Genomic DNA, 56944 nt, shown 5'->3' with positions numbered 1-56944 from the left:
AGCATAAGATCTGGCAAGTTAGATGGAAAAAAATTAATTAAGCAGGCTAAGAGAGAATTTGGAAAGAAACATACCATAGAGGTAAAAGCAAGTGCTAAACATTTTTTCAAGAACATTCAAAGCAAAGAACCTATGAGGGAGTCAGTTGAGCTACTAGATGATCGAGGGGTGTGCAGGGAGGGCAACGGAAAACTAAAATTAATTCTTTGCCTCTATCTTTACTGAGGAAGATGTCAGGGTCATACCCATACTGAAAATGTTTTTTGATGGTGATGATTCTTGCAAGACTAAACAAAAATTACTGTGAAATTGGAGGATGTAATAAATCAGATTGACAGACTAAAGAATAAGAAATCACCGAGACTGGATAGTATTCACCATCGAGTTCTGAAGGAACTCAAATATGAAACTGTAGTTTTGTTTCTGGTGATTTACAGCCTTTTTTTTTTTTTTTTTGCTTTTAAGTACTTCAAATCTTTTTTTATTGTTTTGCCAAAATCATTTAGAAAAATACACAATTGCAATAGTGGTGAGTGGCTTCTGCATATCACCATGGGAGTCCTTAAGGACCCATCACTTACAATCACTTAATCATTTTAAACAAGTACTCTGTTCACCCTCCCTAACCCCCTTCCCTCCATCTGTAAATGGCTGTCACCACAGGAGTAGTTCAGCTTAGAGTGGTAGCTAGAAACTCCTCCAAATGTGTGCGGAAAAGATTTACATTGCATTATTTACAGCCATGATACCTGATGGCTGGAGGGTGGCTAACTTGCCAGTTTTTAAAAAGCACTGATCTGAGAAAGTATAGACCGGTGAACCTGACACCAGTGCCGGACAAAATGGTAGAAGCTATTCTTAAAAGCAAAATAACTGACTAGATAGATAGACATGGTTTAATGGAGGAGAAGCAACATATTTTTTTGCAAAGGAAAGTCTTGCCTTACCAATTTACTAGAATTTTTTGAAGGTGCAAATAAATATGCAGTTAAAGGTGAGCCTATAGATATCCTATATTTGGATTTTCAGAAGGAATTTGACAAACTCCCTCATGAGAGTCCTCAGGAAATTGTGAGATCATGGGATCAGAAGCAGTGTCCTATTGTGGATTGGTAACCGGATAAAAGACAATAAATAGAAGGTAGAATTAAATGGCCAGTTTTCAAAATGGAGAAAAATTGTTAGTAGAGTGCACCAGGGGTCTCTATTGGGACTTGTGCTATTTAGCATATTCATAAATGATATGGAGACAGAAACGAGTGAGGTGACCAAATTTGGAGATGACACAAAATTGCTTTGAGGCGTTAAAACAGCAGCAGCTTGTGAAGTAATGCAGAAGTACCTTGTGAGACTAGAAGACTGGTCATCTAAATGTCAGAAGCAATTTAATGTGGACAAGTGCAAAGTAATGCATGTAGGGAAAAATAATCCCAGCTACAGATATCTGATGCTAGGTTCCATGTTAGGAGTCACTATCTAGGAAAAGGACCTCAGAGTCCTTATGGACAATACCTTGAAATCTCCAGCTCAATGTATGGCAGCAGTCAAAAAGGCAAATAGAATGTTAGGAATTATTTAGAAAAAAATAGAGAAGAAAAGTGAGAATATCATAATGCTTTTGTATAGCTTGATGTGGCAACTGCATCTTGAGTGTTGTGTGCAGTTCTGGCTGTTCCAACTCAAAAAAGCATAGTGGACATAGAAAAGATTCAGAGAAGGGGAACAAAAATGATAAAGGGGATGAAAAAGCTCCCTTATGGAGAGAGACTAAACAGATTAGGGCTCTTTAGCTTAGAAAGAGACAACTGAAAGGGGATATGACTGAGATTTATAAAATGATGAATAGGGTTTCAAATAACATTAAACTAGGGGACACTGTATGAAACAAGTAACTGGCAGATTTAAAACAAATTGTTGTAAATATTTGTTCACTCAGTTCACAATCAAGCTATGGAATCTGTTGCAGTTCACTGCTTCAAAGGCAGGGGGGAATGAAGAAAACAGAATTTATATTCAGACAACAACCAACAAGGACTGAATTGCACAGGCTGTGTAAACAAATAAGCATGGGAGTAGCTTGCTTATTGTGGCGGTTACTACCCCTAACCAATTAAACTTGATACTTCACTTAGATGCAGCTCCAGCACTGCTCTCTACATCAGTGGCGGGGGTGGAAGGTAACTAGAACCAAAAAGTTACTAATAAGGGCCATGAGTAACAGATAAGTATATGAAAAAATAAGTGTGAAAGCTTGCTGGGCAGACTGAATGTGCTGTTTGGTCTTCTTCTGCCATCATTTATATGTTTCTATGTTTCTATATGTTGCCAGAGGACATGGTCAAAGAAATTAACATATTAGGGTTCAAAAGAGGACTGGACAAGTTCCTGAAAAAAATGAAGAATGATTGAAGATTTTGCAGCTACGATTCAGTGCCAAGAAGTGCAGAGTTGTGCATCTAGGGTGCAGAAATCCAAAAGAGCTGTAAGTGAATGGGGGTGAAAGACTATCATGCACACTCCAGGAGAGGGACCTTGGGATGATTGCTTGGCAACCTTCAGATTGCCAGACACAATGTGTCTGGCAATCTGAAGGTTGCCAAGCCAATCTAAAGCCAGAAAGATTATGGGTTGCATAGAGAGAGGTATAACTAGCAGGAAAAAGGATGTGATAATGCTCTTGTACATATCCTTGGTAAGGACTCACCTGGAGTACTGTGTTCAGTTCTGGAGACCGTATCTCAAAAAGGTTAGGGACAGGATGGAAACTGTTCAGAGGAAGGCATTCAAAATGGTATGGTGTCTTATTCAGAAAACCTATGAGGAGAGGCTGAAGGATATTAATATGTATACCCTGGAGGAGAGGAGGTGCAGGGGAGATTTGATACAGACCTTCAGATACCTGACAGGTATCAACGAATCACAAACTTCAAACCTTTTACGCTAGGAAGAGTAGAACTAGGGGTCATGATATGAAACTCCAGGGGGGGTGACTAAGAACCAATATCAGGAAATATTTCTTCACAAAGAGAGTGGTGAATGCCTGGAATGCCCCCCCCCCCCCCCCCCCCCCACACACAAGAAGTGGTGAAGACAAGAACAGTTAATGAATTCAAAAGAGCATGGAGCAAACACAGTTGATGCCTAAAGACTTAAAGAAAGGAATGGTATAATGGGGATATCTTGCATGGAGCGGCAGTTACTACTCTTAACAAAACACATGGGGGTAATCTGGAAGGAGTAGTAATTACTATCATAAGCAAATTGCTGGGTAGATTAGATGGACCATTTGCTCTTTTGCTGCCATCGTTATGTTAATATGAAGGAAAAGTCTATAAACAGTTATTAGCAGGTAGACTTGGGAAAGCCAGTGCTTATCCCTGGTAATGAGATACAAGAAATAGATCAACTATTGGGGATCTGCTGGGTATTTTTGACCCAGACTGGCCACCTTCAGAGCTAAGATGCTGAACTTGTCGAACCTTGGTCTGACCTTATGTTCTTAATATTCATGGTGTATGGAAGAAATGATAATCTCCATGACAGCAGCAACAGAAGCTGAGTCCTCTGTCAAGACAAGAACATGGAGGGAATGAGAGAGAAAAGGATCATGAATGTAGGCATGCTTAAAGAGAATAAATTTAAAATAAGTTTAAATCTTCCCAGTCAAAATCCTACATGTAGAAGAGAAATAGTTCTGTCTGATGACCCTATTTTCATTCCTGCTTCCTGTAGATTGAATTTTTTTCTCTTCTTTTTTTTTCATTTAAAGGGCCAGTGACTAAAGGGTCAGAATTACTCACCTCTAACATTTACTATGATGCAACACTGACCTTGCAAAGTATTACATTTGAGCTTTATAAAGTCATATGGATTACCTGTCTACCTCACAAAAACTAAACCACCTCCTATCCTTCAACCAGATTTATAATGGGCAGCCCGATCATGTCTAGCTAATTTAGCAGGTCCCAGGCTCCCTTCCACCCCCCCCCCCCCCTACCGCTCTCTCCCCCTTTCCCAAGAAAAACCAGACATGACTCAGATTTTGGATACGCCAATAGTTGCAGCTTTCATTTATTAATCCATTTAATTCATTATTATATTCCACTGAGGGATCAGCTGGGTATGCATAAGATTTTGTTCTCTTGGATACTGCTTTGGTACTAAAGGTGCTTTCCTAGCCAACCAAGGGGCAAGGAGAAGGCCCAGCCTCTGCTAACTTTCAAATGGGTGGTGCTGACTTTGGGTAAGGAGGCCCAATCCAGCCATGGAAGGCAGTGATTGACTTGACCTCCCCTCACTAGCAAGTGATGGCCAAACCCTTCTGCTTTAAACTAGAATGTTTTTTTGTCTTGTTCATTTCAGCAGTGCATGAAAAGCCTGCATCTGCCATTACGGTATGTGAGCAGGTTTCTCCAGCCCTACATCATCCTACATGAATTTGACCTTTTAAACTTTAAAGGAAAATAGCATGATAGGTAGTTAAACACTAAGAAGCCCAGCTGAACTCCCAATTTCTACCAGTTTTACAGTTCAAAAGCTGCGATGGATCCCCTTTCCAGGTCCCAGCTTTCCTGGGTGTGTTGAGCCTCGTTGAGAAGTAGGGCTCTTACCTAGCTGCCAGCAGCTGGCAGCTAGGTAAGAGCCCACGTCTGGACTCACCCAGGCCTCTTGTGCCCTGCCCCAACCCCATTCCGGCCTGCACTTCTCCCCCGACTCAGCAATCCTAAATCACCTTAGCCAGCCCGACATTAGGCCAGGGTTGGAAGTCAGGGCGCCCTCCAGATCCCAGCCAAGAGCCTTCTGACCAAGCAAATGGCTGCCATGCTGTGCCCTTTGTCCACAGGTCAGGGTGGCCACATGGCTTTTATCTTTGAATATTTTCACTATTACTGTAATAGCAATCGGTTTGATTTATGGATCTTGTGAACAGTTTTCATGAAGATCTTTTAGCCGTATAGCTAACAAGGCATATGTGTAGTAATCCTGTCAACCATTCATATCAAATGTTTTGCAAAGTGAAAAAGCCTATAATCTTTCGAGTCTCTCTTTCTGTACCAAAATTCTCATTGCATTACAGACAGGAAGAATGATATGTTCTTTTAAGTCTCAGCTTTAAACTTTTAACTCAGAATTTTCCGTGAAACAGCTTATTCTGCCTTTTTAAAGAAATGAGTAAATGGCAAGCCCCCATGGCCTGGAAAGACTGCTAAGGGCTACCACCCAGGAGAATGCACAGCCTCTTTGGTTTTGGATGTTTTACTTTAGGGTTTGTGTGAGACAAACAATCAGTGCCTGCTCTTACAGCATCCTCAGCTGCTACTAAAGAATGCAAGCTCTAAGGTGACTTCTCTTCCAGTGCTTTGACAATAAAAGGGGACCAAAGAGTCCAAGCAGTTGTACAGGTGGGATGGATACAGACAGCAAAATGCTGATGTAAAACTCACATAATGATAACTTAGCTAAAGTTACAGGAAAAAAAAATCCTGTGACAGGCTGCAATAACATATGTACAGTGAAATAATTTCAGACTTTAAATAAAAGCTTTAGAAAAAGAAATATATCACCTAAAAATGAGGTCCTTATTCAAAAGTCATTTAGACAGGGTAACGTAATTGTTATCCATCTATATGGCTTACCCAGCTATATTCAGCCCTTATCCAGATAAACTCAACCCGGCTAACTAGTTACCCAGCTAGAATTTAGCCAGATGTTAAAGGGACATTCCGGGGGCGGGAGGAAGCGTTCTGGGGAGGAGCAGAATTAGCCGCATAAGTTAACCGGCTAATTCCGATATTCACAGTTAACCGGTTACTTTCTGTGGCTAACTCTGGTCAGGCTGTATTAGACAGTTATATAACCGACTAACTTTAAGATAACTGGGTATATTGAGCTCAATATACCCTGCTAGTTAGCCAGTTATGTATAACTGGCTAATTAGCACAGCTGCACAGCGGCTGACTATGGTCCTCAATATTTTTTAATATACAAACCAACTGTCTTTTAAGTCATTGGATAGAACCACATGTTTCATTTCAGTGAATGTTATATGTATATGAGTAAACTGAAAACACTGTAAAATAATTCATTTCTAAGGTATGATAAGCATCTTTTTTTATCTGAAAGACTTAGATTAAGTGATATCTTCTTTTCAAAAAATATTTGATCACAACTGTTGAAACTGTGATTAGGAGCAGTAGCGTTAATACAATAATGAGAATCACTGCAGTAGAAACCCCACACGACAGTGTTACAGTGGACAGTTTAGTACCTTCGATAGGTCTGGGTGTACCACACATGGTTTTTTCAGGGTCTTCAATTTTACCAATATTCTGTTTATACCACAATATAAACTCAATATTGGAACAAGTACAATCAAGTGGATTATGACTTAAATTGATAGTGCTGTTATCAGATATTTTATTTACCATTTCTTCAGGTATAATTTGAATCCTGTTGAAAGCAAAATTGAGGTAAATTTTGTTAAGGTTAGTAAATGCATTGCTACTCAATGCAGTTAGCTTGTTGTTACTTAAATCCACATGCTTCAGTTTCTTGAGGGTGTGAAATGCCTGGTGTCCTATGACTTTCAACTCACAAGAAGACAAGATTAATACTTCTAAATTGGGCACAAACTGGAATAAATTGTCATTCTGGATGGTGCCAGAAAGAAAACTATTCTCCCTGAAGACAAGTGTGGTAAGACTGGGAAGGCCCTGTAGAAGATGTTGGTTGTTAGTATCAATGGAGGTATGGGAAAGGTTCAGGACACGGAGGAATTTCAGTTTGTTAAAAGGGCTCGTGGGCGCCTGAAGACGTGTAAAACTGAAGTCCAGGAGCTCCAATTTACTGCCTTCTGGAAAAGCCAAATCTTGGAGGGATAGCTGGTAATTGTTGCTTAAATTCAGATGCTTCAGGTTGTTCAGTCCTTTCAATTCGGTACTACAACAATTTGACGTTTCAATTCTACTGCAGCTTAAATCCAGATATTGAAGTTCTGAGAGTTTTTCTAAGCAGCCGGAGCCCATCTGCAAAGTTTCAAAGTTTCCATTGATGTGAAGGTGAGTTAGGAAAGGAAAGCTAGCTGAGTTAATATCACAAAGATTTTCAAAGACATTTTGGCTCAGAACTAATTCTCGTAGCAAGCTCATGTTTCCAATGCCAGGAGGAAATAACTTAATGTGACTACGAGTTAGATCCAGTTTTTGTAGCCCGGTCATGCACTGAAATGTGGAGGCTGAAAAGTCAAAAAAATGCATGTTTTCGAAACTCAGTTCAGCTACAGAAATATTACAGAGACCTTGCAGCATGCTGGAGGTTATTTCAGGTATGCCTTGTATGTCTTCAAATCTACCAAGCCTAAGAATGTGAGTATTTACACCCATTAGTCCTGCCAAAATGACAGAGAGGTCAACACTATTGGCACAACCTGCAAAGTTCAGACTATAAAAATTGTTTGAATTGAAAGTTCTGGGCTCAATATATTTAATAGAATTTCCTTTTAAGCTGAGGCTTAAGTTGGTGCTCTGCTTAAGAATGCTCACATCTTTTGCTAGTATGTTTTCTATGCCATTCAGTTGGAAATCAAATTCTTTTAGGTTCTTAACTGGAAAACTATCTGGGAGCTGCATGGATGAGATTGAATTGCTCCCTATGTCCAAGGTCTCCAAATTATCCAAATTGTACATTGGAACAAATGCTATACTTGTTAGACCTGTTTGGGTTAAGAAGAGATGCTTCAGAGATATTAGCCCAACAAAGGCTGTGTCCGCAAGATACATCAGTTGGTTGCCAATTAATATAATTGTTTGCAGCTTAGGGTTGCTTTGAAATGCTTCTTCGTACACCCAGTTAATTTGGCACCTTTAACAAAAAAAAAAAAAAAGGAGAAAAGATTAGTGTCAGCATTAAATGAATTAAAGGAGTTTGATTTTCTAGATACTTTTTTCAAAGATAAAAATTGTGTTCAAAACTGTATTTACAAACACAAGATAGAGGGCTAGGGGAGCAAACACAAGATAGAGGGCTAGGGGAGTACAATTATTTGGAGACTGACAATGCATTTCAAAACCACATTGCAGCAGGAAGTGAGGCTGGGCAGCAAGATAAGGGAATGAAGAGAGGGGGAGGATGAGAAATATGCTCAAGGTCATACAGGGCTCAGTAATGAGATATGAATTTGGGTTTTCTAGTTTGAGTACTCTAGTCAGTGACTATGCCATCAGCTCATGAATATACTCTTTCTATAGTTCTAATTTTATTTACATAAGAAGCATTTCTAGAAAGAAATTGCATTTTCTTCATGTAGAAAAATTTAATATGAGGTTTCTTTGCATAAAAATTAGATGTCGTATATGAAAGCTAGTTATAATTCAGTTTGAACTGCATTTAAATTAGGCTTGAAAGGCTTGATGCATCAAATATTAAAACCAGAGCTGCCTTTGTGCATCCAAGGCAACTCTGACTCGACCCAGATTTCCATTTAGACCAAGTGATGAGGTGTATCTTGAAGCTCAGTTTAGACTCAACTGCTTATAAAATCTGAGGTGAGAGACTTGCCAAGATCGGGGCCAGCATGATACAACCATATGTTTGCACAGGGTATTGGCTTAGCGGGGCACTGACATAGCACAGAATTAGCCGATTCAATTAGCAGCTCAGAACCCAACTTACCTAGTTTAACCCCATCCTGATGGCAGGAGGAGCAAGTGAAAACACGCCTGGTTTATTTCCTACTTTTCTTCCTTCCCCAGGTCAGCAGCAGGAACAAGCAGTGCCTATCATAACATCAACTTCCAGTGCAGAGGGCCCTACTGACTATAAAATGCCACTATGATAGACACCTCCCACCCTGCTTCTGGTCTAGAGAAGGGGGAAAGACATCTGAATCAAAAATGAAGTTTAAGAAGAAAGCTTCTTGTCTTGATGGTATGCACTCTCCCCAGATGGTATCTGTGATTGTACATAACATTCAGAAAACAAATGATGCTGAAAATGCTCACTCTGAGGCTGGAACGCTGTATAACCTGTCCCATCACTGTGAAAGCTTACGGGCCATCTTTAAGTCTGGGGGCATTTCTGCTCTTGTAAAAATGCTTGGCTCCTCAGTGGACTCTGCGCTATTCTATGTCATTACTACCCTGCATAATCCTTTATTGCATCAAGAAGAAATAAAATGGCTGTCTGCCTAGCAGATGGCTTGCAGAAAATGGTTGCCTTGCTGAGCAAGTCAAATACATTCTTGGCCATTATAACAGATTTCCATCAGATTTTAGCTTATAGCAATTAAGGAAAGATGTTGTTTGTTCTGGCTAATGGTGGACTGCAGGTTCTAGAAAACACAATGAGGATCGACACTTCAGAAAACTTGATGAGGACAGGTCATGTGCTGAAAGTGCTATCAGTTTGCTTGAGCAACAAACCAGCCGTTGCTTCATGGAGCAATTGGTTCAGGAACCAACAAGAGAGGGAGCTATTTTAGATTTAATTCTTAGTGGAACACAGGATTTGGTGAGAGAGGTAACGGTGGTGGAGCCACTTGGCAACAGTGATCATAACATGATCAAATTTAAACTGGAAGGGGGACAATAAGTAAATCTACAGCTCTAACACTAAACTTTCAAAAGGGAAACTTTGATAAAAATGAGGAAAATAGTTAGAAAAAAACTGAAAGATGCAGCTGCAAAGGTTAATTGTTCAACAGGCATGGACATTGTTAAAAATACAATCCTAGAGGCACAGTCCATATGTATTCCACACATTAAGAAAGGTGGAAGGAAGGCAAAATGATTACCGTCATGGTTAAAAGGTGAGGTGAAAGAGTCTATTTTAGCCAAAAAAACAACCTTCAAAAATTGGAAGAAGGATCCATCTGAAGAAAATAGGATAAAACATAAGCATTGTCAAGTTAAGTGTAAAACACTGATAAGACAGGTGAAGAGAGAATTTGAATTGGCCATAGAGGCAAAAACTCATAATAAAACCTTTTAAAAATATATCCAAAGCAAGAAACCTGTGAGGGAGTTGGTTGGATCATTAGATGACAGAGGGGTTAAAGGGGCTCTTATGGAAGATAAGGCCAGTGCAGAAAGACTAAATGAATTCTTTGCTTCCGTGATAACTAATGAGGATGTTGGGGAGATACCAGTTCCGGAGATGGTTTTCAGGGGTGATGAGTCAGACAAACTGAACGAAATCACTGTGAACCTGGAAGATGTAGTAGGCCAGATAGACAAACTAAAGAGTAGCAAATCACCTGGACTGGATGGAATGCATCCTAGGGTACTGAAGGAACTCGAAAATGAAATTTCTGATCTATTAGTTAAAATTTGTAACCTATCCTTAAATCATCCATTTGTAACATATCCTTAAATCACCTGAAGACTGGAGGGTGGCCAATGTACCCCAATATTTAAAAAAGGCTCCAGGGGTGATCCGCGTAACTATAGACCAGTGAACCCGACTTCAGTGCCGGGAAAAATAGTGGAGACTATTCTAAAGATCAAAATCGTAGAGCATATAGAAAGACATGGTTTAATGGAACACAGTCAACATGGATTTATTTACTTATTTATTTATTTAAAGGCTTTTTTTATACCGATATTAGTGGGTACATCATATTGGTTTACATCAAAAGATAGATGGAAAATACAATGAACAGGGACGGGTGAGGGGACAACAAAGTACAACAACTAGAGAAAGCTAAGCAGGAGAGCGAGAAAAGAGGAACTGGAGATGTAAAATATTAACGTAATAACTAAGGAGGCATAAGTTAGTAGAAATGACTGGATGTGCATGGACAGTCTGGGTAGGCCTGGTGGAAGAGCCAGGTTTTAAGCTACCCAAGGGAAGTCTTGCCTAACAAATCTGCCTCACTTTTTTAAAGGAGTTAATAAACATGTGGATAAAGGTGAACCGGTAGATGTAGTGTATTTGGATTTTCAGAAGGCGTTTGACAAAGTCCCACATGAGAGGCTTCTAAGAAAACTAAAAAGTCATGGGATAGGAGGCGATGTCCTTTCGTGGATTACAAACTGATTAAAAGACAGGAAACAGAGAGTAGGATTAAATGGTAAATTTTCTCATTGGAAAAGGGTAAGTGGAGTGCCTCAGGGATCTGTACTTGGACCAGTGCTTTTCAATATGTATATAAATGATCTGGAAAGGAATACGATGAGTGAGGATATCAAATTTGTGGATGATACAAAATTATTCAGAGTAAAATCACAAGCGTATTGTGATACATTACAGGAGGACCTTGCAAGACTGGAAGATTGGGTATCCAAATGGCAGATGAAATTAAATGTGGACAAGTGCAAGGTATTGCATATAGGGAAAAATAACCCTTGCTGTAGTTACACAATATTAGGTTCCATATTAGGAGCTACCACCCAGGAAAAAGATCTAGGCATCATAGTGGATAATACTTTAAAATCGTTGGCCCAGTGTGCTACAGCAGTCAAAAAAAGCAAACAGAATGTTAGGAATTATTAGGAAGGGAATGGTTAATAAAACAGAAATGTCATAATGCCTCTATATCACTCCATGGTGAGACAGCACCTGGAATACTGTGTACAATTCTGGTCACCGCATCTCAAAAAAGATATAGTTGCGATGGAGAAGGTACAGAGAAGGGCAACCAAAATGATAAAGGGGATGGAACAGCTCCCCTATGAGGAAAGGCTGAAGAGGTTGTTCAGCTTGGAGAGGAGATGGCTGAGGGGGGATATGATAGAGGTCTTTAAGATCATCAGAGGTCTTGAACGAGTAGATGTGAATCGGTTATTTACACTTTCGAATAATAGAAGGACTAGGGGGCATTCCATGAAGTTAGCACGTAGCACATTTAAGACTAATCGGAGAAAATTCTTTTTCACTCAACGCACAATAAATCTCTGGAATTTGTTGCCGGAGGATGTGGTTAGTGCAGTTAGTGTAGCTGGGTTCAAAAAAGGTTTGGATAAGTTCTTGGAGGAGAAGTCCATTAACGGCTATTAATCAAATTTACTTAGGGAGTAGCCACTGCTATTAATTGCATCAGTGGCATGGGATCTTCTTAGTGTTTGGATAATTGCCAGGTTCTTGTGGCCTGGTTTGGCCTTTGTTGGAAACAGGATGCTGGGCTTGATGGTCCCTTGGTCTGACCCAGCATGGCAATTTCTTATGTTGAAGCTAGTGAGATGCAGGCACTGGGCTTTACCTTACATATCAAAGTCAATGTCTCTTAGAAATTTCTCTGATGCTGCTAGAAAGCAGGAAGGGGTGGAAAGGCTCCAGAGAATACTTGTCCAGCTTCTTTGCTCTGATGATGACAATGTTGTAAGTTGTGCAGAGGGAATCTTGTTCACTCATACTTGCAACAATTTCAGGAATATGATGATGGTTTGCCAAATAGGTGGAACTGAAATACTTGTGCCCACAGTTCTTTGTGCTGCGAACTGAATCTGCAAATTCTGCATTTGGCACTTAACCAGCAGAAATCAGTAAGTGGAAATGGCATGGAATGCAATGCCTTCACTATGGTCTACCAGTTGTGGTAATACTCCTACACCCTCCATCTCATTGGCCTCTAATTAAAACATAAGTCCAATCCACAACATTGCCCTTTGGCCTGCTACTCGTGTGCATCTAAGTAAGCAAGGGGCAATTCCCAGCTGGTAAGGCTGCTGGTTTGAATGCACCAGGACACTTGGCGACATACATCAATGGGAGAGATATAGCAGCAATTTGTGAAAGGACTTTGCATGGCAAACTCTGGTTCTCATGAGCCATAAAAAGACCTGGTTTTCAGGATATCCGTAATGAATATGCACGGGATAGATTTGCATATAATGGAGGCAGTGCATGCAGATCTATCTCGTGCATATTCATTGTAGATATCCTGAAAACCAGGCCTGTTTGTGACTTTTGCTGACGAGTGTTGGCCACCCCTGAAATAGAAGAAGCTGTACAGTGACTATGCCATCAGCTCATGAATATACTTCATGAGTGGCCAGTCTGCCACTGAAAGAAAAACTGGCACAGGGCCTGGAGCCTGTATGCACGAGCTTAAAGATCCTGCCTCCTACTGCATTGGTTTCCTGTAACCAAAGAACCAGTGCTGGAGTGGTATCATTGCAGGACCTTTAAGGACACATGCCAACTCTAGGCTATGTGCCAATTTTTCTTTCCTGTTGCTCCTACAGGTGTGTCTAGGCTAGACAAAACATAAAGAGGGGAAGGCAGGGGATGAGGGAGAAGGTGGGAATGTTGCCACTGGATTGAGTGGATAGAAAGCTAAAAAGGGGCCATGGGAGATGGAGAACTGAGAAGGAGGGAGAAATTCCATAAGGAGAATAGGAGAGAGAGAGAGATAAATAGGGAAGGGCCACAGTGGAAGGAATAGAAGGAAGAGGGTAACCAAAATGTAGAGGAATACAAAGAGGGTAGAAAGGACTGGAGATGGAGGAGTAGGAGCTAGGGAAAACGGGAGAGAGTACTTTGGATAGGTTCCAGGGTATGGGAGAAGGTGTGAAACTGTGACCCCAAGGCTAAGAGTGGCAGGTACCCTGTATCAGGGTCAGCTCTCCAGACTGAGCCTCAGCGAATGAGATGCTACAACTCCACAAAAATAGGTGTTCAGTAAAGTCCGATCCATGTGGGCCTGCTTGCAGTTTCTGCGTACAGTTCAGCCCTCCCCCTCTACCCAGTCCCTCCTAGGCTGTGTTTGTGCAGCAACAGGGACAGCAGAGTGTGCCAGAGCTTGGTCCTATTCGCAATCAGGCCAAAGCAAGAGTAAATAAAGTAGCTATGCAGTCTCTCAAAAAAGGCAGCAAAACAAAAACAAAGAGCAGAGCAAGAAAAAGAAAAAAAACAATCTAATCCAGTTCCCACAAAAGCAATGATTCAGTCTGGTGAAATGGAGTACAAGTTGTACACAGGGTCATACTCCCAGCACAGGCCCGTGGCCCTTGTCAAAAATAAAATAAAAGCAAAATAGAAGCTTCTGGAAAGGGAAGAATCCTCACAGTCCTCTTCCCCATGAGCAGTTCTGCTCAGCAAGGCAAAATTATATCCATTCCCCAAAACGTCAAGTGAATAAGCAAACACCAGCCTGACCTTGGTTAAATGGGCAATAGAAACTCTTATATGCTTGTGCGATGTTGTAGAGAGAGAAGATTCCTAGGCTGAACTGAGGGGTGCTGGACATAGGAAGGTTTAAGAGGGAGGGAGCTGAGGAGGAGAATGGGGGGAGTGAGTGAGTTAAAATGAGAGTTACACTACGCTCGAACCAGGAAACAGAGTGTGATGCAATGGAAACGGGGAGTGAGTCTGAGCTGGGGGATTCACTTCTGGTATTGGCTGAATTTGTTTGCAAGAATCCTTGACTTCTCTCATGAGTGATATTATAATCTGTTCTGTTAATATAGTGGGTCTCCATTCTCCAACTAAAAGAAAAAAGAAGTTAACCGAGCTGAGGAAAAGAGAGGCAAATTTTGCTTTTATGCAAGCGATGTATTTAACAGATGATCAGCACAAAAAATTGTACCAAGAGTGGGTGGGGAAAATTTATTTACAGACCGGTAAACAGGAATGGCTATCCTTGTTAGTAAGAATACCCCGTTTCAGATTGAACACAAGGTAGCTGACCTAGGAGGGAGATATATTCTGATAGCTGGTACGCTATATGAGCAGAAACTTATGCTGCTTAATACATATTGCCAAATTGCTATTTGCATAAATTTTCTCAGAATTGATTTCCAAGGTATTGCAGTGGGAAGATTATGGGTTAATTTTGGGTGTGGATTTCAATATAACAGATAACCCCTTTATTGATAGTAAACCCCCTAAGACACCGAGAAAGTATCAGTCTGAAATGGGAATTGGTTATGTGTCAAAGGAATTAGAGGTCATTGATGCTTAGTGAAAAACAGCATCTTGATTTAGAATTCTCTGATTTCTCTCTTTCACACCAAATGTATTCAAGAATAGATGATGTAGGAGTAGCCTAGTGGTTAGAGCTGCAGGCTATGAACCAAAGAGACCAGAGTTCAAATTCCACTGCTTCTCCTTGTTACCTTGGGCAAGTCACTCCATTGCTTCAGGTACAAACTTAGGCCTAGAAGGGGCATAGTTAGGCTAGTTACCCTGCTCCCACATCACATAGGTAACACAGTGGGGTGGGGGGAGAGATATGTCACTATAAGAGGAGGTACTTTATCTCGGTGTGGATTTTGGGGTTGGGGTAGTTTTGGGGGACAGTTTTACATACAGAGAAGTTGACATCACTGAAGATTTTCTGTCCTTTGAATTGATGAAAGGTACAAGAGGAATTGATTTGTACAATGCACTCTCTACCTAGCTTCAAAAAGTGGCATAAATAGAGAGTGACACATTGATTTCTATACAGAGGCTTGCTCTCTCTCTCTCTCCCTCCATACCCCTCCCCAAAATGGCATGTGCGGGTATAGGCGTAGTTATTTCTCCATTAAGGCCCTAACATGAAATGATAAATGACCATGTTAGATTGCGAGTCCTCTGGGGACAGGGAAATAACCAGTACCTGAATGTAATCTGCTTTGAAGTGCCGAAAAGCGGAGCATAAAAATCAGATAAACTTTCATATAGTGACATGGTCAGACTGGTATTTACAGATCATGCAATGGTTGTCATTCAACTCTCACTGGGTGGGGGAAAATCACCTTCCCAATATTGACACATGCCGCCTTGGTTTTATGAAGATAAAGATTTTGTCAAATATCTGAAGGACTGTTGGGAAGGTTAGGAAATGCATAACCTTACTCCTGGTGTTGATGCGGGGGGTTATTGGAGTGTGGCCAAGGCAGTACTCAGGGGTCAAATAATTTCTTATTGTTCACATAAAATAAAATCTGGGAACAAAGGAACTTTGGCACTAACCAAAACAATTAGTTGACTTGGAAAGGATGCATGTACAAACCATGGAACCTGCTTCTCGTGAGCGCATAAATAAAATTAGGAAGGAACTAAACTCAATTCTATTCAGTAGAGTTCAAGCAAATATATGGTTTTATAAATATAAATTACGCCAGTGGGGAAATAAGTCCGGGAAAATGCTGGCGAACTTAGTCTGGCAAGAGAAAGCTAAGCATGTTACATTGTAGCCCTTTTCTTTGGAGGGGCATATTTTCCAAGGTCACACAAACAAATTTCTTTCTTAAGGGGCTGTCTCTCTTGCCCTTTATTCCCTCCTGATGCTGGTACCCCAGGGATGAGTTCTTTCTATGGCCCCAGTGGTGAAGTGAATCCTTTATCTGTGCATCAGAATTCATATGGTGCTGATGCTTAGCTGGGACAGATGAAGCAGGACAACAGGACTGGGTGTACAAAAAAAAGATTTTCATGATTGTTTTAAAAAATGTAATCAATGCTCAAATGCAATAAACAGAATAACAGATGCATGTCCCTTCTCTCTGTGTACAAGCCACAAACCGAGGTTCCTTAAGGAATTCCCAACTTTTTCCTTAAGTGTCCAGAAAACTCAGCCCCTTGAGGGAAATCCTTTTTTGCACAGGAGTAAAGTATCTGATATTAGAGCAAAGAACAGTCCTATCAGAGTCCACTGTTGATCTGAAATGTTTACCCAGTCCGTGTCTGTGTCCCAAGGGATGAAGGATCCTATGGAGGGTCTTCTGATGACTTTACTCTTTTCTGTAAGGATCTGACCTTCCAGTAGAAAAGGTCCAAATCCCACTGCAGGACTGAGCTGAAATAGCCCCAGCCCAAATGAGAAGGAATGGCAAAAAGAGCCTCCTCAAAAACTAAAAGCCTGAACAAAATTCCTCAACAGACAAAAATCTACTCTGGAGTGAGCACCAACAACGTAATCCCTTTTCTTAGGCGTTGTCATTTCCCAAAAAGCTCCAAGTTCTCACCTCCAGTCATAAAACTCCTTAAATAAGTCAAAACTCTCAATCAATGTCTTTCTTAACTTCAAGGTAGCCCTGCACTAGCAGGCAATGCTGATAGGGATTTCCTTTAAACAAAAGTTTACCTAAAGAGGGGTACAAGCCTCACTTAAGCAACAGAAAAAAACAGAGCTCGGTCCTCTTCAAGAGCCCAACTAAAAGATCACATCTATTCCTCTCATTCCCTCGTTATAAACAGGATCCACCCACTCAGACTGCCTCTTGAGGAGGAGCTGAAAAGAAGTATTCTCTCTAGATAGTTAACATATATAAGGACCTAGGGACATCTAGTGGCCAACCTGTAGGGGCAAATAGTGTGTACCAACTGTGGTTATTCTGGACACCTTTGAATCCTTTTATAAAGCATTATACATAGCCAGTCCCAGGCAGACAGGGAAGGTTTTTTTCAATGACTTTCATTACCCCAGTTATCTGAGGAGAATAATGGTATACTTGAGGCTCCAATTGCAGAGTTAAAAATACAAAGGTCGATCTTGCAACTAAAGTTGGTGAAAGCACCAGGACTTGATGGGTTTGGCCCAGGCTTTACAAAATCTTGGAAGTCTCAGAGCCACTAAAGAACATGTTTCAAATTCCGTGGAGAATTTGAGTTGAGGTTTAAGGTTTATTGGTACTTATATACCGTTGTCTCGGCATAGCCTTCACAGCGGTTAACATTGTAATTTTCTTTTATTGTATTTTATTACTAACGATAATAATAATAAGAGATACAATTTAACAGTGGCCAGGTTGAGGCATAACCTGGCCACTGTAGTTTTACTGCCAAAGCCTGGTAAGGACGTATGTTACCTAAAGTCATACCACCCAATTTCGCTTTTGAATCAAGATATCAAAATATTGGCAGCGGTGTTGGCATAATGTTTGATAGCTCCAGATAAAACTGGCTTTATCAAGAGAAGATGACAAATATGGTCAAGACACTGTCTGCTATTTTCTCGAAAAACAGTAATGATAAATAGGGTGTGTTACTCAGTTTGGATGCGGAAAAGGCATTCGATGGAGCAGAATGGCCATATTTGTTCTGGGTCTGGACAAGTTTAATTTTGGTCAGGGGTTTATGGAGTGGATAAGACTATTGTGCAGTAAACCTATGGCCCAGAAATTAGTTAACTGTGCTGTGTCTGATCAATTTGAATTGTGCAGGGGAACGAGGCAAGGCTGTCCTTTATCCCCCTTGTTAATTGTTTTGTCTCTGGAACCATTAGTGATTAAACTAAGTCAAATGGAGACATTTGAAAGCATAACAGTGGAGAAAAATGTACTTAAATTAAGCATGTTTGCAGATGATAGATATGTTGCTATTTGGGGAAACCCAGAAACCAGTTTAACTTCAATTATGGGAATGATCAATTTATACGGCACTTTTTCTGGGCTAAAAATAAATTATACTAAATCCCAAGTATTCATGTTGGATGAAATGTCAAACACTGAATGGAAGGAGGCCTTCCCATTTGCTTGGGCTGATAAACAGTTGAAATATCTGGGTGTTGTCTTGGCTCGCTCCACGAATGCCTTATATAAGCTAAATTTTGGGAAAGGATTGGATAATATTTGAAGCACTTGTGAAAAGATGGAGACGTTTTCCCTTGTTCTTAATGGGTTGTTGTGCACTTATTAAAATGGTCATACTGCCTAAAATACTATATCCTATACAGATTCTTCCTATATGGGTCAAATATAGGGATGTGCAGAAATATGTCTCTACTCATGACCTTTATGGGGAATAGGCCAGAATAAGCTACTAAAACTTAATAACGGACAAAAGGAAAGGGAAACAGGTGATACCTGATCTGAGGATATATAGCTTAGTATTTTTACTCCGATTTATTCAAGATTGGGTATCCAGAGGGTCTGATAGGGGAGAGCTTTGCACCATATAACCCTGTAAATGCACTGCATGTGTCTAGAGGGTGTGTAACTACCAGTACAGTAGGCCTTTATGTTATGGGACAGTGAAAAGAGCTTGGCAATGGTGGCGGCGAATATTAGGAAAACCAGTGTGGATTTTGCTGTTTTTATCTCTAACCGGGAATTGAGATTTCCCAGTAGGGCTTATCTGTCAGACATTTTTTGACTGAGCTGATAGGGGATTGTATAGTGTGGGTCAACTCTTTGATTTGGATAATCGGACAATTTTGACATTTCAAGAATTACAAGAGAACCAGGCTATACTGCTTCATCAATTATTTGCAAGCTAAACATTATTGCATGAGTTTGGGTAGGGAGCGGGTGGAGAATATTGTTTTACAGAAGGCGAGGAAGATTTTTTTGATTCGACTCCCAAATTTAACAAAACTGGCATATGGGTTATTACAGTTCAAAAGAGTTTAAAAATACCACACTTGAATGTGTTGGCTGCTAAATAGAGTAAAGATCTGAGTGTCCAATTGGTGGAATTGGATTTCTCTCGAGCATTTGTACATTTATGTAAATAGATATCTGCAGCAAACTTGAGAGAGATTCAATTTAAGTTGATCCATCGGAGTTACATAAGCAGAAAACGAGGAGCCAAAATGAAGCTGTGGGACACTGATACTTGTGAAAAATGTGGAACTGCCAGCAGCACATTCTGCCCTATGTTTACTGATTGCAAAAAGTTGCAGGGGTTTTGGCATAAAATCTGTGAATGTATAAATAATATTGTATTACACTATTGATTGGTCAGACAAGCTAATATACTTACATTTATTCAATGGATATATGAGATTTCAAAGTAGTATGGGGGGGAGGGGTGAAATTCCTTTGCAACTCTCTTCTGCTAGCTGAGAAAATGATGATGATATCTTGGAATGAGCTGAAACTCTTGACTTTAATTCCTGGTTTGGGTTGATGCAACAGGTTGCTTTATATATGTGGCACCCCTACTGGGTTTGGCCACCAGATGTCACATTGCATTAGAACCAATTTTGTAAGAAGCCATCCATACCTTCAGTCCTCCCAACTGGAGGCCCTGGATTGGATGCTTCACTGCCATTTAGCCCAGCCATTTTAAGACATCGTGGGTTCAATCTGAGGAAGCAGTCAGAGAGTAAGGATGTATTTTTTCCATACTCTGGAGGGCCTCCTGCCTTGCCCAAAGGCATTTTCTTTTAGAAGAGATACCTCATAGTGCAATCCCTGCCAGAGGGTCCTTCTCATTATAAGTTACAGAGAGAGAGATTGCTGAGCCTGATACCCTTTAGGGGCATCAGTGTGAGCCTACTCTAAACCCTAGTTAGGTAGGCACCAGTGATGGATTCTGGTGCGAGAGACTGTGAAGGCTAAACGAGTAAATTTAGTGATTTTTGGAAGGAACTGAGATTCACTGTTTCTTTGGGGAAAGTCATCCTCGCTGGCCGTACTCAAAGTACAGGGGCTGAAGACCAGAGAGCCCATTTACAACCTGAATGTGGCAAGCACCTATGACAGCATGAATACCAGTTTAGGAAGAAGTATACAGTTTAAACTTTAAAGTATTTTTGGGACTTTTGAGTTAAGTGGGGAGGTTTTGGATCTCCCTTCCCCACTGGGCTTGCAAGGCTCTGGTAAACCCTGATCCCACTGACTTTTCCCTAAGAGAAATCCCCAGGAAAAAGAAACAATCAAGGATGTAGGGGAACAATTGAACTAAAGGAATGAAGAACCTAAATCAGGAGATCTCATCTGGATTTCCACCCATCCTGACACCAGGACAGGCAAGGTGTTCAAGGAGGAGAAGATGACTAAAGGTAGGATTTTTGCAATGCAGAGGGGACCCTATCACTAGGATTCCAAGGGAACAGCCGCTGGGAGTGAATGTGCATTTAAATTCCTCATGGGCTCTAACCAGATGTCTGTAATAAGGACACCTACCTATCAAGCAGAAAGTCCTGTAGCAACAGTCAGATGTACACTCATCATTTGGACAAATGGACTTTAATTTTATGAATCAGTAAACTATTATTTCACACACAGTCATGGCCCTTTCTGACTTCTTACTGCATTTTACTTCATGGGAAGCACTTACATTTTAAAGATATACACTGGGCCATAAGCAAGTGCTTCCCCCCCCCCCCCTGTAAAAGGAATTCCCCCCAGGGATTGAGAGTCAGAGTAGGATGTGACATGCTAGCCAGACAGCCCCGAAGAAATAAATTAGATTGTGTGCTCTGGGACTTAAAATAGCCACAAGGGATTACATATGAGATGCAGAAAAGAAAAGACATTGTGAATCCACGGCAGGCCATGAAGCTGAAGGATTATCACCAGCTTTGGTTCAAAGTGCATAAGATGCTGTAATCTGCTTCCTGGGGTGAAACAGTATTGGGCTGTTGGTGTGCTGCTGATTATTGTTGGAGTGTATGACATGCATATAAATAACGTGATGAATGAGTGGTGTATTGGGATATGAATGTCAGTGCTCATGGGAGAAAAATAGGGTTTGGAAAAATACTATGAGGAGGAAATGAAACCAAATTGGCATGTTTTCGACAGGAATATAACTGTGCTGTTTTGGACATTTTTGTCTCTTAATTTGAGGATTTATATGACTCAAAGTTTAAAAAATAAAAAAGAAACTCTCAGATGCTACCTTCTTTGGGAGCTGTTTCTGCCTGGTGACAGATCATGTCCCACTAAAGTGGCTTCACACAATGAAAGACACCAATGCCCAATCAACCCAGTGGAAGCAGCTCCAGCAAGAATGGAGCATCGGGGGTGGGGGAGGGGCCTTTGCTTCACACCTAGTTGATGCATAGCCCCATACCTTGTCAGCCATAAGAAAGATGCTTGATGATTAGCAAACAGAGTGGAGAGATAGGAGTCTTCAGGCAGATTTCTTTATAACACTGTGGAGAAAATATGGTAAAGGCAATAGAAGTTGAGGGCTTTCATGATATTTAATGCTTTGCACATTTGATGCACCTGACAGAGGGGAATGCACTGGGGCTGGGGTCCAATGAAGAACCTGATAGAGAGGTGCATTTCCATAGAAGCATGAAGGTGGGGAAGTTTCTCCATGAGAAACAGGGAAGCCTCACAGGCTTCTGATTCAAGATGTTGGCACCCACTGGAATTCCATTATATGATACCCCACAGATTAGTAGAGCAACAGAAACCCCTTCGTGATCTGCCTTTGGAAACAGAGAAAAGTGTGCATTGCCCCTCCTGGGGCATCATAATTGGGTAGTGATGAGGCAGCTGGTACAAATCCTGAAACTCTTCAAGGTTGCCATGGAGGATCTGAGTTCCAGAAGACCTGCCCTAGGCCAAGGTCATGCCAATAGTAAATATTCCAGAGGAAACATTAGAGGGCTTCCATGAGCAAGAGGAAATGGAGGCAGACGTGCTGCAGTTTTTGGACTCTGTGCAGCAGCAGGTGCAAGAAACTAAAACCTCTGACAGAAACTAATACATACCTGCTACACTTTGTGATCCATGGATGAAAGGAAGTCTCACCCTTTAGTCCCAATATCTCATATTCATAAAGGTGATGCTAATAGCTAAGGTGTTTGCACAGCAGAGGCAGAAGCACAGTGGTGATGTGCAGAACAAAAAAGAATTGCTATTTCAGAAAGTAGTGCAAGCAGGAGCAGCACCCTGCTAGTTACCACTTTCTCCCCACCTCCATACACCAAAGCCACATTGCCCACAAAGAACTCTATCTCCTGACACAGGCCATATCCAAAGCAACTGGCAAGAAAGACTTTCACCCCAACCCCAGGACAAATTTCTGTGGCATGCTATCTCACAGGGCCTATTGAGGACATGTGTACCCATTATGCCAGCACATCTGTATCCAAGTCCACAGTCTGGCCAGAACTAGCCAACGTGGTTTAGCACTATCTTTCCTGCCCACCAAACAGCGTGCCCAGTGGACATGTCTTCTTAATGACAAAGGACATTAGGAGACTTCATTGCTCAAGGCTGGTGGCAGAGTTGATAGAAAAGCTGGTCATTCAGAAAATCAATTTGCCTTTGCTTGGGTTTGCAGAATTTCCATGCATGTGGCAAGATGACTGAAAGAACCTTGAAAGCCTTGCTGCTGCTCTGCCTACCTGATCTACCTTCCTGCTATGACCCTGGTATAGCACCTTGGGGGGGTCATGCTGTTAATTTGTCTACCTTCCATACCTATTATGTAACAGCATGGGAGATTCGGTGCTTCTGTGTTGTCTGTTTAGATTTCAGCCTAGTTTCCCCACCCTGTTTGTATGTTGGTTATAGTGGGGTGTTTATCCACAGAAAAAAAAATTGAAAAACAAAAAAAAGTTTTTCCTCCCACTCGCCTCTATTTTGGTTCTTTGTTTTCTTCTACACATCTATAATCACAGCCTACCTGTTCCACTCTATTTTATTTTGTTTGTTATACTGGGGTGTTTTATCTCCAGAAAAAAAAAATTGAAAAAATAAGACAAACAAGTTTCTCCTTCCACCCCCATCTCTTTTCTGGTTTTCTACTTTACTGTTTTGCTGTCCATCTCTAGGATCCCAGACTAGTTCTCCCACCCTTCTTTTTTCTTCTTATACTGGGAAATGTTCCCAAAAACACTCAGTCAAGAGAAAAAAATGCACAGGAGAGACCTTTTACATTTACAGAATGTGGTAAAAGCAAGAGAGAACCTCTTGTGTTGGGGTGAGTTTGATGCAACTTACAGGGGAAAGCCCTGTAGGTTCTCATCGCCAACTGGCAGAGCAGACAGTGCAGAGACTGGACTGGAGCTTCACCTGTAGCAATCGCTTTCCTCATGGGTTGAGCCCTTGGATTCTGGGAGCTAGCAGATCTTAAGGTTGCAGTCTCTGGGGTGCAGGCAGAATAGTAGATTCAGGGTGAGGTCAAAGGCAGACAGCAAGGCAGGCTGAGGTTGAATGTAGAAATAACAAGGGTCTAGGCTAAGGTCAATACTGGCAATCCATACAAGGATAGAAATGATAACTGGGTAAGGCTGGAGAGACAAAGGCAAGCTGAAGAGGCAAAGATGAGGCTGAGGGCAAGGCTGAGGACAATGCTGAAGAGGCAAAGATGAAGCTGAAGGAATGAAGGAACAACAATTCATAACTGCAAAGGCAGATGACCCATTGCCGAGATGATTTTGTGTTGCACAGCCAGGGTTTAAATACATGGTCATGTGATATATCAGAAGGTTTCAGGGAAGTCTGTTCCTGCCACGAAGGCCTTCATAGGTTGATGTGTGCTGTGCATGTGCATGCCTAGAGGGAAGGCCCTGATGGTGAGGATGGCGGCGTTCCTGGCCTGGCTTGGCAATGTTGAGTGAGTGAGCTGGCGGCGGCACATGGGAAGAGCCTGCGAGCCAGCAAAAGTAAGAAGAACTAATGCAACATCAGAAAATCAACAAAGGGAAGAGACTGTGTTGAGCTATAGAATATGGGACCAACTTTCTTAATAAAGCAAACCTCACAAATTACCAGGAAAGCCATACTGATGAGAGATCATTATCATGTTCTGATTGTACCAAAAATTTCAATCAGAAAGCAAATTTCACCAGAAACCCACAAATCTACTAGGCAGCAAGATCAATTTCAACTACGGAAAGTCACAAAGGTGATACCGATGACAAATCATTCTCTTGTACTAAATCTGACAAGTTGCAAGTGCTTCAACAGGACATATATCTCCCATGCCACTCTGCCTTGCTGCTATGCCCTTTATCCTACACCTTGGGGTCTTTCTTCCACTCAGCATTGCTGCCATACCCAGACTTTGCATATTGAAGGTCTTGCTGTCATATTCCAGACTCTACATCTTGGGTGTTCTTGCCAGTGTGGAGGGAAGCTTTGCACCTCCCATGGCACCTTGTTTTGTTGATGCCAATTTTTATGCTGCTTTGCCATTTATTGGTATCTTGGGGGTTTTCCTGCCACTTTTCTGCTTCATTTCTTCTTCAGGGTACCTTAGGATTTAGATGCCACTCTTGGTGCCACTTTGCTTCTCGTGCTGCTTTTGAGGGTTCCACCTACTATTTATTATGTCCTCTTTTGAAACCTTAGGGTGTTTTAACATTCTTGCTGCTTCTTTGCTCCTTTGGTGCCTTGAAGAACTCCTGCCACTACTAGTACCCCTTTGCTCCTTTACTGTGCTGTAAAGGAGTGGCCCTACAACTCCCCCCCCCCCCTTTTAACCTATATGAGTTCAGGCATCCATCCTGGTCTACCTTAAGCTCCATTGAAGCAGATGGAGATGGAAACAGCACAGAGGAGTTAGAAGACACCATGGAAAAAGTCAAAACAGAGTTGAAGCCACCACAGGAACATCCAAGTGATGTCCAGAGAGTCCAGCCAGGGAGAAGTGGAACCCAGAACAACAAATGGATTCCTTTGAAGGATTATGGGTAGACCCTGGGAGAATGGAGCAGTAGGTGGCTATGATAATGGTGGTGTCTGAGTTCTCCCCTCTCTAATGAGAGGGGAGAACATAGCCCCTATCCTGAATCCAGCTGGCGGGATGCCAGTAGAAGTGTATTGGGGAGTCGAGCCACTTCCCTGGATAGGATCCAGGGTGAATGGCAGCACTCTCTTCAATGGGCTTGAACAGAGGGGGCGAGGGTATGAAAAGAATGGCCCTATACCCCCCTTTATCCCAAATGGGATGAAGTATCTAGTCTAGTCCACCTTAAACCCCAAAGAGGAGAGAGCTCTGTGGGTGGGACCCTGCTGGGCAGTAGACAAGGCAGAGCCTCAACCTAGCTAGGAACAGAACGAGAAGGCAGCTCCCAAACCCTCTCTGTCAGAAGGTAAAAGCTGGAGGTACACTGCTGGAGGTTTGCAGTCTACATTGTTTGCTGAATATTGTAATAAAAGCTGAAAATTGTAAGAAGGAAAGGCTCATGTCAGTGTGGCTCCTGCCTCCAGCCTAAGAAAGTTACTCTGCTATCCCACAGGTGCCTTAGTCTATTCAAACCACTTTTGGTGCCACCTTGACATAGTCTTGATGTGTTGCCTTCACCATTCTGATGATGTCTACCCACCGGTTTTATTTGAATGCATGAAAAAAACCCAATTTGGAACCTTCCCCATTGACTTTAATGGTAAATGAATGAATTGAATAAAATAAGTTTTTCATTTAAAACTAATGTATCAAATGGAAATGAATGAATCAAAAGAAAATTGTTTCCTCTGTACACCCCTACTGTTTTGAAAATATTTTGGTTACATTTCTGATTTAGTGATTTTTTTGTTTTAATGTTTGTTGCCATGTGCCCCACTTAGAAAAGGAGGATGCTAAAGTATGTGGGTTTTAAGAATTTTAAATAAATTTCCTTTTTTTTTTTTTATCTCTTGCTGCTTAAACTTGGGTAACTTGTAGGAGGACTGTTTTACTATCCATCTGGGCTGAGTCTTTATATGATGTGTAAACAAGTGTGTCTTCCCTGGGAAGGGAGAAAAAACATCTCTTGCCTAACCTAACACCTCTTCTACATATTGTCTTTGGCCAGATGTGAGCCCTCAACTATGGCAACTCCTGCATCTGGCTGTATTTTTGTGACATGTGGTCCTAACTCGTTTTACTCTCCAAGTTTTCACAAAGTGGTTAGGGTTTGTTGCTCTGCCCAGGGTTGTAGTAGGTTTATGTAGCATATCTGATACCACCCCTTCCCTCCTTAATCTTGCTGTCATAATCTGATGGGCCCAGCTACTTAATAGTCTTGCCTGGACCCCCTCCAGTTAACCAAAAGGCAGTTGGGGGAGATGGGAACAAATATCACTATCCTATCTCCTGCTGAGAACTCTCGTTCAAGGGTACCTTGTTTCTCTTGGGCCTCCCTAGCCATTTTTGAGGCTTCCTCCAGTCTTCCTCTAAAGGCCAGCAATATTTGCCAAAACATCCTAAATTTCTGATTCTTGGCTCTCCCATTGGTCTTTTACCTCATCCAGTAAGCCGCATGGTTGTCAGCCTATCAACAGCTCAAAATGAGAGAAAATTATGGAAGTCTATGGGGTTCCCTTACAGTGAAGAGAAGGAAAGTTATCAGCTGGTTCCAGTCTTCTATGTCCTGACCTAAATATTTATATAAAATAACTTTCAAGGTCTGGTTGAAGTGCTCAACCAGACCATTTGTCTGTGGGTGGTGCACCAAGTTGTGGAGATGTTGTATGCTGAACAGCTTCACCAACTCTCACACAATTATCTTGACTGCGATGCAGTGTAAGGGAATTGCCCAGGGGAAAACATATGGCATAATCTATTATTACTTGGGGTCCCACAATATTCATGGCAACCAGAACCAGTGGATCTTCAATCACTAGGAAAGATATGAGTGGACCCTTAGCCTGGGGATTGGCAGGACACTAGCTGGCACTCCAGGCAGGAGTGATGGAATTGTATCACCCTCCAATAAATCCCCAATGGAAGCTTATGCATTGTTAAAAGTATACAACCATCCTGCCAACTACGTTGTTCCTAACATGGACTCCTTGATGTGCCAACAGTACGACTTGCTCATTTAACATCCACCAGAGAATCAGCCTTTTCTGTAGCTGCCCCTCCTTATGGAACTCTTTGCTGGCTGATTTAAGACTAAATCCTAATAGTAAAACTTTCAGAAGTAGTCTTAAAGCCTTTCTTTTGCAGCAGATCTCTTGATTTTATTGATCTTATTGATCAAACCTATGTGTAGGTTTGATGTTGATTTTATGCTGTAATATCTCTATTGTTTAACGAATGTATTATTTATATGTCTTTTACTTGTTTTATATGTATATATTTTTTATGTATATTTTATTGTACATTGCTTTTGCCATTTTGTGGGAAATGATTAATAAATTATATAAATGAAATGTATTGCAAAATCCAAGAGCTCTGGATTTCCCCGTTGATTGAAGGGAGAAACAATAGAGGTCTATAAAATAATGAGCAGAATGGAATAGGAGAACATAAATCAGTTGTTTACTCTTTTGAAAAGTATAAACACTAAGGGATATGCAATGAAGTTAAAACAAATAGGAAAATAATATTTTTTTTACTCACATCATAATTAAGTTGTGGAATTTGTTGCCAGAGGATGTGGTGAAAGCTGTAGTGTAGCTGGGTTTAAAAAAGGTTTGGACTAATTCCTGGAAGAAAAATCCATAAACCAATATTAAGGTGGACTTGGGGAAATCAATTGCTTATCCTTGGGATAATCAGGATATAATCTATTTACCCTTTAGGATTCTACCAGGTACTTGTGACCTGGATTGAGCATTATTGGAAACAGGATACTGGGCTTGATAGACCTTTGGTCTGACCCAGTATGGTGAATCTTATGGACTTTTCATCTGGGAACTTGTCCAAATCCAGTTTAACTAACCACTTTTACCACAAGATTGGGTGCACCTAACAGATGAAAACACAATTTGAGTTTTAAGTCATTTTACCAGCAAACTGCTTTTTATTTTAAACCATCATCTAACCAGCTTTTTTAGGCTTGTTGAAAGTTATGCCTTCTGGGCTTATTAGCCTTCTGTTCTAAATTATGAGAAACATCCTTGATGAATTGGATCCTAAGATAACCAGAGCTATTGGCTATCTGGAGACTGAAGATCAGGCATCATGGTTTGATTTGGAATTATGTGGTTTGCAGTAAATTGCAACCTATACTGGTCAGTAGTAAGTATCTCAGGATTTCATTTTGGGACATGCAAATGACTAACATAGCCTTTCTAACAGTCTTACTTATGAGCGGAATAACTTTTATAATAACTCTAACTAATTTCAGGCCATTTTATGGGGCCTGCTGTAACTTGCTACATTAGGAGATACTTTTATAACAGCCTGCAAATGTGTGTGCAAGTTACACCAGTTTTTAAAGTGGACTTAGGGCTAGATTTTCTATTGATGCGCGGCTCTGTGAATTGCGCGATACTAGGGGGGCGGGCCTGCGAAAATCGGCAGCCATCACACCACTGCACTGCGCTGGCTGCCGGCTTTCGCACCAAATAACTACCATAAAAGGTGTAGTTATTTGACGCGAAACTGGCAGCAATAAGGGTCCTTACCTTTCGCCCCCAGCGATGTCTCCACAGCTTCGGCCCCGTGCTGCCCTGACTCCTCCTCTTCCAGGGTTGACTCCGTCCCGATCACCCTATCGCATGCGAAAAGTCCCTATTGCACGCGTGCGAAAGCTATTGAAAATGACCCCTAAGGTGCATAAGTCCGTTTTGAAAATTATCCCACCAAATGTATCCGCACATAATTATACCTGCTATTATGTGCATAGAACATTTTGAGGAAATATGCATGCTTTTGAAAATGCAATAATATAATTGTAAGTCCAAACCCCTCACTCTGGGGAAAAATTACATGCATGCATGACCTACACACATAAGTTTACCCACATATTGGGCGGGCAATAGGGATTTGCATTTGTTTGAAATGAATATATAAAATGCCACGAATGAGGCCATTTTTGGTTTGTTCTGAATGGAAGGAACCGAAAATAGACCCCTACAAAAATACCTGAAAATATTTGTATGTATTTTCGTTTTCATGCATTTTGGGGGGAAAAATAAGCTAGGTTCAATACTAAGAGCTAGCCTGGAGTTGACCCACAGGCCTAGGGCCAGACCTCCCAATGTCATCTTCAATCTTTAAAAACGACTCTCTCCGCTTGAAGGATGCACTGTAGAAATGTTACTATGGCATCTTCCTCCGGAGGGATGGTACCATTTCATATGACGACATTGAAATGTATGGCTGTATATCAAAATGGCACCATCCATTCCAGAGGAAAATGCTGCAGTGACAGCTTTGCAGCGCGTCCTTCAAGTAGGCTGTGTCATTTTTCGAAGACTGAAGATGAAAGAAGACTTCGAGAGGCCTGGTCCTAGGCACTGGGACCAGTCCAGGATCAGGCTTAGGCACCGAGGTCTGGTCCCAGTGAAGACCCATTTTGGGGGGATTTTTTCAGTTAGGTTTTTGTTTTGTTTTGAAGTCTTTTTTGTTTAATTTATTTTGGTTTGGCAAACAAACCAAACTGGAAAAATAATTATAGGAACCAAATCTTAATGAACCACCTCCTCCTGAAATGAAAAAATGAACTGAACCAAAAATTGTGTGCATCCTTAGTGAGCAATTTTGTGATCAGTCATTTCCGTGGGCAAAGCACTGTTTTATCTAAAAATGGCTTTGAAAATGACCATCTTAATGACTAAATGTAGAATCAGATTTTCTCTCTCTTCAGTGTTGAGGTTACTAATCTACAGAACATTGAGCTTGAATGGCTTACCAAATGGATCTCTAAGAAATTTAATGAAATGTGAATTGGGCAATTTATTTATCTTGGTCTCAGTCCTTAAAAGACTGTAGTACTAACTCAACACAATATGCTAATTTCTTTAAATATTGTTGGAATGGAAAAGCAGCTCCCAAGAATAATAAACTTCATCAATAACTTTGGATATACTCAGCAGTCCAATGGTTGGCACCAAGTATACTCTATTCTCACATAAGTAATTTAGATGGGAGCAGCCTCTCATGGTTTTGCTTCATGAGTCTGGGTGCACCAGAGATCAGGAATGCATTGCTTTGGCTAGGCAATACTAGATATGTCTTGGAGTACCCCTGATGACCACAGAGAGAAGAGAGAGGCAAGGAGTCTTGAAAAAGACTGTTAACTCACTCAGCCGCTAGATATCATCTTGCAACACTAATGAAAGAGGTGATTTGGGAAGGGAACGGGAAACTAGAGCCATGAATGATTTTTCTAAGTTTAGGTCCTCGTCTTCTCCCTGTCTGTAGACATGACATGCTGTTACCTTCTGAGCTGATCTTTCTGTGTGAAGAAATGCGGGTCAGGCTAGTCAGCATGAGTCAGATTAGAGCAGTAGACAAGCGGAGAGCAAAATAGGATGGCTGGAGAAAACTTTATGAAAAAATACCACCTTTTGAATTCTAGACTTTACATTACTACATGATAAACTGTCTGTCTTTAGTAGTCAATGTCAGAGGAAAAGAAATGTTATTCTGTTTGTCGTACCAGTACAGGTCTGCTGGAGAGGAGGCCAATATGATGCAGCTTGCACCCAGTTCTAGTGAAAAGCCCTGAAAAGATGCAGTCTATTTATAAATAAAATATGATGCATTAAGACCACAGGTTGGAATGTAAACATGCATGGAAATAATAAAGATCTTACCTTGTTAAATCTAAATATTTCAGATTCCCTAAACTACTAAAGGTGAAATTGTAGAGGGCTGACAGTATGTTGAAGCTGAAATCTAAGGTCTCTGTAGTAAACGGGAGGCTTTCCGGGACTTGTGTCAATCCTAGGCCTTCACAGTTGTAGGTTTTATTGACAGTAACCTGTGAATTAAGTGCATGCAGCATTAAATACAAATACACACCTACCACCTTTCCATCATACAAATGTGCAGTATAGAAAAGATTCTATTTCTGTCTCTGCCATTCTCACCTTGTTACCTTTAAATCACTTAAACTCCACGTGCTCCACTAGTGAAAAGAGTATACAACTTAAATAGAATGCCCTGAATAATAACAATGATAGAAATTTAGGATTTTCCATTTCTTTCTATGAAACGAGGCCAAAATGCTTTACAGATGAATAGCGCAGAAACAATCCTGGAGTAAATAGCTTAGCAGTACTTTCCAGTGCATGGACTTTAACAAATCCTTCCAATGGGAGAGGGTTTGCATTTTAATTATTATTATTATGATTATTATTACCATTTTTATCTAATTATAATTGGATAAACTGTGGCAAGGGAGATAAAATTACTTGAGCAAGGTTGCACAGAGTGTGTGATAGAGGGAATTAAAAATTTGCATCCCAGTAGGTCTCCTGACTCAGCCTAATAATATGAAGGCTCATGTCGCCTACATAGTGAGAAAAGCCATCCTGAAACTGCACTTAATGAAACAATTACGCCTATGCCTATGTAGAAGTGAGCTATAAACACTCCTACAACAGTGGTATTAACCCACCTGGTCAACTCGATGTTGTATATAAAGGAATCCTTATAGAAACCCTGTCTAGGCTTCAAATGGTGCAAAATGCTGCACCTGTCCCACATTAGTTGCAGGGCACCATAGATGGGACAGAGCCTCACCTAAGCTTTATGTGTTATCTTTAAGGCCTTGAATCTTGTTTCAAGGCCTTGATTGCTATCTGTACACAATATTTACTGTCTCTCTGAGTATTCATGGGAAAATCATGGGAAAATCATCCCAGAGGTAGCTATAAGGGAGGGGTTGGGTGCTATTGCATTTAAAACTTCTAATCTAGGGGTAATAATTGACACTGAGCTTAACATGAAACAACACATTTCACAGAAATTAAAAGAAGGTTACGCTAAACTAATGATCCTTAGAAGACTGAAACCCCTGCTAACGCTGAATAATTTTTGCACAGTCTTACAGGTAATGATATTCGCGAGCACAGACTACTGTAACTCTCTGCTATTAAGGCTACCTCAAGTTAACATTAGACCACTCTCCATATATTGCAAAATTCCGCTGCTAGAATTTTGACAGGCAAGAAAACAGACCACATCACATAGCTGAGCTACACTGGCTTCCAATTGAACAAAGAATACAATACAAAGTATTGTGTATAATTCATGTATAATTTATAAACTAATCGATGATGAAAAGGCCGACTGGCTTAACACAGCACTGCGCATACATGTACCACACAGAAACCTGAGATCTGCTAATTTATTTATTTATTTATTTTTAGATTTTTTTTTTTTTATACCGGTGTTCCTGTATGAAAATCAGATCACATCGGTTTACATTGAAACAGAACATAAATTTTTGCCTAGAGGCATTACATAGAACAAGGTTATGGAACTTGGAAAAGGGTAAACTAGATCAAAATTAACATTGTGATGTAAACATATTGGCTAACAAGTCTCATTGAGCAGTAAAAACAAAAACATAAAAGCAAAACAGTAAATGTCACATGAGTCCTGCAGCAAGAGATTGGATAAAGAGTCGAGAAGAAGTATAGAACCTGGGGAATGCGATGGTGAGGAACTCTTACTGGCTATAGGGGAAAAAAAGTGCTTATGGTCCTGTAAAAGCTTGTTTAAAGAGCCAGGTTTTAAGTTTCTTTTTGAATGTGGAGTGGCAGATCTCTAAACAGATAATAAAGCTAATAAAGCTCTACGAACTATTCCTTCTGTTAAATCAGCACACCTCACTCAGGTAAGGGAGAGAGCACTGTCGCTGGCTGGACCTGTTCTATGGAACTCCATGCCACTCGAAATAAGGCTGCAGAGAAATTTGAAACTATTTAAAACTAGTCTGAAAACCTGGCTTTCTAAACACACTTTTTATAAAGAGAAAGAGAAGGAGGAAAAAAGTTGAAAGATAAGGACGCACCAAGTAATCAGTTTGTTTTCCTTTAATATCTCCAATTGTATATTAACTCTAGACTTGAACCTCTTGACAGTTTCTCAACCATCATATAAGCCTTAATTAAACACATAGAGGTAGATCTTATAAAATCTGGGGTCGGTGCGCTCAAGGCTGCGCAAAATCTGCAGGCTGCGTGTGCCGAGCCGCGCAGCCTGCCTCCGTTCCCTCTGAGGCCGCTCCGAAATCGGAGAGGCCTCGAAGGGAACTTTCCTTCCGCATCCCCCCACCTTCCCCTCCCTTCCCCTATCTACCCCACCCCCCAGCCCTACCTAAATCCCCCCCTACCTTTTGTTGTGCAAGTTACGCCTGCCGCCTCGGCATCCCCCGGCACAAGCCGCAGTGCCGGGGGACTCGGGACTGCCCTCCCGGCCCGCCCCCCTGCCCAGCAGCACCTCCCTCTCTATCAGCCATCCCTTGCCTAGATGTTTCCCTGCTCTCTCTCCTCTTCATCCCCTGCCCATCAGCAGCACCCTCTCCTCCAACTCCCTTCCCAGCAGCCCCTCTCCCTCCTGGCTACCTGTTCAGCAACAGAAGACCCGCACTCCCACAACACCCTGCCCAGCAGCAGTCCCTCGTCTCTGTGTCCCCCAACCTCCTGCCCATCATTAGTCCCTTCCCTTGCTCCCCCTTCAATCCTCTTTATCCCCTGTCCAGGGCCGGGGAGAGAATGAAGCAGGAAGCAGAGGGCTGTTGTCTGCTGCCTGAGATTAGGGGCACTAGTCAATATAGTCGACAGGGCAGAGTCCTGTGTGCTTATGCAGTGTGACCCTTGCTATGCCTATAGGTAAAAGCAGCCCTGCTGATGCCCCTTTGGGCTTGACATCTGGGGCAGCTGCCACCCCCTAGTCCCAGCCATGGATGAGACACAACTCTTCACATCCATTCTTTTACTCTTCTGTGAGGAAGTATACCGAAAACTCCCTCAGACTACCATAAGGAACCGACCACAGCAGTCTCACCCATCCTCCTTAAGTTTCAGACCTACAGGAAATTCTGAGTGAAAGGAGGAGCCCTTCACTAGAGTATAAGACCTCAGGGTCTAGAAGGGTTAAGTAAACCCTGGTGAGAAGACAGAGACACGCCCACCCCCCCCCCCCCCCCACCCCCCATGCTAAGACCTGCTACACTTAAGGTTTGAATGACATGAAATTAAGACTTGCTATGTTTAAAGATTGTGACTTGCCTGAAGTCAAGATGAGCTGTATAAATTTTTCACAGTAAATAATCTTCACTAAAGAAACAGCCAGAGTCTGTCTCCTTTTTCCTCTGGCTGTTCCCAAGCTGCAACCACTCGCGTTAGCACCCATAGTGGGAGCTGTGGGATCTCTTGCCTAAGCAGGAAGCCCAGACAAGAGCCCATAGTCATAGTAGCAGAAGAGAAGGAAAAAAAACCCTGCAGCATTTTTCCCCTTTTCTTCTTGGAGCTTCCCAGTTCCACTTCCCTAGCTTTTGCACAACCGGCAAAGGGGGCTAATTCCTGCCTGTATAGTCAGGGGTCAAGCAGTGTGTGAGGGCTGGACAGGTCAGAAGGTTGTATTTATCCCCGCTCTCCTATTCCCAGAGATGTACATTATTTGGAAGCAGCTTGTTAAGCAGGGAAGATGGAGCAGGTGATCCAGGTTCTTGCTACAGGGCAGCAGCAATTTCAAAATGCCTTGTAAAAGAAAAATGATCAGCAGCAGGTGTTGCGAGAGCAGGTGATGCAGCCCACATTATGCAAATGGCCATAACTAGTCCACATCCCATGACACCGACACTATTTAAGATGACCCCTAGAGAAGACCCCGATGGCTTTTTGAAAAACTTTGAACACATAGCACGCCTGGCAGGCTGGCCAGAGAACAGTTGGGCTGTCTGCAAAATCTACTTACTGGGAATAGTCAAGATGCCTTACAAACATCAAATCCAGAAGGGAAGGCCACCTACCAGGAAGTCAAGGCCACCATTCTCGAGAGAACGGGACTCACCCCAGAAGCCTACCGACAGCAATTTCAGCTAGGAATTCTGCAGGTGGGAGAAAACCCAAGGAACCTATTCTACAGGCTTAAAGATGACGCCTGCAAGTGGCTATACCCGGAAGGGAAAATTGGAGTTGAGGTAGCCAAAGCAGTTCTGCTTGAACATTTGCTGGAAAGCTTTGAACGACTCATACATCAGTGAGTGTGTCAATACCCTAGCCTTATGGTTGAGAAGATCCTGGAAGTAGCGGAGGCCTATTATCAGGCCCAGACCATGCCAGGAGACCCCATGATTCTGAGAGATAGACAGCGGAGTCCTAAGACTAAAAGGTCTCGACCTTCACTAACACAGGTCTGGCTGAACTTCTCACCATACCTACAGACCTCAGCCAGACTATCATGTTTCAATTGTGGAGAAAGGGGCCATTTTGCCCGAGACTGATCCCGCAGGGAAGAGGAGCTGATGGACATTCATGCTGTGACCACACATTTTTGTAACTTTATGGATGTTTCCAGCCAGGCTGTTTCTACTTTTGTGATTTTTGTCGAGCTAGATGGCATTCCAAGACAAGCATTGGGGAGTGTGAAAATGCTAATTTAGAGAAACTTGGTGAAGTGAGTCCAAATTGACTCTGACAAAGTAGTGACCCTAGCATGCATTCACAGGGACCATTGATAGTATCCAACAAGCCGGATGCAACTGAAGACCCTTGCCAGCCAAGATATGCTTGAGGTGGGAGTTCTCCCTTGGCTACCCTACCCCGTGATCATAGGATGGAGCTATTCAAACTTCAAGGGTATCTGGAACAGCTTACAACAGGAATGTCCAGCCACAACCATTAAGAGTTGGACTTTTCAGAACTCTTTTGTCTTGAATGACCCTGATCTCTTTCATAAAGACTCTAAGACTCCTAAATCCAGGAGGCAACACTGACAGGACAAATACACCTGTGTTGCTAATTTAGAAGCAGAAGGGGCAGGGGGTTCAGAATCGGAGGAAGAACAACCACCCAGAATGACTTACCTGGCCCCCTTGAATTGGAAAATGTGGGTGACCCGGGGAGCTTTTGGTGGGTCCAGAGGGAGGATGAATCCTTTGTGGGCCCAGGAATATTTACAAAGGGTGGACAGAAAGGAATCCCTGGAGCAGGCACCGGCAGATGATGTCACATGTCTGGATATTTAAACCCCAGCCGTGCTACTGACTGATGCCTCAGCAACAGGTCTCCTAGCTTTAGTCTTGCCTTGCTCAGCCTGTGTGCAGCCTTGCCTCATCCAGCTTGCCTTCAGGCTTGCCTCATCTAGATTGCCTTTCTGCCTTGCTCTGTCTCTGTCTCCTTGTCGTGTCTGTTTGTCTTACCCTTGCCTTCAGAGTCTTTCCGTGCCATGTCTTTTGGTCTTGTCAGTCCTAGCCAGCCTCTCTGGTTCTAATCTCAGTCTTGGACTTTGACATACCTCTCGCCTGCTGCCTGGACTTGACCCTACTCTTGAACTTTGACCGTGCCTTATCTGCCACCTGCCTCGACTCCTGGACTCTATCTAGTTTCCTGAAGCCTTAGCCTGGACCGTACCAAAGAGCATTCTCCAGCTGTTGGTACAAGCCTTGTGGGTCCGTTCGTGAGGAGGTGTCAACTGTGCCACAGCAAGAAGGGCTCACACTCATACTGTTTAGAGATATGAATCGGTTCCGGAATCATGTTCGTAGAACCGTGGGAAATCTTCATTTCCTGCGGTTCTGACCGCCTTTTTTTTTTGGCTGTCCCGAGCCGAAAAAAAACCAAACCCACCCGACTCTTTAAATCTAATTATTTAGAATCCCCCACCCTCCTGACCTCCCCAAACTTTTCTAAAGTACCTGGTGGTCCAGCAGGGGTCCCGGGAGCGATCTCCTGCTCTCAGGTTGTCTGCTGCCAGTAAACAAAATGGTGCGGCCACCCATTGCTCCTACCATGTGATAGGGGCTGACCAATGGCACAGATAGCCCCTGTCACATGGTAAAGGCAAAAGGCCATCGGCGCCATTTTGATTAGTGGAAGCCAACGGCCCGAGAGTGGGCGATCGCTCCCGGGATCCCCGCTGGACCACCAGGTACTTTAGGAAAGTTTTGGGGGAGTCTAAATCTTTCTGGTCACCAGAACCCAAGGGTTCAACCTGGCGGGGAGGCAGCTGGTCCAGGTGGAAGATCTGCTCTGCCTTACCTTGAAGTCCTGAGTTGCTCTCTTGGAGTTCCCCAGCTCTAGCTGGACCCTCAGTTGTGACACCTAGCTCCAGATCTGTAGCCAAGTAATTTTGTACCTATGGCCAAATTGCCTGGCTACCTTGTATACAACACATGACACCATGAACTGGAAGACTTACGTTTTTAAAATTTAAACACACATTTATAATATATAAGTAATAAAAAATGTGACACTTAGGTTTTTAAGAATGTGGTCCTTATCTTCTACCAGTACTAACCCTTAACCTCTATCCAGCTGATTATTATTTGCTACCTTATTAAGGAGTAAGAGTTGAAAAACAAGCATATGATATTTTTAAAAAGTATGTGCTACTAATTAGGTTCTAGATCTCATTAACAACAAAACAAACTCTCTCTACTACCAGACACAATGTGATCACCATAAAACCCTGCTAAAAACACAGAATTAGAAAAGGTGCAGAGAAGGGCAACCAAAATGATAAAGGAGACTAAACAATTCCCCTATGAGGAAAGGCAAAAGAGGTTGGGGCTCTTTATTTTGAAGAAGAAATGTCTAAGGGGAGATATGATAGAGGTCTATAAAGTAATGAGTAGAGTGGAATGGCTAAAAGTGAATTGGTTATTTATCTTAAAAAAAAAATGTCAAAGACTAGGGGACATACAATGAAGTTTTTACTCAATGAATAATTAACCTCAGAAATTCATTCCCAGAGAATGTGGTAAAAAATGTTAATGTAGCTGAGTTTAAAAAAGGTTTGGACAAGTTCCTGGAAGAAAAGTTTATAAACACTTTTAAGGTGGATTTGGGGAAACCCACTGCTTCTCTCTGGGATAAGCAGAATGGAATCTATCAACCTTCTGAGATCTGCCAAGTACTTGTGACCTGGATTAGCCACTGTTAGAAACAGGGTACTGGGCTTGATGGATCTTTGGTCTGATCCAGTATTTCAAATCCTATGTTTTATTTATTTATTTAAAACAATCCAATGTTCTTGGTAGCTCACAGTACTTATGTTCTTTATAGCAAACCTGCCATACCATAACAATATCCAAGACTTACATAGCAACCACCGTTCCTATGGAAAAACAGTACAGTAATGGGCCCTAGTACACCAGTGCACCTCTTACTGGAAAATCAGAAGAATCTGAACTGCTATGAATCCTAGCAAATGCATGAAACACTAGCAAATCATTCACTTCTGTCACACATGCAGAATACTGATAGATCCTCACCAAATACAGAATAAGGGACCACAAATTAGACATAAAAATGTTAAGACAAAATTTGAACTGGAAACCCGCATATTTGAGAATTCTTGCATTCTGGTCACCTTGAGACTCCTGTGGATTAATGAGGGGAGGGGGGCAAAACCCCAGCATTCTCTCCTTCCCACCCCTTTCCCCAGGATGGACCTCAGCATTCATCCCCCTTACCACGGCCTCCATCCTAAGACAGATTCCATCACTTTCCCATCCCTAGGATGGACTCCAACACTCTTGCTCCCCTTCACTGGACAGATCCTAGCACTTTCACCTTTCTCACCCACCCTCCTCTGGATGGAGCCCCTCTCCCAGATTGGCATGGATTAGCCTGGGGGAGAAAGATACAGGAACAGGATACAACTTTTCTCTCTCTGGCCATGCACCCACAGAGTCACTCTTTCTCTCATAGACACACATACACACGCATTCTTTTTCCCTCCCTCCCCAGGCCCAACTCCACCAGTCTCAATCCTCCCATATGTTCAGTGGCAGCACGATGGTTCAATAAAATATTTTCAAACTATTGTATTTCTCGATCTTCTATGCTCCTAATTTTCTTCCTTTACATTTTTGGATCTTTCTTCAATTTCTTTCCAGTTTTCTTTTATCTTTTCTTTAGATTTATTATCATTTATCTAACCTTTCCTTATTCATTTCCTTTTTCCACATTCCCTCTCCCTCTTTGATTTCTAAGCTTCCTCCTCCTATTCTTTCTATTCTCCCCTCTCAGCCTTTCCTCTAGATTTTCCCACTCTGCTACCTCTTTTCCTCGTGTCATTCTTAGGTCACAGTTATTTTGCTTTCTTTTTAGTCTTTTCTTTCACTTTAAACTACCTGAAGACTTCCATTCTTCTCTTCCCTCCCCACTGTCTCTGTTACAGGAACTCATTCAGGTTTCCTTACCAGCTTCTCATGAAAAAACCAGAGAGAGAGAGAGAGGGAGAAACAGTTATTTGGTTAAACCAAAGATATAACTTTATTTATGGAACTTATACTTGAAAAAAGAAAGTTGTTTCTTCATCAACCATGAAAATATTAAATCAAGTATTCATTAAAAACATGCAAATGATCATTTTTCTACAATTACATTCCTGATTGGTTTTCCTGTCACAAAAATAAACAGAATTTCCTAATTACCCAGTCCCTTTTCTTAGAGTTCAAACTTTTTGTTACTTGTAACTTTCTTCCTTGATAGAGGTCCAGTTTCTGAAAGTAATAATCTTCTTTAAGAATATTCTTCTGGCTCCACAGCTTTTAGGAGTCTCTTACTCCATCTGAAAAAGAAAGTTTCCACAACTTGTGTCTTGCAACCCACTCAGATTTCCTCTGGCCTACAGCTTTCCTGCTAGTAGCACAGACAAAAACCAATGAGAGCCCCAACTTTTACAGTCTGGGGAACTGATAAGCATGGGGATAACCTGCATGGGATTACAACCCTTAACCAATATGTCTTGATTCTTTTGATGTAACTGCAACATTGCTCTCTGCTTTGAGGGTGGTGGTGTTGGAATCTGTGGGAGGGAGCGCTAGGGAGTGCTCCCAATTCCGGGGGGATGTGTGCCCATGGACCACGACACGACTGCAGAGAGAAGCTCCGTGGAAGCGCCGCGGCAGGCAAGACGTGTCCCAGCATGGGAGGAGCAAGCTGACCATTGCCCTAAACTCTGCCGAACCTGCAGGCACCAGTAGAGACCCAACAACGCAATGCTGGTCTCAGGGGTAGCCCTCTGGCCACTCGATAGCCCTTTCGGACCTGCCACTGGGTAGCGGCAGATGCAGCAGGATGGACAGAGGTCAAGGACAGGTGATGGTACTGGAGCTTGGAGCAAATCAAGATCTCGGCCTTAGTCTAGGCTGACGGCTTGAAGCAGGTGAGGAAGCTAGGAGGCTCAGATGAAAAGAAGACACATGGAGCTTGGGACTCAGACAAGGTGAGGACACTTGAAGACTCAGATGAGACAAGGAGGCTTGGTACTTAGAGATTCAGATGAAACGAAGATGTAAGGTGACTTGGAACTCAGACATGACAAGGACTGGCCCTTTAAATTAGGAGAGGAGGCCGCAAGGTGTACAGAGCGGCGCTCAGGCCACGAAGTAGGATGGTGGCGGTTCCAGGCTGCGAGGAGGGTTCAGCAACGGTGGCCTCCAGGCCACGCAGGAGAGGCAGTGACGGTGGCTCCGAGCCGGGGAAGGAGAAGACTTCAGCGGTGGCCTCCGGGCCATGAAAGGCGGAGAGCAGCGGTGGCCTCCAGGCCATGAGGAATGGCGTCGGAAGGCGTTGGAGAGGTGAGGGACTGCTTGTGGGCATATCCCACAAGCAGGATCACAACAGGTGGGGTGGGTAGAAGAGGAATTGGATTCAGACAACCAACATGGGTCCTGACATGTTCGGCCTGGGGTACTCATATTCAGACATAAAGGGAAAATCACAGGACTGCTTCTAAGACCAAGTCCATAAGCAAAGCACATCAAACAGCACAGTCTGAATTTACAAGAAGGCTCATCAGTCAGTAAACATGTTGCTGCCAGTAATTTTTTATGGGTTATCATAAGGTTTGGGGATAACTGCATGGAACGGCAGTTGCTACCCTTAAAAGAAATATGGGGGTAACCTGCACGGCGCGGCAGATACTACCATAAGAAGCTTGCTGGGCAGACTGGATGGACCATTTGGTCCTTTTACGCCCTTTCTATTGCTATGTTAGATTTGCTGCCTCCTTGGGGTCTGTGTAAGACTGAGAAAACCCCACCTCCTGCTGGCTATATCCATTTATTCCAAGTGCGGTTTCTCCAACTACTTAGTAGGGATGTGAATCGTTTTAGGACGATTAAAATTATCGTCCGATAATTTTAATATCGTCTTAAACCGTTATGGAACACAATACAATAGAGATTCTAACGATTTATCGTTATAAATCGTTAGAATCGTGAGCCGGCACACTAAAACCCCCTAAAACCCACCCCCGACCCTTTAAATTAAATCCCCCACCCTCCCGAACCCCCCCCAAATGAGTTAAATAACCTGCGGGTCCAGCGGCGGTCCGGAACGGCAGCGGTCCGGAACGGGCTCCTGCTCCTGAATCTTGTTGTCTTCAGCCGGCGCCATTTTCCAAAATGGCGCCGAAAAATGGCGGCGGCCATAGACGAACACGATTGGACGGCAGGAGGTCCTTCCGGACCCCCGCTGGACTTTTGGCAAGTCTCGTGGGGGTCAGGAGGCCCCCCACAAGCTGGCCAAAAGTTCCTGGAGGTCCAGCGGGGGTCAGGGAGCGATTTCCCACCGCGAATCGTTTTCGTACGGAAAATGGCGCCGGCAGGAGATCGACTGCAGGAGGTCGTTCAGCGAGGGTTCCGGCGCCTCGCTGAACGACCTCCTGCAGTCGATCTCCTGCCGGCGCCATTTTCCGTACGAAAACGATTTGCGGCGGGAAATCGCTCCCTGACCCCCGCTGGACCTCCAGGAACTTTTGGCCAGCTTGTGGGGGGCCTCCTGACCCCCACGAGACTTGCCAAAAGTCCAGCGGGGGTCCGGAAGGACCTCCTGCCGTCCAATCGTGTTCGTCTATGGCCGCCGCCATTTTTCGGCGCCATTTTGGAAAATGGCGCCGGCTGAAGACAACAAGATTCAGGAGCAGGAGCCCGTTCCGGACCGCTGCCGTTCCGGACCGCCGCTGGACCCGCAGGTTATTTAACTCATTTGGGGGGGGGTTCGGGAGGGTGGGGGATTTAATTTAAAGGGTCGGGGGTGGGTTTTAGGGGGTTTAATGTGCCGGTTTTGCGATTTTTAGATTTTTCACGATTTTTCACGATATTTTACCCCCCAAACGGCAACAATACGATTCCCTCCCCCTCCCAGCCGAAATCGATCGTTAAGACGATCGAGGACACGATTCACATCCCTACTACTTAGCATGTGTTCTGCCCTTAAACATGGCTGCTGTAAAGCAACATAATCCAACTGAACATGCTTTATGCTGTTCTCTCTCTCAAGACTTCTTAAAGAGAAACTCAGTGTCAATGGCGATTATAAATGCTCCTCTCTTCCTCACACACTTGTCCTCTTCACACTCATCCTTCTCCACTTCTTCACATTTGCTTCCTCCTATCACACATGTTTTTTTGTCTCTTCTCCTCCATCCCTCCTGTCCTCTTAAATTCTCTTCTTCACTTTCTTCTACTCCTTCCCACCATTTTCTCATTTCTCCTTGCCAATCTCCTTCCTTATCTCTTTATTTCCTTCAGAGCCTCCCCTCTCATCTCTCTCCTTTTCCCCTTTCTTTCCAGTGGCCATTCCTATCTCTCTCTTTCACATTCTATCCTCATTTCTCTTCCAACCTCACTCCTCCATTTTCCATCATTCTTTTCTCCTTCGCTTTACCTCTCCTCCCATCCCCTATACATTATAAGAAGCAAAGTTGTGGAGACTCAAAGCCTGGGTGGTGCTGCTGGTTCTGCAACCCCACCATTTCCCCCTCTATCCATGCTCTTCCACTTTAAAATTGGAAGCATGTGATAGAAAGAGGGAAGAGGGGACTAGCAGTACTGTATATGTTCTTGAGTCACTGCAGCCTGCTCTGGCTGCCGCCTGACATATGGGAGAGTAGATATCAAGGAGCTCTTCAGCCCTTGCTTGCTGGCTACTCACCCACAATGCAAATGCACTGACTGCCACTTCCTCAATCTTCCAGGCTGCATGGGCCTAGTCACTACTAGAGCTTTAGGGCGACATTGCCCCTATTCCCCCCAAATGTTGTAAATTCTGCCCAGCAGGGCAACCCATGAGCTCAAGTGCCGCCTCCACTACTGCTATGGATAATAACTGCATACAGCAGCCAACAGTTAGTGCCAAGGCTCCCTACCAGCAATGAAACTTATGGCTACAGCCACATTAGCCATAGGGTTGCTATGGCTCTACCTAGCTCCTGCATATGTTTTAGAATCTTGACTAATTTATCATTTGTCAGATCATGTGTACCGAGGTGCACAATGAATCAGTTCACCCCCTTTCATATTCTCCAGCTAAGCTGCAAGCTGAGGCACATGGAGAAAAAATGATTTCCCTCTTCTCATAGTTATTTCCCAACTTAATGCCCTTCATTATGGGGGATAACCTATCACAATTAGTTTGTCCTTTTTTGGTATCTCTGTCATCTCTGTTGTGATTCTGCCCTCATGGACAGCCTCTTACCTTTTCTTTGCCTGTCCCACAGCCTGGAGGCCGCAGTCCCTGGTCTTCCTTGCGGCTGGAGCCACTCCTCAGTCTGCCTACTGCGGCTTGAGAGCTGCTGACAATGCTGGGCCTGTTCCTCGGCCCCGCCCTGCTCTTCGGTGTTAGCTGCAGCATGGCCGCTGGCCATGGTCCTGCACAACTTCCTGCTTCCTGTTTCTAAGGCACGGGCCGCGTCTCTTCACAAGATTTAAAGGGCCCACCGCCGGATATGCCCTGGGCCCCACCTGATGACTGTTTCCTGTCTCAGCCCTATAAAAGGGCTTCTCCAACACTTCAGCTTTACCTTGCATTGGAGTTACTTGCTCCTGGAAGTCTCATCTTCCAGCACTCCATCAGGTCTTCGTTCTTCGTTTGAGCTCCATGTCTCATCTGCTTCCTGTGTTCGTGGCTTCCTGATGTTCCATGTCTTCATGTCCTAAGGTTCCTAGTTCAGGCTTCCTGATGTTTCACTTCTTGATGTTCTGAGGTTCCACTCCTCCTTCGCTCGTTCTGAGTCCTCCTGTCCCTCCAGCTCCTTTGGTTTTCCAGATGACACCTTGTTGGATTAAATCCATCTTGTCGGTTCCTGTTCTCGTCATTGGAGTTTTCTCTCAGCTGGATTCCCTTCCTGCACTTGTCCTGCTCTCCGTGTGGTCCGTGACCAGCCTTCCCAGGTTGTGTAGGGCGCGCAGTAGGACAGGGTGGTCTGCGACCAGTCCCACGGGTGGACTGTGTAGGGCACCCTGAGAGACAGAGCCAATGTCCGAACCTTGCCAGCTTCTCTTCTCATCCAAGAGTCTTCCAAGTTCCTCGTCTTGTCGAGAGTCTTCCAAGATCCTCATCCACTTCCAGAGTCTTCTTGTCTCATCTTGAGTCTTCTGTGTCACAAGTCCTCCGTCTGCCCTCATCCTCAGTCCGGCCTTCTTCTTCTTGCCGATACCTAGCGGCAGGTTCGAAAGGGCTGGGAATGGTTGGAGGACTGTTCACTTACCAACATAGTATTGTTGGCTTCCAGAAGCATGCAGGTCCGGCAGAGGGTCAGACTTTGTCTTCGCCCATGCTGGGACACGCCTCGCCAACCCTCCATGCTGTCTTGGATTCGTCTGGGGTCGTGTCGAGGCCCAAGGGCACACATTCCCCTCAAGTTGGGATCGCTCTCCTAACACTTCCCTTCTATAACAATCTCTTTCAAATTCCTTGTTGCAGATACAGTAATCTCCTCAGTGACTTTAATCCCTACTCTGGCTCCTTTTAGTGGCTTCTTCTGTACATCAATAGTATTGTAAACATTTTGTAGAAAACCAGGATGTCATCCACAATCTCAGTTCACCTGGATCACGCAATATGACAGAAGCTTCTCTTTTTTGAAGGCTTCTGTGCTAATGATACCAGATAAAGTGGTCCAAACTCCAACTCAGTCCTAAATTTGACAATTTCTTTCTTAAACCCAGAAAGTTGAAAACAGAGGGGGCAACATCTGACCTTTCACAAAATTTCATGAATACTGCATCTTCAGTCATTACAACACATTATTCCCCCATCCTCTAATTTTTACCCTCAAAATAGTAAATGAAGTTTATTTAATTAGCATTTCGTTGGGTGGTGTTAAAGCTGTGGCCTGTGTTTATACATAAAATTATCAGTGTCAATTTCTTCAAAAGTGAGAGAGCTCAGGGTAGGATTGAGGGGGGAGGAGTTTTTGGAAAGCAGAGTTGAGCTGGCATAAAGGAATGCAAGTTTGAAATGGGGAAGTCACTAGCTCCAATGTATTGTTTTTGCTAGCGGTTACATGAGACTGAAAAGGAAACCAGTAATACTTGTGTAACAAGCTGATGCACCTCTTCCTGTCCTGATCATCTCCTGTTTATTGTGTAATAGGACAGAGTTCAATTCAGGATCTGGATTGTTTTCATTTTCCCTTTGGTAGCCACTTATCAGTTTCTCCAGAAAAATCAGAGAGAGAGAGGGAGAAAAAGTTATTTGTTTTAACCAAAGATATAACTTTATTTATGTAATTTACACTTGAAAAGGAAAGTTCTTTATTCATCAACCATGAAAATAATATTAAATCATGTATTCATTAAAATAATGCAAATGATCATTTTTCTTTATAAATATTTTTTGGAGTATTTTTGTAACAGGAAAAACAAACAGAATATCTTAATTGCCCAGTCCCTTTCCTTAGAGTTCAGACGTTATTCCTTTACAGTAGTCCAGTTCCTGAAGTAGTGAAGTCCATTACCCCATCTGAAAGTAAAGTTTCCACAATTGGAGTCCTGCAACCCATTCAGATTTCCACTGGCCTCTGGCCTACATCTATCCTGCTGGTAGCACAGGTTTGCTGCGTCCTCTGAGGGTCTATGCAAGCCTGGGAAAACCATACTTTCCTGGTGGCTATATGCATTTATTCCATGTGTAGTTTCTCCAACTATTGAGCAAGTTACCATTAACGTTGGCAGCGGTAAAGCAAACTCATCCAGCTGAGCATATTTTATGCCCTTTGATCTCTCGACTTCTTAAAGAGATATTTACTGTGGGGTCAATTTTAAGACCCACAGGCCCACGACCATGTGCCAATTTTATAACATATGCACAATATGGGTCCTGCGACCATATCTGCACTGGAATTTCATGTCTGCGCGTGCATGTGTGGGTGGTTGCTTCACACGCGGGGGGACGGGAATTTTAGAAAAATATGCATGGCGACACAATTGGGCCTCCCCCAGTTCCCCCAGAAATGACACTTCTCACTCTGAACTAAATCCTGAAGCTGCAGAGTATATCCCTACTAATCAAGAGCAAGAGGATGTCAATGAGGGAGAGCTGGAAGCACTCTCTGCCCTTTGGGGTATTCTCTTACTTGGGTACCTGCTCCTCGGGGGCCCTTTGCTTTCTTTCAGGTGCCTTACTGGGATCAGGTACTCGCTCCTCGAGGGCCTGCTCTCCCTGCCTCGGTGCCAGTAATCATCTACTTCTGCCTGGTGGAATCGTCAACCTTACAGCTACCAACTAGTGAGTAATCTAATTCTCAGTCTGTCTCATCTACAGCTCTCCTGTGCTGGGAACCTACACCTGGATCTCCCTTTACCATCTCGGTGAGACGGGTCCCCTCTGCCGAGGGTCCCTGGATTGCTACCTCTGGATCACCTCACTACTGCCACCTCTGGTGGTATACATCAGCTGTACAATAAAAGACAAAACTCTGTGTTTGTGCGTCTCGAGTCTAGCCCAGTACTGTGGCTCCTCCCCATGGGTGTGGTCATCCCCCACAGTACCCAGGAATCCACTCAAACACCTCAAAACCATAACACAACCATAAAGGCTACAGTATATTCAGGTAGGACAAGGAAGGCAGAAAAATGGTATAGAGTATTACTTTATGCAAAAAAAAAAAAAAAATCAAAGTAACTGAAATACAGGGAGCATGGGGAAGAGATGCAGCTTTTAGAAAGAGGAGATGACATTTCTATATGTATTGGTATAATCTAGAGATATCTAGTATAGCAGATAGGGATGCACAGGAGAAAAACAAATCTGTTTTCGGTTCATTTTTGGGAGGAATTTTTTTTCCATGAATTTCATTTTGTGGATTGTTTGATTTGTTTTCATTCGTGAGAAACAAATGAATCAAACAATTAAAAAAAAAATCCCAAAGCAGCCACAAAATATGAAAATGAGGCCTCCTGAGGCTCCTACAAGCCTGCCCAAAAATTCCCAGGGCTGGGATCCCCTGGTCCCCACATACCTGGTCCAATAGGGATCCACCAGCTTCATCCTAGGTGTAGGCTGAGGGCACAGTAAGTGGCCATGACCTCGGCCTATTCAAGGCCGAGGCTTCGACGTGACCTGGAGGCTGGGTCCTGATACTGGGCCTTGGCCCGGACTAAGGCCCGACAGTTGTGACCCAACCCAGAGGCCGAGTCCCGATACCAGGGCCTTGGCCTAAAATCGGGGCCCGGACTTAAGCCTGGAGCCAGGCCAAGGACCTGGCCTGGGTCTGGGCCGAGGCCCTGGGATTGGGACCCAGCATCTGGGTCAGTTCGAGGCTTCAGGCCTGGGTCCAGGCCCTAGTATCAGGACCCAGTCTTTGGGTTGGGTCTCGGGGTCCAGTCTGAGCCTGGGCCTAGGCCTAGGCCCTTGCATCGTAACCAGGCCTTCATTGGATATCCAATTAATAAGATAAGGTTTTTTTGGTTTAATTTTTGGGGGTTTCAGCTGAGGCCCCGGCATCAGCCTGTGCCTTTGCCGAGACCCCAGTGTCACACTCAGGCCTAGGCTGCGACCCTTGCTTTGGCCCTCTGCCTATGTCCTAGGCGAGGCCTGGGCTTTGGGCCTAGGCCGATGTGCTGGCTTCATGCTCGGGCATAGGGCCATGGCCCCTGCTTTGGGCCTTAGCCTATACCCTAGATGAGGCCTCGACTTCGAGCCTAGTCCTAAGCCCGAATCATTAGTTTAAAACAAAATGAACAAATAAGATTTGTTTCATTTGGGAGGCCCCATTTGTTTTGGGGCCCCTGAATGAAACAAATTAGCCTTATTCATCGTGTTTTAAAGTTTCGTTTTAAAATAATGCACATCCCTAATAGCAGAAGAATTAGAGATTTAATTAGAGATTTAATCAAAGACATACAAGACTGTAATAAAGGGGGAAGTATTGCTGGTAAGAGATTTTAATCTACCAGATGTTGATTGAAGCATCCCATCTGCAGAAACAGAAGGACCTCGCCTCAGGTCGATGGTAACAGTACCCTAAAAGGTGAGGATAATATTGGACCTGGTATTTACAAATGGGAAAAGGGTTTCTAATGTCCAACTAGTTTGTTACCTGAGCTCTTGTGTTCATCAGACAAAAGCACAAATGGGTACCACAATATTAGGATCTTGGACTTCAAGAATACCAGCTTTGTTGAGATAGAGGAAGATCTAGGTGAAGTAGAAAAACAGTGGGCTAAACTGAAAGGGGCTATTGTTAGAGCAACATCTCTTTATGTTAGGAAAGAAACTGGTATCATTTTTAAAACAGGTGCCTGAAATAAAGGCAAAAGGGTTAGCATTCAAAATGTATAGGAGAAGTTACTAGGACAGATGTGTCTTTAAGCAAACAATACAAAGATCAGAGAATGAACACTTCTGATGGAGCAGACAAAATGAAATGCAATCTAAAAAAGCTTGTAGTGTGGTCAGATACTTTGTAGTTGAAATTCAAAGCAGGAAAGTGTTGCATCATGGGCTGGGATAGGAGAAGTGCATGATGGGCAGGGGGCACTGATGTGTAAGGTTGTGTATTAGTTTCAAAATAAAATGAAAAACATGATGCAGTGTTGTTTCATTTGTTTCATTTAGTTTGCAACAAAATGAAATAGAGCAGCCAATGAAAAATTAATTTAAGTTATTATTTTGTTAAAGCACCTAAGAAGTGCCCTGCTGCATCAAACCCCAGGGTTCATTGAGCCCAGCAACTGTCTCTGACTGTGGCCAGACTGGGTCACATGTACCCGGCAGATTCCTACTACTTGATCTATTTCTTGTATCTCTTTCCAAGGGATAAGCACTGGCTTTCCCAATTCTACCTGGCTAATAACTGTTTATGAACTGTTCTTTCAGGAAATCATCCAATCCTATTTCGAACTCCACTATGTTAGTTGCCTTGACCCCAACCTCTGAAAACAGGTTCCATAGCCTGATTATGCTCGGAGTCAAAAAAATGCTTCTTACAATTTGCTTTCAATCTGCCAGTTGCTAGTTTCATGGAGTGTCCCTGTGATATAGCACGAGTGGTTTCCAGCCTGCCAGAGGCCAAACACATGCAGGACTTTGGCTCATTTTTGCACAATCTTTTCTTCCACACAGCAATAAACATAAAGTTCAGACTGCTTATCTTGCAGTACTTCACAAACACAGCATCAGCCAAGCAGTATTTAGCTGGAACTGCCTTCTCCATTTCTTCCCAGGGTCTCCCTTGCTCTCCGCTGAGCCTACACTTTATTCCTGCTCAGAGGAGTCACCCTGCACCCAGAATGCCTTGCCTTAAGGTGGACCGGGACCAGAGCTCTGGAACCGGTCCTTTTAGGTGTTGTGAGGGTTTCTCTGGCACGCTCTCCCACATACCATCCCCCTCATCTCAACCCTTCTAGGTTGAGCGACTGCTCCTACTAGGGCTATGTCCCTAACTAGGAACCTCTCGCTCTTGTTCTGAGTCCCTAACACATAGGGTAGGTATCTCATGCTTTAAACCCTTTCCTTGCCCTTTTGGGATCTTTGCTATGGGTTCCCTGTGTAATCCTGGTTTCACTTTTATCCAAACCCACTTAATTCATTGGGCCATTGGGAACTAGCATGCCCCACACCCCCCGGGGATATCAATTTTGCATTTTCTGTGTTTTGGAATTTTTCACAGCACCCTCTGGCCTCCCCCTAGGGAAGACCTCCGACCAAGACTCCTTTTCATCCTTGGGAGCTCCCAGAGTCTTGCTCTCAACACTGTTGAACTCATAAGTTGTATTCCCAACAAGGGAGAAATCCTCCATGTATTCTGCCATCTGTTCCTTTGAAAATGGCTCGTCCATGTTAGGGAATTGCTGTTGCACTGCCTGAACACAGGTCACAGTGTTCAAAGGTTCATGATCCCTGTAGCCTTGAACCTCTTGCTCCCTCTTCAGCAGGACCACATGTGCCCAGACGAGAGCAAAGAGCGCTACTAACATCCCCAGAATGGGGACTCACCCTTGCTGTGTCAGAACTTGGAGATCCCACCCCCCTCCCCCCTTCCACTTCCAGGGCTTGTGAAAGTTCCCGGATGAGTTGGTGCCTCTGGCTTCATTCATTCCTTAATCTTTTCCATTTTCTCAGTGGTTTCCAGCTGATCTTGTAGTAGTGCCATCTGCATTTTCTACTGCCCTTCTCTCAGGGTTCCCACGGCACCTCTCTCTCGGCTCTCTGCAACCTCCACTGAGCTGTCCGTGGTGCCACTCTCAGGGGTCTCCACAGCCCTTTCTCCCTGGGCTTTCCACGGCACTTCTTTCTTGGCTCCCTGCAGCACCCTTCTCTGCATCCACTGCAGCGCCTCCAACTGGCTTCTCTGCAGTGGCTCTTTCTGAGCTCTATTGCCAGGGCCCCCCAGTATTGCCTTCATTGGGTCCCTCTCTGGGATAACCCTGGTCAGCCTTGGCCAAGTTGTCCTTCTCTTCTTTATGTATCTCCCAGGCTTTGTGTTACCAATCAGGCGACTCACAGGGTTGCTGCGCTCCCCCTGCTTCCAGACAATGAAAGCTCTCCTCCTCTGCACAGGAGGCCATGAGAGCAAACTGTGCTTCCAGCTTCTTTTCATCCTCAGCGCAGGAAAGCTGGCGCTTTATGAGGCTCCCTTGTAACTGTCTTTGTCTCTCCAGGAGGATCTGAAGGCAGATGTCCCTTTTTAATTCTAGTGCCCAGCCAGCCGCCCTGTCTTCTCTTTCAGGTACAAAGTTTCCCTTTTTCATTCACAGGAAGCAAGGTCTCCGCCCTGTTCAGGAATGCACTGTAGCAAATCTTTTTTTTTTTTCAGAAAGGGAAAAGGCAATACTGCCTCCTCCCCCCTTGCTTGTCCAGCACTTACTGACTTTTGTATACTAACTAGCTGGGCAGAACTACCTTCCTTAGCCCAGTATAACTTCAAACTTATGACTGCAACCAGGCCCCTGGGAAATTCTCTTCTGTGTGAACTTTCTACACTGTGTCTATCTAGCCAGTGCCTCATGTGGCCCAGATTTCTCAACTTAGGGGGAAAAAAAGTGTCTCTTTCTTTTCTTCTGTTTTTTTTTTTTTCTTCTCTGGGTAGGGCACTGCTCTGAGCTGCTGTATCACTCAGAGATCCCTGTAACACCAGTCTCTGCTCTGTGTATCTGTTTTAGAGCCAACGGGTTTTCATACATTGAAAAATGTTCTCTTCCTCATTCCTCTTCCTGGAGGCTTCTGCCTGTGCAGTCGGGTAGTGCAGAAAAATCCCCCAAACTGACACAAATAGTGGTTTAGCATGAGCGACTTACAGCCTGCCAGATGCCAAACACATGCAGGACTCTGGGTCTTCTTTGCATAAACTTTCATTTCACAGCAATAAACATAACATTCAGACCTGGTTGCCTTGCAGTACTTCACAAACACCACATCAACAAAGCAGTATTTAGCTGGAGCTGCCTTCTCCACATCTTTCCAGGGCTTCCCTTGCTCTCCTCTGAGCCTATGCTTTATTCCTGCTCAGAGGAGTCACCCTGCACCCAGAATGCCTTGCCTTAAGGTGGACCAGGATCAGAGCTCTGGGACCGGTCCTTTAAGGTGACCTGAGGGTTTCTCTGGCACGCTCTGCCATAGTCCCCTAGTCCTACTGTTGTTTGAAAGGATAAATAACTGTTTCCTATTTACCTGTTCCACCCTGCTCATCATTTTATAAATTCATTTCTCTTTTGTCTCTTTTTTGTAAGTTTAAGAGCCCTAATCTGTTTAGCCTTTCTCCATAAGGGAGCTTTTTCATCTCTTTTATCATTTTTGTTGCCTTTCTCTGTACCTTTTTGGAGATGGGGTGACCACATAATGCTCAAAGAGCAGTCACACCATGGATCTATACAAAGGCATTATGATATTCTCAGATTTGTTCTTTATTCTTCTCCATTAATTCCTAATATTCTATTTGCCTTTTTGATCACCGCCGCACACTGAGCCAAAGATTTCAAGGTATTGCCCACAAGGACTCCAAAGTCCTTTTACTGGGTGGTGACTCCTAACATGGAAACCAGCATTGTATACCTTTGGTTGCGATTATTTTTCCCTATGTGCATTACTTTGCACTTGTCCATGTTAAATTGTATCTGCCATTTAGAAGCCCAGACTCCTAGTCTCACAAGGTCCCTTTGTAGTTCGTCACAATCTGCTGCTGTTTTAATGACGCAAAACAATTTTGTATCATCTGCAAATTTGGTCATCTCACTTGTTCATATCATTTATGAATATGCTAATATCACGGGTCCCAGTATGGACCCCTGGAGCACTCCACTAATAACCTTTCTCCATTTGGAAAACTACCCTCTTTTTCCTGTCTTTTTTTTGTTACCAGTCCATAACAGGACACTGCTTCCAATCCCATGACCTTCCAGTTTCCTGAGGAATCCACCATGAGTGACTTTGTCAAATGCCTTCTGAAAATCCAAATACACCATATCAACTGGCTCATCTTTCTGCATATGTGTATATACACCTTCATAAAAATCTAATACATTGGTAAGGCAGGACTCCCTTTGAAAAATCGTGCTGACTCTCCCACATTAATACAATGTCTATCTGTTTGGTCAGTAATTTTGTTTTCAAGTTTCTGCCATTTTGCCTGGCGCAAACATCAGGCTCACTTGTCTGTATTTCCCAGAGTACCTATGGAGCCCTTTCTAAAAACTGGTGTCACATTGGCCACCCTCCAGTCTTCTGGCACTATGGCTATTTTAAATGACACGAGTCTTCAGTTTCATGTTTGAGTTCCTTCAAAACTCTTGGGTTAATACCATCCAGTCCTGTTGATTTGTTATTCTTTAATCTGTCAGTCTGATTTATTATATTCTCCAATTTCACAGTGATTTAATTTAATTGCTCAGAATCATCACCATCAAAAAAAGTGTTTGACTCTGACATCCTCCACAGTTAAGACAGCAGGAAATCGAAAGGCCGAATTTAAAAATGGCCGCACACAAATAAATCGGGACTTACGCGCATGGCTGGGCTCTCCGCGTGCATTTTCAAAAGGGCCCGGCCACTTGAGTAAGTCCCAATATGCTCACAAGCGCAGGCCCCTGAAAAAGATATGGGCTGGAGGTGTGATCTGGGTGGGGATGGGTGGGGTGGGGTGGGACGGAGGCCGGCTGGAACATAGCCCATTAGCCGCTGTCCTAGGGAAGCGTGCACCGGCAGTTGGCCGATGTGTGCAAACTAATATTACTCCAGGGGAGCAGTAAGTAATACAACAAAACAAATGTAAGTCGATAAGAAGGGTTTAGGGGGTGGGGACGAGGGTGGGAGTTTAGGTAGGGGGTAGGGAAGTTCCCTCCCAGTCCGCTCCTTAATTTTATCTGCCTTGTCTATATGGGAAGCATTAAGCAATTTTATTTATTTATTTTACTTACGTTGCAGACAACTAGCAGCCAGAAAGAGATGGGGATGGATCACTTGCAAGCAGTTTTTCAACCAGTCTATCCTGTCTTTCCTGACCGATTTTATTTTCACTTGAAATTCAAAAAACTTAGGTGCTAGCTAAAATTTTTTAGGAGCTGAGAAAAATTTTGTCCCATGCTGCCTAGCTTAATTTTTCTCTCTATTTTTGTATTTTTCTTAGTTTGCTCACCTTTGTTTTCTCATGTTTTGATTTGATTATTTAACTTTTCTACACTTTTTGCCTTTGTTTCTCCTTTCCCCACCTCCTCCTATCCCCTCCACCTCCTTACTGTCTTTTGTCTCTTCACCTATTCCTCTTACTTAGCTCATCACTTTTTTCCCCTCAGGTAGCCAACAGCTGTGATGTCGTTCCCTGGGTTGGCACCAGTGGCAGCAGGAACACTTCCTGGGCTGAGGACTGAGAGAGGCAGCTTCTCCAGGGTTGTGGAACACCATAATCGCTCCCCAACTGGGCCCACCACATCAGAAGCAGCTCCTTTCCCTGGCCCATGAGGTTAAGCTGTGGCATGATTACAATGATGTCCACTACACTCTGGCAGCTCCCTCCCTCCTGAGCTTGCAGTGCCTCCAAGCATAGCCATTTTTTAATTCCATTTCAGGATTGTTCTTGCTCTCCCCCTTCCCAGGGAGCCCATCCCCCTGTTTGATCACCCCTGCCCTAGATTTTGATACAAAAATACATATAAAAAGTATTGAGACTCAATAGTTGTATGGCGTAGGCTTTTAAAGGGATGACACATTTCTATAATATCAACTGAAACTGCAGCTTATACTTCAAAATGTACCTACAGCATAAGAAATGGTCAAGATATAAAAACAGTACACTTGGCAGAGTTAACATGCCTATACTTCCTGGAAGCCGCAGCATCTTTTCCTTGGCTATTTCGTACAAATGACCTGCATTCCTTCATAAGTAAATCTTCCTGCTAATCCTGTGCATTTCTGATCATTTATTTATTGTAAAATGCTTATTAACAGTATCCCTGATACATAGAATGCCCTGTGTGGTATAGAAAATAAACACGCATAATCCATAACATATAATAAACACAATTCATAACAATAAAAACAGTCTTTAACATCAGAGGATTAAAAACAAAACAAAACATGCAATACTAGACATTAATAGTGATGAATTATAATAAAGGGACTCTGAATCATGCCTTACAAATTTCCTCCCAGAAATGCAAAATATTGTTGGGTTTTTTTTTCTTTAATGTCTTGCAGTGCCCATAAAAAATACCAGGTTGGCAGGATTGAACACTGAGGTACTGTCTCATGTAACCACAGAGAAGGCACGGTGAGAGAAGTGCCAGAGGACTGGCTCCTCCACCTATCCTAAGAACTTTCAACCCTTTATCTAAAAGGACACATTTCCCTGCTAATTGAAATAAACACATAATTTAAAACAGAATAACTTATAACAAAAGAATGTTTCCTGCAAGCTGTTTTCAGCTTATTCTGCTGCATTTGCTTTCACTTTTCCGATTGATAGCCAGTTTAAATGATCTCCTAGCCTTTCAGGAAAACTGATCAAAAATCTGAAATATTTGCACAGTATATAACCATATGCATTTCATGTTTACATTAACTCAGTATTTTATAATAAAGCTGACTGGCAAAGCAAAATGAACAAAGGAAAGCAAACTGTATCTCTGGCTTACCTCTGTGCATATGTCTGCTTTAGATGTTGGAAAACTGAATTGGCCAAGCACCATAACCAGATAAAAACATGCAAGGAAAGCCATTATTCACTTGTGTTATGTTACGGAGGATTCAGCAGATCACCTCAGGTGTTTCAATAAAAAGAAGACAAACCGAAAGCCAAAGCAATGTTCAATCCTGAAACTGCATCCACTCCTCAACAGTTTCCTTTTTAACAATGTAAATATGAAAGCTGATTGTCCAATCAGTGGAGATCTCGAGCTGAATCAGAAGTCTGTGGGTGGTTTTTTCTTGTGACAATCATCCAGAACATAATGAACAGAACTTTGTTCACTAGTTGCAAGCCATTGGTAAGATTTAGAAAATAGACATTAAACTCATCGCATGATTTAAACAGAAATCTTAAAAGCAACAAAATGAAATCCTCTGAAAGCATGCTAGTCAGAATTTAAAAAGAGAGGGAGAAATTGTGCTATTTCAGCTATTGGTGCTCAAAGCACCAGCAATTACAAAACAATGGGTTCACAATACATTAGCAAAATTTCATGCATTGTCTGCTACATTTGAAATTTTATTCAAATTCAAAATTAATGAGCTACTGGAATGCAATATCATGCAAAGTAACTCAGTTATGAATTTGAAGAAAACTGGTGTGCAAAAATGGCTTTGCAGGCTGATTTTCACAAAAAAGATGACTATCCTTGAATGATTCTCTTTTGTTTGCAGGAAGTTTCACTTAACTTGCCAGATCTGCTACCAGAAATTCAACAGCTCTATTTTCAACGGACCCTTTGCTTATCCCAAGTGTTGAAGAGGGCATGGTTAAGCACAGAGCATACTTAGGGGCCGATGCAATATGGTGCGCTGAGCCGAGCGCACTGTTAACCTGCAGTCGGACACAGGTAGAATAGGCGCTAATCAATTCCCTAATGCAATAAGGGGATCAGCGCATATTAAGGGGCCGATTTAAATTCCTTTGCGCGCGGGGTACATTTGTGTGCGCTACCCGGCGCGCACAAATGTACTCCCAATTTTATAACATGCGCGTGCTGCCGCGCACATGTTATAAAATCCAGGGTCGGCGTGCGCAAGGGGGTGCACACGTGTACCTTGTGCGCGCCAAGCCCAAGGGCAGCCCCGATGGCTTTCCCCATTCCCTCCGAGGCCGCTCCAAAATTGGAGCGGCC

The 56944-nt window shown here is 43.1% G+C and overlaps 1 protein-coding gene across 2 annotated transcripts; it reads right to left on the bottom strand.

Annotated features, from left to right (window-relative positions):
* Positions 1 to 4046: 4046 nt before the first annotated feature.
* On the bottom strand, positions 4047 to 55942 carry CD180 (CD180 molecule). 2 transcript variants are annotated; one of them, XM_029575886.1, is made up of 3 exons: positions 55757 to 55942; positions 31032 to 31198; positions 4047 to 7860 (listed from the first exon to the last, which is right to left on the bottom strand). In XM_029575886.1, exons 1-3 carry the CDS (start codon positions 55838 to 55840, stop codon positions 6126 to 6128), a joined length of 1986 nt encoding a protein of 661 aa, XP_029431746.1. In that variant the 5' UTR covers positions 55841 to 55942; the 3' UTR covers positions 4047 to 6125. The 2 variants fall into 2 exon arrangements, with proteins under 2 accessions (XP_029431746.1, XP_029431755.1); XM_029575895.1 differs by lacking the exon at positions 55757 to 55942 and adding an exon at positions 39530 to 39618.
* Between the last annotated feature and the right edge of the window lie 1002 nt (positions 55943 to 56944).

Source organism: Rhinatrema bivittatum, chromosome 1 (assembly GCF_901001135.1).
Source record: "Rhinatrema bivittatum chromosome 1, aRhiBiv1.1, whole genome shotgun sequence".
Lineage (NCBI taxonomy): Eukaryota > Metazoa > Chordata > Amphibia > Gymnophiona > Rhinatrematidae > Rhinatrema > Rhinatrema bivittatum.
Note: the sequence above shows the minus strand (reverse complement) of the source record. Positions and strands in the feature narration are given on the sequence as shown.

What these genes read in the sequence shown, in the direction of transcription:
- CD180 (XM_029575886.1), bottom strand. Translation starts at nt 55,840, where the DNA reads ATGGCTTTCCTTGCATGTTTTTATCTGGTTATGGTGCTTGGCCAATTC. An exon ending in AAGCAGACATATGCACAGAG is followed by an intron (nt 31,199 to 55,756) that starts GTAAGCCAGAGA and finishes CTTAATTCACAG; the next exon opens with GTTACTGTCAATAAAACCTA. An exon ending in AAATATTTAGATTTAACAAG is followed by an intron (nt 7,861 to 31,031) that starts GTAAGATCTTTA and finishes TTTTTGTTAAAG; the next exon opens with GTGCCAAATTAACTGGGTGT.